At 39.8% G+C, this 60,948-nt stretch overlaps 1 protein-coding gene across 1 annotated transcript; it reads right to left on the bottom strand.

Moving 5' to 3' along the window:
* Positions 1–9,304: 9,304 nt before the first annotated feature.
* Positions 9,305–29,091, bottom strand: LOC133137611 (voltage-dependent L-type calcium channel subunit beta-2-like). The gene is made up of 11 exons (XM_061255954.1): positions 29,071–29,091; positions 28,772–28,864; positions 27,934–28,056; positions 26,887–27,023; positions 23,739–23,824; positions 20,280–20,356; positions 16,732–16,790; positions 15,677–15,774; positions 14,121–14,272; positions 10,391–10,486; positions 9,305–9,532 (listed from the first exon to the last, which is right to left on the bottom strand). Exons 1-11 carry the CDS (start codon positions 29,089–29,091, stop codon positions 9,305–9,307), a joined length of 1,170 nt encoding a protein of 389 aa, XP_061111938.1.
* Between the last annotated feature and the right edge of the window lie 31,857 nt (positions 29,092–60,948).

Below are 60,948 nucleotides of genomic sequence, written 5' to 3'. Positions count from 1 at the left end.
TCTTTGTTTTATGTTAGGGACCCATGGTGCAACTGAACGTAGTAGCGGCTAGTTGTAAAATAACTAGCAGCTACTAAGCCAGCAGTGTGTGCTTTATGTCCCAACTTAACATTACATTATTGGCATTTGGCAGACGCTCTGATCCAGAGCGCGACGTACAGTTGACTAGACTAAGCAGGAGACAATCCTCCCCTGGAGCAATGTAGGGTTAAGGGCCTTGCTCAAGGGCCCAACGGCTGTGCGGATCTTATTGTGGCTACACCGGGATTAGAACCACCTTGCGTGTCCCAGTCATTTACCTTAACCACTACGCTACAGGCCGCCCAACTTAAGGGCGAACTTACGAAAAGCTGGTGCAACCCTACCCATGTCAACAGTTTCATCTGCAGCCCCCACATGTCCAACAAAATCTGGTCACACTGAAGTCAGCCACTGGGATGTGTCCTGTATTTTGGAACACTGGCAACCAATGTCTGTAGGACATCTAATTCCTGTAGACATATGGGAGCATAGCATATGTTTACATTAATCTTTGACTTGACATTAACCACTATAATAACATGAACAACATGAAACACTGTAATGTCTGATCCAAAACAAAGATTTATAGTTGCTTTATAGAAATCCTCAGTATAATGATAACATATTTTCCATATGTAAAGATCTAGTGGTGTTCAACAGCAAGCGCTGACATTGATGCCTTTGTTTCTACCATTTTCAAAAATATGCAGGGCACAGTCAGAAAAAAACAAATATGACTGAAATGTTTTGGAATAGTTCTTATTATTTTGTGATGGTGCCTATTGTGTGGATCACACTTGTACATGTTTTCTTGTAACAGCTTGATTTTGATATTTGTACTTTTAATGATGTATGCTTTAAGTATTTTTGTTTGAAATGGCTCATTCAAGATGTATATAGTTTGTATTTTGGTACATGGGGCATCGAGTCAAGTTAATAACTTGGAATTTTGTACGCTGAAAACATTTTTGTTGAGATGTCATGTCCTTTTGTACGTATTGTATCAGCCTAATATGCATGTTATTAATGCTAACTAACCCAAACCTTACACCATACACAAATGGAAGCAGACATTGGGGGAAAATATGTAATTTGAAATAAAAACAGATCAATTGAAATTAAATAAAACTTTAAAAAAGTTATTGTATATTGCTTTACTTAACAGCTGCATGTACGTAATGATAATGACATGGTGCACATTTTATTTATTTTATATATGTATTTTTTAATTTCCTAGGAACAGAAATAGACAATAGGAGACAATGACAACAACTCATGTTGGGTATTTACTGATCAAAATCTGATGATTGCTGCTGCTTTCTTTTAATACTACACATTAACAAATACCAAAATACAAATATGTCCAATGCAACTGGAACAGAGATTGTTGCTTCCTCTCATAGTTTGGTTGCAGGAGCACTGAATATCTGAGGCTCTGTCCGAAATGGCTCCGTATTCACTATGTAGCGAACTAGATTGTCTGTTAACCATCATGTTCTAGTGTCCGAATTCAGAAACTGAAATACCCGCAATGCACCGGGAAATCTATTGAACAACCATGGTCACTAGAAACGTTTGTAGCTGTTGGTTGACGTATGGCTTATTGTAACGTTGTGTCGTTTCTTAAGGTTCACTAGGGTTGCCACATTTGATTTGTGAAAAACCAGGACATTTGACGAGCGATGCAGGGCGTTAAACCATATTTGCAAATATACTGTTAACAGTTGTAGAACTCCCTATTGCCCCTCTTACCTCTCTTTGTCCTGACGTAGATGCACTCTGTGATAAGGTAAACTTTCGTATTTTTGCTACCAATTAAAAAGAAGTATAGATACATGGCCAATCGTCGCTGTGTTTTACAAATTTTTTACCCGTTTACAGACACGGGATTGGATGTCTAAACGTAAAGAGGAAAAAAGAATAGCTGTAGAAGAATCCGGTTTTATTTGAAACTATGACATTTATAAGTAGAAAAAACCGGAAAGAAGTCATTTTCCGGGGCAGTCGCTCAAAAAAGAACAATCCCAGGAAAACCAGAACGTGTGGCAACCCCTAACCCCAGAAGATCTGTGTTTATTCGTTGACACGTGAATTCAAACTACCCGCAAACTGAACGTAGCTTTCCATTATGCTTTATCTACAAATAAACAAAGCAATACAGCATTAAAATACGCTGTCCACAAGCGATCGGTGGCCATTTCAGAGGGTTAAGAATGAAAATACCGCATGGAATTGAATCCTACAGTACTATAGTTGTCAAATATTTTTGGTGTGTTTTAAATCTGTAGATGTTAGTTCACTTATGGCTTATTCTATGGTGTTTCTTCATCCGTGTTTATTCGTTGACATGCAAATTCAAACTAACGGCAAACTGAACTTTGCTTTCCACTATGTGGTATCTACATAAAAATAAATAAAGCAATTCATTACTAAATACTAAAAAATAAATACGCCATATAAAATGCATTGGCATATAAAATGAATGTTTATCAAATTGTACAGAGGCCTGTATTGGCAGGAAAGTAAAATCTACCAGGGAGGTAGGGAGGGATGGGGACAGGTGCTGCTTGAAGAGGTGTGTCTTCAGCTTGCGCTTGAAGGTGGGGAGAGATTCTACAGTTCTAACCTCAACAGGGAGTTCGTTCCACCACCGTGGAGCCAGAACAGACAGTAGTCGTGAGCGTGAGGTGGAGGTTCGGAGAGGGGGAGGTGCCAAGCGGCCTGTGGAGGCTGAACGAAGAGGTCTGGCAGGGGTGTAGGGTCTGATGATTTTTTGTAGATAAGCTGGGGAAGACCCCTTAACTGCTTGGAAGGCAGGGGGGTGACGTGTGAGTATTTGGGAAGGTTGAAGACCAGACGAGCTGCTGCATTCTGGATAAGTTGGAGGGGTCTGATGGCGGACTGTGGGAGGCCAGCCAAGAGGGAATTGCAGTAGCTCGTCTGGTCTTCAACCTTCCCAAATACTCACACGTCACCCCCCTGCCTTCCAAGCAGTTAAGGGGTATGTTGTATAGGAAGAACCTGCAAGACCGGGTCACCGCCGCAATGTTCTCGGAAAGGGACAGTCTGCTGTCCATCACCACTGGGTGACGGCGTGAGTGTGGTATCCCCGAGGGAAATGGAGCGATCCAGATGAGGAGAGGTATTAGCAGGGATGAATATCATTTCAGTCTTGCCTGGGTTGAGCTTTAGATGGTGGTTGTCCATCCAGCTCTGGATGTCCCTCAGGCAAGCAGATATACGGGCTGAAACCTGCGTATCGGCGGGAACGAGACGAAGAGTTGGGTATTGTCCACGTAGCAGTGATAGGATAGCCCATGTGCAGTGATCACAGGGCCAAGGGAGCGAGTGTAAAGAGAAAAAAGAAGCGGGCCTAGGACTGAGCCCTGGGGAACTCCTGTGGCGAGGGGGCGAGGTGTCGATACTGAACCAGCCCAGGCAACCTGGAAGGAGCGACCAGAGAGGTAGGACTCAATCCAGTCCAGGGCTGTGCCACAGATGCCCGTTGCTGACAGGGCAGACAGGAGGATGGAGTGATCCACAGTGTCGAAGGCAGCAGAGAGATCTAGAGAAATGAGGACAGAGGAGAGGGAGGCTGCTCCTGCGGCATGGAGTGACTCACTTACGGAGAGGAGCGCAGTCTCTGTCGAGTGGCCCGATCTGAAGCCAGACTGATGGGGGTCAAGCAGGTTGTTGTTAGAAAAGAAAGAAGAAAGTTGAGTAGAAGCGGCTCGTTCTATAGTTTTAGAAAGGAAAGGAAGAAGAGATACCGGGCGGTAGTTCTGGATGATGGAGGGATCCAGAGTAGGCTTTTTTAGCAGCGGAGTGATGTGGGCCCTCTAGGAGGATGCCGGAAAACAGCCGGAAGACAGGGAGGAGTTGACAAGGGAGGTGACAAATGGGAGAATGTCAGGTGTGATAGTTTGGAGAAGAGAAGAGGGGATAGGGTCAAGGGCACAGGTTGTAGGGCGGTGGGAGAGCAGGAGTTGAGAAACATCAGAGTCTGTAAGGGGGGAGAAAGTGGAAAAGGAAGTGAGGGGCCTAGAGGGGGGGAAGGGCACAGTGAGGGGGGCGGTGGTTGTAAAGGATCTGCGGATGACTGTGACCTTCTCATCGAAGAAATCAGCAAAGTCATCAGCAGCGAAGGAGGACTGAGGAGGAGGAGGCGGTGCGTTGAGGAGAGAGGAGAAAATAGAGAAAAGTTTCCGGGGGTTAGAACCGGAGTTCTGAATTTGTGTTTGATAGTATTTTGCTTGGCGGCAGTGACAGTGGAAGAGAATGCCGCCAGGAGAGACTGGTAAGTCATGAGGTCTGAAGCGTCTCTGGATTTCCCCCACTTCCTCTCCGCTGCGCGGAGGCTGGCCCTGGAGGTATGGAGGGTGTCAGATATCCAAGGGGATGGGGGGGATGTGCGAGGCGGCTTTGAGATGGGGACAGAGGGAGTCAAAGGCGGAGGAGAGAGATGAAAGGAGGGTGGCAGCTGCAGAGTCAGCGGGGAGTTTGGAGAAGGATTCGAGAGGGAGGAGTGAGGCAGGGACAGTGGTGGCAAAGGAAGAGGGTGAGAGGGAGCGGAGGTTACGGCAGGCTGAGGAAGGGTAGGTGGGAGGAGGGGGAGGAGGATGGGGAGGAAGAGGGAGGGAGAATGAGATGAAGTGGTGATCAGATGTATGCAGAGGGGTAACCGTGAAATCAGAGCATGAGCAGTTCCTCACAAAGACAAGGTCTAGGACATTGCCTGCCTTGTGGGTTGGAGGAGAGTGTTGCAGGGAGAGGCCGAAGGAGTGGAGTAGCGGTAGGAAGGCAGCAGCCTGGGAGGCTTCAAGGTGGATGTTGAAGTCTCCTAGGAGAATCAACGGAGTGCCATCCTCAGGGAAGGAGCTGAGAAGGGTGTCTAGCTCATCAAGGAAGCTTCCCAGGGGCCCTGGAGGGCGATAGATAACTGCAATAAAAAGGTTAGTAGGGTAGGATACTGCAACAGAATGGAATTCTATTTAAAGCACCTACAAATCGCTCACAAGCAGTATCAAATCAGCTCTAATCTCCTGACAAACTCAGCAATTTCAAACAAACGTTCAATCACTCTACAGGTATGCAACCAGTATGAGCGGTATTAACAGCAATACAACAGCAATACAACAAACAGACTGGCTCAAGCCCCAACCTCAGATTGTTCAAATTAGCAATTATAAAATTACACTTTATCGCGTCTAGTGGACGGTCCGCAGCGATACCACACACCTGGTTACAATGATGTACTAGCTGTATTGTTATGTTTGTTAATGGTTTTGTGGTTATATGCAGCAGTGTGTACCCTATGTGATGATGCTGAACGATTGCAAAAGACGGCATTTGCTGTTTATTTAATAAACTATATAGCACACTATATGAACATTCACTAGATAGGGATTAGACACAGCCTGAGTTGAGCAGTCTCATGATTCTGGCACCATGGCCAATAGGAGGCTTGCACAAAGGAGTTAACCCTTTCAGTCCCAAGTGTAACTACCATAAAATCCCAAGTGCCATATGGTGCTCTCAACCTTATACCTTTTCAAGCAATCAAAATGGCTGCCATACTATTGTTCTGAGCCCCGACATTTTCTCAACCGAGGCTAAAATCCCTTGGGATTTGGGTGGAGCCACTTCATTTTGGGTATGTGTGTGTGTGTGTGTGTGTGTACCTGTGTGTGTGTGTGTGTGTGTGTGTACCTGTGTGAATGTGTGTGTGTGTGTGTGCCTGTGTGAATATGTGTGTGTACTATATGTGTATACATGTATGTTGTATGCATGCTTGGAATGCTAGTGTATAGTACTGTATGTGTGAGTGAGAGAGATAAATGTGGATTCATGGGGAATGCCATAAATCCACAAATCATCCACTGCTATCTATTGTTTTCAATTCTTGACATGATAAGGAATACACTTGTAAAATCATGATATTATTAGCATGCTCAAATAAAAAATCTACAAGTTCAGAAAAGACCACTTGGGAAGAAGTTACAGACAGTTAATATCACCATGAGCAGTACAGGGATCAACATAATTAATAAAACCCAAACACGAATAATGTTAACTATCTTGCCATAACAGCCTACTATGTATTTTTCTGCTTGATACCTTTTTTTCTCAAAGGAAAATAGACAGTTACTCTGGGTGATTGGCTTTCATAGAAATACATTCCTTTTATGTTACTGTATGTTATTTTTAAAATATTTCTTTGAAGTATATCTCTCTTGCAGTCTCTCGTTGATAACAGCATTGGCTTAGCCTGTCTTCCCAAGAGAGCCATGCATGCCTGTGCTAATTAGTCTCAGTGGTCAGGTTGTGCTCACTGAGTCTAAACTATTGACTAGAGTGTCCTGTCTCTTAGGGCTAGAGACCACTCAAGAATACATTGTGTATTTAAAATGTTCATGTGCCTTTCTATTTATGTTATCTTATCATGTGTTTGTAAAGTGCTGTTCTGGAAGCTGCTTGGTGTTATCATGGATGGATTACCCATCTAAAATGATTAACTGCAGCTTTTTGTCTACCGGGCACAGGCCCAGCCTAAAGGAGTCAGAGGGCCCCATCCGTGGAAAGTTACTGTTGTTGTTATTGTGCAGAGTTGAAGGGCCAAAATAGACAAGGACTTCCCTGATAAAATAATAAATAAAAATAAATAAATTGTGGCAATTATATAAAGTTGTGGTTCATGAAAACCCTGAATTGGGGCTCTCAATCATATAACAGCCTTGGTCTCCAGACCAGTGTACTACATTGTCACATGCAGTCGATTTTTGCAGGACAGTGCAGGCAATTAGAGGTGCTGAGAGTGCTGCCTGTTGAAGCGTTTTGCACTTTGAAATATTGTGAGATGTCAGATAAGCTACATTGTGTTTTTGTGGTGTGTCACTTGACACTATGCTCTTTAAATATGGAGCAATTTATAATTGGAATAAATTAAATTCCTTAGATGAACATAATAATATTCTGACTTTGATTAGTTTATGGGGTCCCATCGCTTGCAAAAATCACGGGATGTTCTCTATAATTGCAGATATAATATCGTTAAGCCTATTACCATCATCTTTCAAGAATGGGAAGCTTGTGTGGGCTAAAGCAGTGGTTCCTGACCTCGGTACTCTGCTCCCCTGTGTATGCTGGTTTTTGTTCCAAACAGTGATACAATTATACATGATCTTGACAACTTTCTTTTTTAAGTTCTCCTTCCTGTTTTGACTCTTAGGGCCCTATTTTCCAGAGACACCCTTGCATGGCGCATTGGTGCTGGGAATGGTGGTTACTGAATGTTGGCATTCTCTGGGTAATAGGGGAGGAGTGCAAAGCTCAAAGCGAGCAGTACGGCTGACAAATTGGCTGGATTATGCTGAATATAATATCAGTGGGCGTGTTGAAGCTGATGTCATTCATAGCCAGTTATTTTACCTCTTTTCAAATAAAAATAGATCAAATAAAATTTTTATTACAAATAAAATTTGCATTTCAAGTGTTCCAAGATCTTTATTTAGTGCCCACTGCACCACACCATCAGTGACACAACGTTATACATAATGCTATGACTCCCTGCCAGCACTATAAACACAGTCTGTTCCCTTTCGCAGTCCAATAAGGGGTCTACACTTCTGTAATCCGCCCTACACAGTTCAAGGATATGCAACCCCTCACCACAACAATGGAGAGGACAATTGTCTAGTCATGGTCCAGCAAGACCCCTGGGGTCTGATGTTGGTTGTGCTTTTGCACACGTCCAAAGAGAATTTCTCCTATGGTACTGTAAAAGAACCCTGGTGTTTCAAAACTTAGCTTGAATTAGTCAAACCATGTTGATTATGGAGCTGGTCTGAACTGGTCAACCAGCTACCAACTGTTTCATAACATAGCTTGAGCTGTCTTTTTCAGCAGAGATGGTCTTGCTTCTCTGCATTTATGAACATAGTCAAACTTTCTTTTAGTTGCTCTTATAAACTAAAAGTTTGAAAAGGTAGTCCACAGCAAACAAAAAAGGCTACCAAAAGGAACACATAGAATAAATAAGTACTGTAGGGTGACAGTCATTTTGTTGTTATCAATTTAAACATAAGTAATATTTGTCCTTAAAAAAGATGAGTAGGTAATCAAATACTATCTTACGAAATCACACAACAGTACAGTACAAGGGAACATAGTTAGTTGTTAGTTGTCCAACGCGTATCAGGTTGTGAATGTGATACTCTGGTGAGCTGCTCTGTGGTTGTAAGTATGTTACACTGAGATCAGTGTGATGCTCTCTGGTGAGTGTGTACCCTTTCCAGAGTGTGCTACTCTTGGTATTCAAAGTGGTACTCTGGTGTGTGTTGGTCTTGTTGCTCCCGCTGTTGATGGTGCTTCCCCTTCTCAGCCAAGATCTTGCCATTTTGATCACCCCTGTATTAATAAGACACAGACCAGATATTGAGCATCCCACCAGCATCCATCTATTGTGTAGTACAGTAATAACATAAGTGTTGTTTGAGATAATTTAATTTCTCTGTCATTACTGACCATAGCTCACTCACTGACATGGAAGCAATTTTGTGCCACAATTCAAATATCAAACGACGATATTTAACAGTGAAATCTCAACAGTGAATGAGCAAAAGACCACATATAGTAATATAATTAAAACTGAAATACAGGAATAAAAGAAAGTCCAAATCAAAACTTCAGTTAATGTTCACGTCAACCATCAGAATGGGAAAAAAATCTGATCTAAGTGGACTGATTGTTGGTGCCAGACAGGGTGGTTTGAGTATCTCGGAAACTGATCTCCTGGGATTTTTACACAGTCTCTAGAGTTGAGAGAATGGAGCGAAAAAGAAAAAACATCCAGTGAGCAGCAGTTCTCCATGAAAGAGGTCAGAGGAGAATGGCCAGGCTGGTCAAAGCTGACAGGAAGGTGACAGTAACGCAAATAACCACACATTACAACAGGGGTATGCAGAAGAGCATCTCTGAACACACAATGTGTCAAACGAGTGGATAGGTTACAGCAGAAGACTTATAAGTCTAAAAAATCGAATATATATATATATATATATATATATATATACCTAATAAAGTGCTTACTGAGTGTAGATATCCTAATTTAGAGACTTATAACTGCTTAATTAATTAATTACATTTATACAATTAATAGGTCCAGTCCATTGTCTCTATTGGTCAGTTTGCATTCCAGCCAAAACCACCCCGCTAGCTGTGCCAATATCCATGATATACCACGGGTTCTCATTCCACAATGCTTAAATATGCTCTATCCATTATATCACAAAACAGATATGATCTTGGAGACTGGTACCTGTTCCTGCAGTTCAGAGATAGGGGCAGCACTGTCCCCAACCTGCAACGTAGCTGCAGCTAGGTCCATCAGGAGTGGATTTGGAGGACTGCAGCCATCAGGATGGGTTGACCTCCAGTAGGCTTCCAGATAATGAGCAATATGCTCACATGCATCATCCAACTGGTTCTCATCTAATATTACATCATATATTTCCTAGACGAAGAGAGAAGACATTTTTATCAGTTATGTTCATGTCATAAATACACACATTGGGCCTCATTTATCAAACATGAGCCAAACAAAACTGACTGTAAATCCTTTGGAAATGCATTCGCACAAGTAATATGGGATTTAGGACGTCAGTTTTTTGGTAGGAGCTGAACTTTTCAACTTTTTGTCTGAAAAGTATTCTATTACTTGATATGTTACTTTAATGAAACACAAAAATACATATATATTTTAGATTTTGGAAAATGAATGTTTGTAAATCTCAAATTTTCTCTTTTCTACTGACACACTAAAGAATGTAGAATGACTAAAACTTTTGCACAGTACTGTACAATTTGGCCATAGATTTGGACACACTAAGGGATACCAGGGTACACTGCTTATACTGTATTTTGCTTCATATAGGTACTATATACTTTAGTACTTCTGCATATCACCCTCAGATGATGCACACTTGTAGCCAAGCAGTTTATGATTCAGAAAATGCATAGGTACCAGTTTTACATTTCTGACAGTATTTAATTGCAATATAAAGGACTTAACTTGTTTTCTATTTGCATCATTTTCAGAGTAGGTATCAATACACTAAATTAAGTTAGTATTTTATATAGTACATGGATCTTGTGTCATTTAAGCCATTACTCACCTCTGGAGTTATAAAGCCTTAAAATAAAACACTGAAAAATGAGCAGGGATTGCCAGATTTGGCATCTGGGTTGAAATTCAGATGTTTAAGGAATGAAACATGTCATGTTTTGTTTAATTTTATGATTAAACTGAATGTTTTCCACCCACATCAGAAGTGATATTTGAATGTGAAAATGTGATCTTAGCAGCACTCACAGGCGGACACTGAGCCAGTTTTTCAGCAGCAACCATCTGAACGTTCATGTGTTTGGACTGTGACTTGCCTCTTGACTTTATCAGCAGCTGTAAAACCTGCATAGTGGAATTGAAAAAGATGGATACAGTAAGTAAGTGTTTATGTATGATGTGGGCAGTGGCATTTTTGGCATATACATCAGCTTGTCAAGCCTAGCAGTGACTATTGTGAGCTACAATCATGCTATATTAACACAGCCATACACAGATTGGCCTAGCATTTTGAATAAATGCTCAAATGTAAATTCGGGAGGAACATGAAATAGTGGTTCACGGTTTGACACGATCATTGCCAAAGTAGTATTTCATTACACCTGAAAGTAATCAGGGGAGCTGGCATAATTATCAGTTTGCTGGTATAATTACCTGTTTTATATTATATCTGCAACTGCACTATGCAGCGAGGAAAAGCTTAAATAAACATGGACAATTTAACAAAAGATGAATTGTTAAATCGGCTAAAATCAGCTGAATCTCCCTGAAATTATCCGGAGAGCCAGATTGGCCACACCTGCTGGTGGAAAGAGCACACGCACCTGGGTTGCTTTAAATAATCAGCCCAGGTGCTTAAAGCGTGCGCGTCTCCACAGGGCATGGCCAAGACCGGGAGATCTCTCCGGAGCGTCAGGTTTGTGGGGTGGGTTTTTATTTCATTTCATTTACTCTTCAGTTCAGTTCAGCATCTGAAAGGATGACGCAGCTGAAAAGCAGCGGAGCTGGCTAGCTGAAAATTGGCCAGCTCTGAGCACAGAGCTGAAAAGCTGTCCCTCAGTTTGACTTTCTTTTGCCTTTTTTATTTTAGTTTATTATTTTTTCTGGAACCCATGAGTGGGAAGGGTGAAGACTATTGTCTATTTTGTGTTGGTGTTTGGCAGTCTCTCTCTCCATGCGGCAAACAACGGCAAACATCCAGAGACCTCCCTCACAGGGAAGTCACGTGGTGTGCGACAGTTTGGTGTGACAGCTTTTTTCATTAATTTTACAATAATGCCGCAAACTACTTCACATGAATACAACAAGCTATATCACAAAATTATTCAATGAAAACGAGTGCAGCAGAAGGGGCAGTTTTTTCATCTGCTAATTAATCTTACTTTCTGTGGTGAAATTTACAAAAGCATGTCACTTACCTAGCTAAAATGTAAAAATGGTATGCTAATATAGTGAAGCTAACATTTTCTGAATGGTGGGGACCCAACCTTTTGATTGGCAGTTTCTCCGTAGAGGCTAAGAGGTTTTCAACATCATTCTTGGTGAGATTTATTAGGCTACAGCTACGAACAGCTAAGCTACAATGAGAATTGCCAGCATGAAGCACTATACACTACAATACACGTTGCACAAACAATTGCTATTACTTTGAGTGCATTTTAAAAGAGGAATTGCAGATATAATTACAGATACTATCTATTAAATGATTAATATATGCATTGTGGGTATGTTGTTGAAATGACTATAAATCCATTAGTTTGGTAGAAAAAGGCATGAGTTTAGCCATTATAAAATAAATAAATAAATGTGTGATTTTAGCTGACGCCTTTATCCAAGGCAACTTAAGGTTGATTAGACTAGGGGGACAATCAGGGGACAATCACCCCCAGTGCAATGTGGAGTAAAGTGCCTTCATCAATGGCCCAACAGCCCATATCGTATCATGGCTATACCAGGGCTTGAACCACCAACCTCCCAGGTCCCAGTCATCTACCTTAGCCACTTTAAGAATTTATTGATTTTGATTTATTTAAGTGTCCTGGGTACCTCATTTAGAGCTTATAAGACACTACTGAACTTTTCAAAATGGCAAGTACAGTAATTTCATAAGATAAATTACTCCATAAATTGATCCAAAATGGATCACATGCAGAATCACATAGTCAAAATATCACAAATAGAATTGCATGCAAAATCAGAATCACAAGTAAGAATCACAAATCCGTTTTAACATTTGGATAACCATTTAAATATTGCCACATTTACAGCTTAGTATAATAAAATTTCAAATGCCTGGTTAGAGACTGAAAATGCATACAAGGGCAATTACATTTAAATTAATATTTTAACATCACGATTGCATAATCACATTAAACATTTGGGAAATACATTTTAATTTTCCAATTTTTCCATTTTTTTCCAATAAAACTATACCCAAAGTGTGCAAATCCCTGTTAAAATGAAATGTCAATATTAGTATATGAAATATCAAATTATCGAATTTAATTGCCATTTACGTATTGCATTTTCATTTAAATTTTGACCGTGATATGCTTTCTGGGTGAGGGGGCTGAGTACAGTATGTGATGCCAGGAAAGCAGTTAGAAGGCTTTCCACCAGGGGGCAGCAGCGGCCCTACTCACAGGTATAACACCAGCTGTGGCTTGCTGTAATTACTACAGCTGCTTTTACATTATTGGCATTTGGCAGACGCTCTTATCCAGAGCGACGTACAACAAAAGTGCATACCCATAACCAGGGATAAGTTCGCTGAAAGACCCTAGAGGGAAGTACAATTTCAACTGCTACCTGTACAACAAAGATAAGGACAAGGGCCATTTTTTTTTTTTTTTTTGAACAAACAAACAAACAAACAGAGCAAAAGTGACCAAAGTTAACTATCCAAACACTGGTTACCTAGCCAACTAAAAATACCGATACACAAAGCAAGTCACAGAGACAACAATTAAGGTTCACAGGGAGGTAGGGAGGGATGGGGAGAGGTGCTGCTTGAAGAGGTGTGTCTTCAGCTTGCGCTTGAAGGTGGGGAGAGATTCTATAGTTCTGACCTCAACGGGGAGTTCGTTCCACCACCGTGGGGCCAGAACAGACAGTAGTCGTGAGCGTGAGGTGGAGGTTCTGAGAGGGGGAGGTGCCAAGCGGCCTGTGGAGGCTGAACGAAGAGGTCTGGCAGGGGTGTAGGGTCTGATGATTTTTTGCAGATAAGCTGGGGAAGACCCCTTAACTGCTTGGAAGGCTAGCACCAATGTTTTGAATTTGATGCGAGCCATGACAGGCAGCCAGTGGAGGGAAGTAAGCAGGGGGGTGACGTGCTGCTGCCCGTTACCTAATCATTTGGCCTTGACTGATTTTCATTCAAACATAGTATGAGTAGTACGCTAAGTATACTATTTCAGACACAGCCCTTGTTCTCAGGCCTAAAGACCCTAAAAGGTTTTTTTCTGGTTAACTGCCGTACATGGGTGTCTAGATTTCTTTTGTGGATTTTGGCTTTGCCTAGATTTTGTTTTTGTGTCCTCACTTAGTTTTGTGCCCAGGCTTAATGAAGCAACAAGCCAATTATCTTTTTGTCCATCTTAGGCCTTTCACCATGTGATACAGAGGCCATCCCCAGCCTATTGTAACCCACATATAAAAAAGAGAAAGTATACATTTTGTATTTTCTGTGCTCAAACTTAATTTCCTGTTGTGTGTTTTAAAAATGTTATGCAACATATGTAAAACTATGAATTTAATTCAAATATAATATTTTTGGTTTTTAACAGGGTATGTATGCTTTGGTGATCAACAATGTTACAGCAAACATTTTAAGACAATACTGATAGCTGGTAAGGAAGCTTATGTGCCATTGGAATGGCACCTGTTTGGCATTACCTTCAGTGTACTGAGTAGAAATGATGAGTGCAATGTCTGAGTGCAATTTACAAAAGTATGTTACATTGGTGATTTTGTTCTTTACCTTTGTAGAGTTGACCTTAAGGTAGACGATAATGGGCGCCAGGGAAGATTTGGCCAGCTGAGATGGGTGGTTGATTGTGTCAGCATCCAATACCACCAGTTGCAGGGATCGTGCCAGTTCAAATATTCGCTCAATTTCACTCTGAACTTCAGCTACAAAAACAGAGAGCTTGCTGAAAACAGGTGAACTAATGAAATACACACAAAGGAAAATGGCCATATGAAACAACATTAATATGCATGCATGCAAACACACAAATAAACTTCACTAATACATAAAAAACACCATTCCGTAAACAGGTACATTCCTTCGAAGATATTCCTTCAATAAACACACACAACACTAATTACACAAAAAAATAGGTGCCACTACACACACACATACACGCGCACACACACACGTGGTCATGCTGTGCAGATGCTAAATAGTCCACACAAAAGTCTGACGGTAAAAAGGGTCATAAAGCAGGAAAGCCACAAACAAAAACAATGCACATGAGCTGTGATTGTCTGTCTTGCTCCATTAATTAGTTTCTCAATTGTTTAAACACTGGAACTGCTGCTAAAAACCAAATGAGCAAAACTAAGTTAATGTGCAAGAAGAAAGACAATCCTCAAACCTGTAAGCACAACTCATTTTCACACATTTTAGTCTCATTTCACATTTTCCAGATCAATTATGTAATTCTCATTTGGCACAATCTTCATTCAAGCAATTTATTTGAAAAAACATGCCAAACTTTAATGATCAATTCAAAACATACAGAATAGGACTGTCCGATATCTAGTTTTTAGATTATCACCTGACAGAGACAGTATAACAAATCAAAGGAATGTTGTCGGTCTCTCTATTTCTCTCCTCCCCTCCACAAATATCTCAGGGAAAATCCTCAGGGCAATTAAAAAGCATGCTACAGATCTCTGTATATCAACATGGGGTGTCCTCTCTTTAAAAGTTCTATTACTTCCTGAAGAAACACAGCATTCTAGAACCATTGAGGGTCAGAGATCAGCATGGCCACAGAGGCCACAAGAATATTGTATTGGTTTATTTTATTTTGTGAATGTCAATCTATTGAAATCATCAATTTAAAGTCTTAATGTCTGTATAGATAATGGTTTTGAGGCCTCTCAGTGGGAATATATATTTTTAGAAGCAGTTCCAGTGTCACGTGGAAACCAACAAAATAAAATTGGGTTTTGTTACATGGAAAATTATTCACCTGAAGGTGGATATTACTACTGGCTGGATTTAACAATTATTTATCTGCAACTTTTATCTTTTGTTAGAAGCTCCTGACGAGCAGATTGGTACCTTGCATGGCAGCCAATTGCCTTTGGTGTGTGAGTGTGTGTATGAATGGGTGAATTAGAAGCATCAATTGTACAGAACTTTGGATAAAGGTGCTATATAAATGCCCACCATTTATTCTAAATAAAATTGGCGCATTTATTCTTATATTTGATATCCAGACTTTATATTTAACTTACGAACCTTTGGAAAAAACCCAGAATATCAGGCCCAGATATGAAAATTAAAGATATTGTTGCACTTACTGAGACTGGAGCGATCTAATAGTGCATGTTTACTGGGATTGTTCATCACAGAGCCTTTGGCCAGGGAGAGGTCAGCTGTAACCCGTGTGATTGATATTCTGAAGGAGACACGTGAACTCATGAGTACATTGTGTTTGATTTGCACTTTGTTGTACGTCGCTCTGGATAAGAGCGTCTGCTAAATGCCACGTAATGTGATGTAATGTAATATAATGTAATGAAGTTTAATTATTTTTTAGTTTGGCAAACTCAAAGTTCCTGAGCATAAAACTACTAAATATTACATCAATTACCACACATACTGCAGAACACTATTGATGCAATTGGCCAGTGTTAATAGTGCATGTGTATCTGAAGACTACCAAAAGTTCCAACACAATGATGTTATGAAAACCTGTCATTGATTCATGCAGACACATAATATGAGATGTTTTTCAGATACAGTGCCCCCAGTAATGTTTTGGACAAAGACCCATCATTTATTAATTTGCCTCTGTACTCCACAATTTGAGATTTGTAATAATTTGTAATCACATGTGGTTAAAGTGCACATTGTCCGATTTTAATGAAGGGCATTTTTATACATTTTGGTTCCACCATGTAGAAATGACATCAGTGTTTATAAACAGTCACCCCATTTAAGGGCACCATAATGTTTAGGACTCAGCAATATTATGTAAATGAAAGCAGTCGTGTTTAGTATTTTGTTGCATATCCTTTGCATGCCATGACTTCCTGATGCCTGTTACCCATCAACATCATCAGAATCTTGATATCTTATTTTCAGGTTTTCCTGCAAGAGATACTAAAACTCTTTGCATTTGAATGGATGGGAATTGGGGGTGGGACTAGATTCAGCTGTAAATTATGGAACACATTATATGGACTTAAATGGTTTTAAGTCATCAAGGGTCCAAGGTATCAAACGAAACTCAAACCACCCTGCTGCTGCCATATACATGCAGTAGATACAGAAGTAATTGTTTCTCCTGACACATTTTTAAAATATTCATGAGAAATATTTTCGTATCAAACAGAAAAGCCCCCAAACTCACCTCCCTTCAAATCTGTGTTTCAGAAAATCAAAGAGTGCTTTTTGCATCATGTCAGTCAACTAAAATAAAAAAAACACAGTGAATGACATTGGTAAATGTTGCTTTTTGTGAAATGCATCACATGTAACACATCAAATAAAGCATGAAAAATATGCAATTTAAACTTTTAACATATATTTCCTTAGCATTCTTCAGTGCTTAAAGAGAAAAAGGAAAGAGAGACAATTTCTCTGTAGAAAAAGAAACCTGCTGCTGACAGAGGGAAAGTACCATGTAACTAACATAATTCACAGGGGTACAGAAAGGATAGGTGCTGGTAACTAAGGAGAAGCCATGAATGCATGTCGCAAAGCGTGTTCATATAGGCAATCAGTGAATCAGTTATCGTTCTCATCCCCATGCCATATTTAGATTTTGTATCAAACTTTTGCTAAAATTCCAGGTAGTGGAAAATAAAATAAAAATTTTAACCGTATTTTCGAAAACCGGAAGTAACGCTATTTCCAGAAACCGGAAGTGACTTTTTCCCGAAACCCGGAAGTGACGTTACTTATATATGATGTAATAATTTATAACATTTACCATTACCACATTACAAAAAAACCCCTACATTTTTCACTTATAATCAGGTTTATTTTAACATTGGATGTAGTTTTGGTACAAGAAATGTGCAACTCAGCAAATCCCAGCAAATGATATGACGAAATACATTTAGAGAAGATGGTGTGTATGTTTGTCATTAGATTAGAATTCCTCTCTGGCCAATATGACATTTACAGGCTGTTTAAATGCCAGCAAGACTGAGAGTCTGATGTTCATATGGATTATAGTGTGTAATAGAAAGAGGTGGAGTACAAGGAAGTGAGACATACTCATTTATTGACCTACGTACAGTATATCTCTTCATAATTTATCCCTAAATCAGATACCTAGCCTGAATTAGGAGCCTGCAGGATCTCTGCATGGAACTGCGTCATGAGTGAACCGAACCATACAGTAACTCCAGGTTTCATTACGGCCCTCATTAGGCTGGGAGTGGTGAGATATGTTGACTCAGGTCTCAGCGGCTATAGCTGTGTAAAACACGCTGGGCAGTGTGTGATTCGGTTTCTGTAATGCTGATGCTGGGAACGAGCATGTACCGTGAAGTCTGCCTTTACACAAGTGTGAAATGAGAACGAGCACTTTGAGTATCTGTGTGTGGGGGTGCATGTTCCAGATTATGTCTCAAGAGTACAGATACACGTGTACATCTGTGCCACTCATGTGCTCATGAGTAGGCCCCCACGGAATCCGTGGATCGGACAAATTCGTACGTTGAAACTCATTAAAGTGAAAACAACATTGTCCCCTCTCGCAAATTAGTAGTAGCTAGCTAGTTAGCGAGTAACTAATTCGTATTAAAAGTGAAAGAGAACAAACAATGCTGTTCAAAAGTTGATTTACTACAGAGGAGCCATGTGGGGTTAATTTATGTGCAACTAATACGGCAAGGACTTTTACTACACTGGGGGAGTGTACATTGTTTTGTAGTCTGGCAGCACTACGCGGAAGCAGCAGACGCAACTTGTGTATCTCAAGTGACTTCCACAACATGCAGGAAGGCGAGTGGTTAGTTTAGACAAGTACCACGTTACTACCAGCTTGCTAACATTTTGAATTCGTTCAGAATTGACCACGTAATTGGCTGTTAACACTAGACAGATTTGCCTGTAACAACGACTATCTCTCTAATCGCTATTTCTGTCACTTCGGCTGCGTATGTAGAAAGTTATTTATCGGTGCTCCACCCAAAGTAGGCAAAACAGTTGATAACATTTCCAAATCTACGGTACCAGTAGCGCCTTATGGCGCTCGATCCAGCGGAGCTGGCCTTCAGCACTTTCAGCCAAATCTACTCGTACACGTATGTGGGTTGTGCTCACAAATCAGCCATACACTCTTCTCCAATCTCCGTGGTGCAAGGCTGAGACCGGAACACATAGAGCGGGCGAGTCTGTGACACTGAACATCAAAGTAAAGCAACCCAATCTGGAAACGTTCTGTGCGGCTGAAATGCTTTTGCTGTGTTTTGGCATCATAAGAATTTATGTTCTTATTTTGGTTAATCATTTTCCGCTATGTACCGTGAGGGGGAAGGGTAAAGATGATCGTTTCCTAATACGTTTGTCTGGTGTTTGAACTCGCCGTCTCTCTCCCTCTATAGCATAACCTAATAAATAGCGGGTGACAATCGCCTCATCTCACAATCCGGGGGTGTCACACTGCGTATGAAGATATTTTTTGGGTGGGTGCGTGTGTTAGCTTTTAAGCTTTTGTCCCTGACTTTTTCTTTGTTTTCTTACAATCTAGGACATCTGGCCTCTGCCTCTCCAGTCCCTATCTATTTATCTCCCACTATGAACTTGTATGGCATGATGTAGCGACAGATACATATTGCCAAAAAATAAAAAAGAAACAGAATATATGTATTTCATACATTTAAAGCATAATAAACTGCTTAGAATATTGAGCTGTGCTTGCTTTCATCATGTGTATGTGCTGCTGCATCATGTGAATTAGTTGTAACAATATACATAGCACTTTATTAGGTATGAAGAATTGGTGAATTCATGAAGAATTGACTAAATTTTGATTTCAGCATGTCTGTAAAGTCAAAAACGCCCGATGGGGCGTTTTTGTGCACATGTGTGCACATTTATTCTTAGTATGTTCATGGCTTATCTATGAACTCCATGTGCATTTCTTCAGTCAGTTTTCAAGTTCAATTGTAGGTTCATGTACAAGTCTGTCCCAATATTAGAAATTTTCACATTTTTGCAATTCTTGGTAACTGAAATAAAAATGTTGAATTCTGATTACATCGAACACTGTGGTCCTGTCAGCTTGAATTAACATTTTGTGTGGCTAAATTTGCTGAAAACACATTGATTAATGTAGTGAATGACTGTAGTACAGTTCCGGAGCAAAAATTCACACCATAGATTTTCCCCTGTTCACAAGCGATGCATTTTTGTGACATGTGTCTTCCTTATTTACTCCGATAGCCACTGTCTTTGGAACTCAAGCCACTAGCCAGCCACTGGGTACAGACACACCATGATTCACTGGTCAGTCAAAAGTGTTTTGCTGGGCAATGTCAAATGCAGTGCTAGATACTGTAGCTTATACAATTCTTACACAGGTTAATAGTGAAACCGATCCCAAAGGACATGTCTGAAATGTTCTCTCCTTGATCATTTAAAAACTCTGATAATTAACTTTCACAATTTAATGCAATGTACGTGGTTGGCTACAATCACGTTGGAGTGTACACATATTACCAGGTGCTATTGTGAGCTGAATAATCATACATAAGTAAATGTACCATGTATTGGTGTGGTCAGGATCTTAGCTTGAGTGTGAGTGAGTGTCACCTACTGTCACCTTTACTGTCACCTACTCACTTACTCTACATAACCCTCTTCTTCTTTAAATGAATTTCAACACACTACTGTTACTATACTGCGGGGGGGGGGGGGGATATTATATACTATATATGCTCTCACCTCGTAACCTTTTAGCGAAGGCCCCATCATTATCACAGGTCTCATTGAAGGCACAACATCATATATTGGGATGTGTTCTGTCTACAGATGGAGACATACTCAAAATAAAGCATAAACAAGCACATAAGCTATTATCACATATCAACAATCAACAAAATCATCTTAGAATTTGGATGGCCATAATATCCGAATGGCTCCTTCTCACTGTCAACTAATCTTGGTTTATCATTTTCATATCATCCAGAGACCATAAAGCACTGTATCCTGCCTGGTCTTGAACATCCCAGTGGTCTCTGCCTGTAGGCATGGCCTGGCATGCAAAAACAACACAATCCTGTATGTTTCTTGTAGAGTGTTGGAAACTGCACATACAGCTGTAAATATGGCCTGATTATGGTGTAATAACATTAACATAAAAGATACAAAATGCAGTATCTCATTTTTAATCTGATTGGGGTGCAGCCTGGGCAATCTGGAACAAAAACATGTGGACAGCAGGTCTCTAAAGGTCTGCAACGTTATTGTAACACAGAATGTTTTGATTGGTGTCCTCAGAGCATAAAGCCAGATGTACACTACACAATGTGTAAAGTCTTAACAATGCAAGATGTAACAAGATATCTCACATTTAACTACCATGATTCCCATCTAGCCATCTTAACTGTGCACACACTATAAAGCAAGGCAACAACATGAGGTTACACATTACAAGACAATGATGAAGCACACTTTACCACACATTGGCATACAACTAGAAGGAGAGCGTCATGATGAATGAAGAGCAACTGTCAGCTCCTTTAGCCTATGTATATTCATAGGACATTCATCAGAAGAAGAAATTGTGCACGTCGATAGTTGGTTGGCATGGCCAAAAAAGTCACTATTCTTATTTTAGCCTTAAAATGTAATAACTATCAGCCTACAGTGCATTAACCTACCTAATCATGGTATAGCCTTTGATTGTAAGTTTATTTTTTGTAAGAATCATTAAGATTTCAGTAGCATCACCTTCCCATAGGCTACTGCTGAAATCTCATTGGTCAATGTGACAAATCGCCTCATCGTACAGTACCTGTCACACTACAAGAGCAGCAATGAAAATATCAAACATGTTTGAAAATGGTTGGCAGGTCCCAGACTAGATCGGGAGAATGGGACAGCAGTTAGTGGGTGTGGGATTACCCTCTCCCACTACGAGAGCAACGAGCACTTGTGATGTGTCGTTTTATCTCCAAACTTGTACAGTTTTCTAGGACGGCCAAATTGGGTGATAGGAAAAAATATTTTCATCGTTAACATATTAGGACATATGTACAGTGGTGTGAATAAGTGTTTGACCCCTTCCTGATTATTTTTGCATGTTTGTCACACTTAAATGTTTCAGATCATCAAACAAATTTAAATATTAGTCAAAGACAACACAAGTAAACACAAAATGCAGTTTTTAAATGAAGGTTTTTATTATTAAGGGAGAAAAAAAATCCAAACCTACATGGCCCTGTGTGAAAAAGTCATTGCCCCCTAAACCTAATAACTAGTTGGGCCACCCTTAGCAGCAACAACTGCAATCAAGCATTTGCGATAACTTGCAATGAGTCTCTTACAGCGCTATGGAGGAATTTTGGCCCACTCATCTTTGCAGAATGGTTGTAATTCAGCCACATTGGAGGGTTTTCGAGCATGCACCGCCTTTTTAAGGTCATGCCAGAGCATCTCAATAGGATTCAGGTCAGGGCTTTGACTAGGCCACTCCAAAGTCTTCATTTTGTTTTTCTTCAGCCATTCAGAGGTGGACTTGCTGGTGTGTTTTGGATCATTGTCCTGCTGCAGAACCCAAGTTCGTTTCAGCTTGAGGTCACGAACAGATGGCCGAACATTCTCCTTCAGGATTTTTTGGTAGACAGCAGAATTCATGGTTCCATTTATCACAGCAAGTCTTCCAGGTCCTGAAGCAGCAAAACAGCCCCAGTCCATCACACTACCACCACCATATTTTACTGTTGGTATGATGTTCTTTTTCTGAAATGCGGTGTTACTTTTACGCCAGATGTAATGGGACACACACCTTCCAAAAAGTTCAACTTTTGTCTCGTCAGACCACAGAGTATTTTCCCAAAAGTCTTGGGGAACATCAAGATGTTTTCTGGCAAAATTGAGACAAGCCTTAATGTTCTTTTTGCTCAGCAGTGGTTTTCGTCTTGGAACTCTGCCATGCAGGCCATTTTTGCCCAGTCTCTTTCTTATGGTGGAGTCATGAACACTGACCTTAACTGAGGCAAGTGAGGCCTGCAGTTCTTTGGATGTTGTTGTGGGGTCTTTTGTGACCTCTTGGATGAGTCGTCGTTGCGCTCTTGGGGTAATTTTGGTCGGCCGGCCACTCCTGGGAAGGTTCACCACTGTTCCATGTTTTCGCAATTTGTGGATAATGGCTCTCACTGTGGTTCGCTGGAGTCCCAAAGCTTTAGAAATGGCTTTATAACCTTTTCCAGACTGATAGATCTCAATTACTTTCTTTCTCATTTGTTCCTGAATTTCTTTAGATCTCTGCATGATGTCTAGCTTTTGAGGATCATTTGGTCTACTTCACTTTGTCAGGCAGGTCCTATTTAAGTGATGTCTTGATTGAGAACAGGTGTGGCAGTAATCAGGCCTGGGTGTGGCTAGAAAAATTGAACTCAGGTTTGATAAACCACAGTTAAGTTATGTTTTAACAGGGGGGGGGGCAATCACTTTTTCACACAGGGCCATGTAGGTTTGGATTTTTTTTCTCCCTTAATAATAAAAACCTTCATTTAAAAACTGCATTTTGTGTTTACTTGTGTTGTCTTTGACTAATATTTAAGTTTGTTTGATGATCTGAAACATTTAAGTGTGACAAACATGCAAAAAAAATAAGAAATCAGGAAGGGGGCAAACACTTTTTCACACCACTGTATGTATGTACACACATTATACAATCACTGTCAGATGCATCTATTGTGCAGTATGTAGCACCTTTCTGCATAGTGAAATTTTATTCTCCAATTATCCCCACACATATACCACAGTGAAATAATATACAAAAAAAAAACTCAAATCAACTTGGACTTACAGATTTCTTTGGCTTGGTTGTGGGAACCTCTGTGGGTAAGGTAAAGGTGAACTGTTACAATACTTTAAATAAAAAACCAAAATCACTGCTGTGACACCAGAAACAAATTGTTAAATGAAATACTACATTAATAGCATACTGGGCCATTCTATATGACAGTGGGGGATCACATGAATCCCCAAAAAATAATGGAATAGTGGAAATAGCAGAAAATGAGGAAAGTCTCAGAACTGCAGGGAAAAAAAGGGCTAAAATCACAGAATCCATGGCACCCCTGACTTCCATGACAAACACCAGCCTTAATCTCTATTTGAAAAATGCCTATTATGTATTATGTATTTAACATAGCAAAAACCATTTCAACTTACGTGGGGGTGGAGGAGGAGGAGGAGCAGATTTCTTTTGGTGAGGCACCATCTCCCCTGATGAGGAATTGGAGTTTGCTGCTGCTTTACTGTAAAACAGCAGAATGGAAAGGACATCCGTGCACTGTGTCAGCTTTCAAATTCATGGCTGAGATATTAACCGTGTGTACTTTATGTCGTAGGATTTGTGAATTTGAATGTGAACTTAGAATGTGAACTTCATTTAATGTATATGTATTTACCAGGGTGAACTATAGCAAAGAATGCAACACATTTCAACACAACTATCTGGATGAGCAGATACTACTCCAGGTAAGGGAAAGCATATCTTAATGTAATTTTTGTCTGAGAAAAGTACACACACTCAGCTTTAATACAAGAACAGCTGAAGAACACTCTCCTGGATTTAGGCATAGGTGTGCCAAAGATTAAAGTAAAGAGAAGACTACTCCAACAGAACCTCAGTGGGTTCACCACAATATGCAACCGACTGGCAAGCCTCAAGAACAGAAAGGACAGGTTACAGTTTGGTAAAGAAAGAATATGCTTGGACATGTATGGCTGCCACTGGATCAGGCTCACTTGTTTTTAATGCTTACAGTCAGGTCCATAAATATTGGGACATCGACACAATTCTCCTCTTTTTGGCTCTATACACCACCACAATGGATTTGAAATGAAACGAACAAGATATGCTTTAACTGCAGACTTTCAGCTTTAATTTGAGGGTATTTACATCCAAATCAGGTGAACGGTGTAGGAATTACAACAGTTTCTATATGTGCCTCCCACTTTTTAAGGGACCAAAAGTAATGGGACAATTGGCTGCTCAGCTGTTCCATGGCCAGGTGTGTGTTATGCCCTCATTATCTCATGTACAAGGAGCAGATAAAAGATCTAGAGTTAATTTCAAGTGTGCTATTTGCATTTGGAATCTGTTGCTGTCAACTCTCAATATGAGATCCAAAGAGCTGTCACTATCAGTGAAGCAAGCCATCATGAGGTTGAAAAATCAAAACAAACCCATCAGAGAGATAGCAAAAACATTAGGTGTGGCCAAATCAACTGTTTGGAACATTCTTAAAAAGAAAGAACACCGGTGAGCTCAGCAACACCAAAAGACCCGGAAGACCACAGAAAACAACTGTGGTGGATGACAGAAGAATTATTTCCCTGGTGAAGAAAAACCCCTTCACAACAGTTGGCCAGATCAAGAACACTCTCCAGGAGGTAGGTGTATGTGTGTCAAAGTCAACAATCAAGAGAAGACTTCACCAGAGTGAATACAGAGGGTTCACCACAAGATGTAAACCATTGGTGAGCCTCAAAAACAGGAAGACCAGATTAGAGTTTGCCAAACAACATCTAAAAAAGCCTTAGAACAACAGTTCTGGAACAACATCCTATGGACAGATGAGACAAAGATCAACTTGTACCAGAATGATGGGAAGAGAAGAGTATGGAGAAGGAAAGGAACTGCTCCTGATCCAAAACATACCGCCTCATCAGTGAAGCATGGTGGTGGTAGTGTCATGGCGTGGGCATGTATGGCATGTATGAATCCGATTGAACATGCATTTCACTTGCTGAAGACAAAACTGAAGGGAAAATGCCCCAAGAACAAGCAGGAACTGAAGACAGTTGCAGTAGAGGCCTGGCAGAGCATCACCAGGGATGAAAGCCCAGCTTCTGGTGATGTCTATGCGTTCCAGACTTCAGGCTTTAATTGACTGCAAAGGATTTGCAACCAAGTATTAAAAAGTGAAAGCTTGATTTATGATTGTTAGTTTGTCCCATTACTTTTGGTCCCTTAAAAAGTGGGAGGCACATATACAAACTGTTGTAATTTCTACACCGTTCACCTGATTTGGATGTAAATACCCTCAAATTAAAGCTGAAAGTCTGCAGTTAAAGCACATCTTGTTCATGGTTTCATTTCAAATCCATTGTAGTGGTGTATAGAGCCAAAAAGATGAGAATTGTGTCGATGTCCCAATATTTATGGACCTGACTGTATGTGACTGTTGAGGGCAGCATCAGGATGAACTGAAGTGTACAGAAATATCTGCTCAGATCCAAGCAAATGCCTAAAAACTAATTGGACCCCACTTTTTGGACCATTGTAGCAGGACCATGATCACAAACATACTGCTAAACTAACCAAATACTTTTTCAGGGCTAAGAGTGGAATGATCACTACAATCTAATCAACATGTGTTTCACTTGCTGAAGACAAGACAGGAAAGAATTCCCCCCCAAAAAAAAAATATGGGAAGATAGCCAGCATCTGTCTGCGTCTGTCGATCGCAGACTTCAGGCAGTCATCGGATGTAAAACATTTGCATCCAAGATTACTTCATTTAAGATTATGTTAAGCCATTAAGTATCACCCATTTTCTTAACACAAGGTTGAAAATTACATACCCAAAATGAAATGCCTTCTATTAACAAATGGGCATTCTGCATAGTTTTTCTAAGCTAGGTCATGACATTTGGAGATTCCAAAAGGACACATGGAAACTAAATGAGATTATGGGTCTTATAACGTGTAAAATACTGCATTATACTTACGTATACAACACTTTTTATTTTGCACTTCCCCGTCTGTCACCCTCCCCCTACCTCTCTCTCTCCTTGTGCTGTCCTCAGATAGCAATCATTGAGGAAGTGATTTTGTATTTATTTGTCATGGAAGATGCACTGTTCTGAACATAGTGAGCTAATTTGGTGTTCGGAACACGGTGAGTTTAAATTATTTAAATTAGAGACAGTTGATGGTTTTAAGTCACTTTTAAAGACTTACCATTGGGTGAATTATGTTTATTTTATCATAAGTTAAATTTTATTGTGTACATTAATATGCTCTTATCATCACTGCTATCTATGTTTTGTTGGTCTAATTTTATGCATTTTATTTGTTTTGTAAAGCGCTTTGGGTGCCATGTTCTGGCTTGAAAAGCACTATATAAATAAAGTTATCCTTCTCCCCCCGATCACACACCAATCCCTGGGAATTATTTTTGCATGGGTGGGATGTCTGCCATTTAAGTGTTGTGTATAACTTCACCACAATGTGTAGTGAGGTCATTACTGTAGTGTAGTTTTCTAGCTTGGCTTCTGTGTGTTATGTAAGTGAGGGTGTTGTCACTACCTGGCCTGTATCTTTGCTTTTCTGGCTTGCTGTTCATGTTTAATCAGGATGGCCTCCAGCTTCACTGGGCTGGGAATGAAGCCCAGTTCACTTTCTTCTTTCACCATTCGCCCAATCCACCAGTCATTACTGAATTTCTACAGAAACATTGACAAGAATCCATTCATTACAAAATGTGAAAAACATATTATCATTATGATCATCATCTTAGCAATAATGCAATGAAAGTGATCTTAGTAAAAGACTGAAAAAGCAAGATTTCAATCCAATGAATATAAAAATGACCCATTTGACATTGATAGAATTATTCAGATTACAAACCGTTTTAAATGAAACTCATTATCACCTATATTCAGAACAAAAAATGCTTTTATGATTGGACCAAAACATTTATATTGTGTGCTTTGGGAGTAACGTGTTTCTTTCAGCACTGAGGGTAAAGGCTGCGATAACAGATTACATCAGATGCTCAGATGCCCATACTGTAGGTGGTCCTACCATTGTTTCCAGAGGTTGTTTTTGGTGAACAGTGGGCTTTTGTTTTCTCCGACTCCTCAAATCATTGTACTACTTTTGACATTATGCAGACATTCTGGAGATGCCAGAAAATAGGGATGCGCATGCCACTTCTCGCATGAGCATTTCTCTTCTGTCAGAGGTCAATCTGCTGTGGTGCAAGTGGCTTTCAAAGCGAATAGGAGAATGTATTGCTGGTTTAATGTGTAATGTATGATCTGGTTTATTGCTTGTTACACCCAAGATACATCTATTATTAATGAACAGACTACGTTCAGCCTATTTGATGTCTGTCTAAACCATTGCATCCAATTTGTAGGCAACATACTGTATTAACACAGTGACATTTTCAGTTTCTTATGAGATTCCTGAGTGCTCAGCAAAAACTAGATTAATGCAATATGAAAAGTAGATCTATTGGTAAACTCACTATGTAAAGCTACAATGTGCTAAATAAGCATTACTTAACCAATTAAATATTGTCTTAGTAATAATGGTTGGATATATTACAGACTTTAGTGGCTGTCTCACCTCTTTGATATGAAGGAAGTCTTTAGCTTCAAAGGCAATACCTGTGCCAGGTGCAGGAACACCATCATCATCTCCTGGAGTGTAGTTGACATTTGAACGAACAGCAAATGCAACAGGTTTAAACTGTCCATGAAAGGTATAAGGCAAAAAAGAAAATGATATGCTTGGTTTATGTTCTCATGCACATTTATTCGCAAGACATTTTTGAGAGGGATGCTATAAAGGCCTGCCAGTCTGTTACTTCCTATTCCAGTATCAGTACAACACATGTGAAGAAAACACAGCCTAGTAATTTACAGTGGGTGCAAAATTTTGGGCATTCTTGGTATACATGTCTGGTACAATGAATCTGTATGTGATCAAAATAGAAAGCAAAGCTGAACTCTAAATGTTGCAGAGTAAAACATGAGACCTTTCTGCAAAAAGGATTGCTTTTATTTTCATTTTTGGGTTCCTCTAAACAGTTTTCCATGGATTTCACAATGAAGATGGAAAGATTTCCACCAAGAAGGAGACAGATACAAAAACGTTCTCAATGTTTTAAACTACCTATTTCTACTGTCAGAAACATTTTCTTTTCAGTTGACCTGAACTGCGGGTAAACCCACAGGTTTCAGGTCAACCATATTTTCAGGACACAATAATTAGGAAGCAGTTTTGGACATGGCCCAGTAGTAATGCTGGTTTCCTTCACTACCTAGTAGGACCAGGGGAACAGCTGAGGAGCATTTAGTTGCTGCCAGATTATTGGCTGATGAAACATTTGCATTAAGCTGATGTACAGGTCTACCTAATAACATGCTCAATGAGTGTAGAAAGCCAGAGAGAGGGAGGATACCTTGGATTTTTCTATTTGTTCTTTAGCTTGCTTCTCCGCCTCTTTCCGAGCTGCTTCTTCCTCAGGGGTAATCTCTGGAATTTCTGGCTCACGCTGCAGGTTGAGGAAGAAAATGTGTTTAAATATTCCATTTTTAATTATAAACCCTCTTCTCCCTTCATACCAAGCCTTTCACACGCAAGTGATATTATTTATATCTGCTTCATATTTATATGACGAAAATCCCAAAACTAAATAAATAAAGAAACAGACACATACCTTAAAGCTCACTCAGACTACACACTGAGACAGATGTGTACCTCATTGCTTTTAGTAAGCATAACATTAGGCACTGACTGATTACATAACTTACAGTAATAACATTTGCTACTCTATGTAACTGGCTAGCAAAATACTGTTAGCTATCTGACTAACATCATTATTTAAAGTGCTAATTCCCTGAGATTACAATAATTAGAACACAACTCAACAAGCTGCATTGCTTGAATTGCCCTGCTCTGGAAATCATGCAGGCTGCCCTGGCTCTTTCTGCTGCATTGCTCATTTTGGAATGCTACCGCTGCTCATATTGCATGCTATTGCTGAATTTGCTTGCTGCATTTGCTAGCTGCATTTGCTTGAATTATCCTGCTTCTTCCTGAATCATGCCTTTCAGTTTTTTGTGCTAGCCTCCACCTGTGGTGTTTGTGTTGTTTCAGCTGGCTTACAACAGGGAGTAATGAGAGGCAGAGCCTTGGTGCCAAGGTTTGCATTTACATTAAACCTCAATAAATATTGCTAATTCATCATGAGCTGTCTGTCCAAACTTTGATAAAACCACATTCTGCAGATGAACCCTGACTTAACAATCATTTAATGTTCTGTTTTACCATACGAGGCCAGAGCATGGCTAATTATGGCTCCTAAGAAGCTTCACCTATTTTTAGTAATACTTACAGGCCCAGCAAATACTGCATGCTTGCCATTTACCTGTATTGTACTATCAAACCTTTAAACTTTACAGAAAATAAAGGAGCAATTCAAATAAGGTCTCTCACACCCTTTTAAAGTAAGTTGCATAAGTATCAATGCAATAACTTAGTATCCGTGATGTGTCTTCATAAAGAATATACAGTGCCACATACTTCTACCTCAATAGTAGAATAACTCATTATAGCAAGAGAGTTCAGAACATTTGCTTCATATGAATATGCCCACATTATTATACTTATTGTACATATAGCCTGATATTTATTCATATATTCATTAAAAATATATATTTTTCAAGCTCAAAACTAAAGACAACACAAGAAATCTGCCGCACATTAAGGGACAGCAAATCTCTGGGTCAGTAAAAAGGGTTAATATTAAAATTCTGAAAGAAAATGTAATGCTTTTCTCTGTATATTCTGCATAAAGCAGACACAAACAGGAAAAAATATATATTACAAATGATTTACCTTTCTCCTGTACTGTCTATACATTCCAGCAGTCTGCAACAGATGAGATCCGGCTTTTGAATTAGAGAAATCCTAGGCCTGTTTTTAGTGAGAGGTAAATGTAAATACAAGTGATGCCTTAAAATGCATCTAAAGAGTCACAGCCACCTCTCACTTTCACTTCATAATGTGTCCAAAGGATGTGATGATTTAATCTGCGTAAGGGTTAGGACTGATCGCTGAAAATGAACGAGACAACTGCCATTATGTCAGTTGTCTATTGAGTTTCCACAGCCCTTGTTTCTAATGTGTAATATACAGCCCTTAATCGAGCCAAAGAATGGTGAAGCTTCCACAGCTACACAGAAGTAAGCTGTGTGAATGTGTTCTCTCTGAGCTCTGGTAGTATTACAGGCTTATTTCACACTCTGACATCTGTTGTGCCCTGCACCACTAACTGACATAAGCCTGCTTATGCTCATCAGCCTGATTGATCCTGAATGCTCCCCTGTTTGTGCACAAACAGCAGCCTGGCTGTGCAACTGAGAGGCGAATGTTACTTCAAGGCTGCAGTGAAGTGCGGCACACACAAACAATTCAAACATCATTGTCATTTTGTGTTTTTACGATTATTGTAGTTTGTTGTTTGTTTACATTTACACTGTACTTTTTATGAGACTACTATTCTTTCTCTTGAGCCTTTTTAACCTTCCTGTCGTGTTCGGGTCAAATCTGACCGATTTACAACTTAAAACACTCATAAATATTGTGTTTTACATCTGATTGCCTCAAGGCCTTATGATATCCTCCACACTATGCACTTGAACATATAAAAGTGATGATCACCACTTTCATTGAATTTTGAGTGTTTTAGTCAACCTTGTTACACCTGTGGTGTTCCCGGTCAAAAGTGACCGCCATAGGAAATGAATGGGTATCCAGACTATATTCATCCATCAGATCAGAAAAAATCCCCATACATACCACCCCATACACACCACCCCAACACAGACACACACACACACACACACACACACTTTTCAGACTGAACAATCTCTGTTTTGTGAACCCATCTCTTTCCCGCGCTTATGTGCCGATCCTCCCACGTGAACCAACTTCCTGATGAAACAATGTATCATATCTTCACACAGACTAGACAGGTGTCTCTTATGTGAACTCATCTCTTTCCCGTGCTTTTGTGCCTACCCCCCACGTGAACCACACCTTCCAGACTAATCAATGTATCATATCTTCACACAGACCCCATATATATAGCTTGATGTTTGCCTTGCACTCCTTTTACTCTGAGCACAATGAGTAGGCGACTGACCAAGCGATTATCTGTCAGAGAGGCTCTGGAGATCTTTTTCGAACATGATGAAGAGGGCACTGAAGTTGAACCAGAGATAGAGGAGGATGTCTTGGAAGTGGAAGACAACACAGATTTGGATCCAGATTTTGAGGAGACTGACCAGTCAACAGATGGAGAGGGAGAGGCGCCTGAAGAACAGGCACCTGAGGAGACATTCCAGTCCAAGAGTGGAGACTTGCTCTGGTCTTCATCCCCCCAGGACAAAGGAAGTAGAGCGAGAGTGGAAAACATCACTCTCGTATATCGCTCAAACAATGAGGCTACAAAAAGTCTGTGGGATGCAGAGTCTGGCAGGTCTATGTTCCGGGCAACTATGTCCTTACAACAGTTGCATGTCCTTTAGAATTAATCGATTCAATAACAGAGATACACAACCCGTCCGCTGACGAAATGACAAACTGGCTGCCATCAGGAACGTTTGGGACAGGTTGGTGGAGCGCCTACCACTGATGTACAATCCAGGCCCTGAGGTGACAGTTGATGAGCGCCTGGTTCCTTTCAGAGGTCGCTGTTCCTTCAAGGTGTACATTCCAAGCAAACAGGGAAGTATGGAATAAAGATCTGGGCAGCATGTGACGCCAGGAGCAGCTATGCCTGGAATATGCAGGTATACTTGGGGAAACCCAGTACTGGAAGGGCCGAAAAAAACCAGGGCATGCATGTTGTGCTGGACATGACAACCGGTCTCCAAGGGCATAATATCACATGTGACAACTTCTTCACATCATATGCTCTTGGTCAGGAGCTGCTGAAAAGAGTGTCAAATGCCACTCATGTGCATGAATTCACATGCACACACACACACACACACAACTTCATGTTGAGGAGTTTGGTCTTTGTTTTTCCATTTCTTTTTCACATTCTTGTTCATTTTGGAATGTTCATCATGACTCTGAGACAGTGTTCACAGCTAAAGAGAGTTAAATAAGAATTTGGTGGTGATAAATGGTTTTTGTGTTCATTTAAGAGCAGTTAAAACAGACCGGTCAAATTTGACCGGGAACACTAAAGTAAGGGGCGGGGGGTGAACACAACAGGAGGGTTAATATTATTGTTTAAGGCCAACTGCCAATTGATGAACTGTTTGGTGGAGTAAAAACTGGTATGTGTAGGGATGTCCCAGGAGGCATCAATCATGAAACACATGGTTTTGATCATAAAATCAATAGATTTGATCTTACACAAAAATAGATGCACAAATTGAAATCATTGGCATATCCCCAAATTCGTTGGGGAGTTGCCCCCAGGTGCAGATTCAATAAAATAATTTCAAGCAATGGTCCCAGCTGTCAGCATGATGATGCACACGGCATCAATGTCTGATCTTAAAAAAAGAAACGAGAGAAGTATGAGGTCTGATGTCATTGATCATGCGCACAAGATGCTTGGAATTTTTCAATAAAAAGTGAGTATCCATTGTTTGATTCAAGAAACACATTTAAGATCAAATGATAGTCATTGTTTCCAAAATATATTCTATATAAGGCCTTCTTGGATACTTATAATTAATGTTGAACTTTTATTACCACATAGAAAATGAAACAGAATATTAACTCATTTGATGAATTTGATTTAAAAACTATTAATGTTTAATACATAATAAAAACCAGACGAACAGAAGCAGTGAGTTAATATTAATACTTATTCAGAAAATGCCAGACTTTACCAAGAGAACAGCAGGCCTCACCAAAAGGCCTACCTTGAAAATCAGCTTACTATATCAAGTCTTTGCCGTCCAGGCAGACACACACGTTCACACATGTATTCACACACGTTGCCAACAGAGGCAATCTTATGGAGCCCAAATTAGAACTTAGATGTTAGAAATGTTATGATTGTTTCACTGGTATATGATTTATACTTGAGAAAGCCATAAGTCAATCAGCCATAACAAAACAGAAGCTTTATTTATAGCATGAAAGAATATCTCCCATGGAGAAAACATTATTGTAGCAAATGTTTATCATTTGTTTGGCTGTCAGAGTCAGTCCTTGTTCCTGTCAATTAGAATCAGCTCACTTCTATAGCTGCGTCTCAAAGATATCTGAAGAACTAAGATCAATTACTGTCAAACTGACATTTTCTCAAGTTTTGCAAATTAAGGATTCACAATCCAATTGCACTTTTGGTTCCTTACAACCCATGTCCCATTTGCAAATGAGTTTAAGTGGTCTCTTACAATGGAAAATCGAATTTAGTGTGACAGCTTACTGCCAGTGTAACACTGATGCAGGCCACAAGGGTGCAGGAGTGTTCTGTAGGGAAGCATTGGCCAGTGCTTTAGGAATTAAGGCAGTCTTTCAGTTGTCAGCTGGTGCCTGATGTCTGGGGGAATTTCCTACCCATAGTCCTGATTCTGCACCAACGCTGCCTTTCCATTGACATTGCATGCTATTTAAATGATGTGCATTGGTAGACATATGGATGTATAATATCTGGTCCAGCTATTGATTAAGGAGCAAACAATATCGCTGCAACATTCTTGTATTTAATTAGCTGTTAGGCATAAAATAAGATTGTATAAAACCAGATTATCTACATGTTTAATCTTTAAGAATTATTGCAAATGTATATAAGATGCTATCCAACAAAATGTATCAGTCAGGCAGGGTGGGGTGTTTTTCATGCTGCAGCTACTGGTTGTTCATTTAAATCAAGTTGAGTCATTTGGAAGAAATTTAACTTACAATAGTCTACTATTCTAATCATTTTCAGATGACTGATGCAGGTATTTAAAATTTAAACAAATGATTCTCCCAGAGTTAGTGAAACGACACATTAATGGGCCCCTATGAGCAGAGCCGGTGGAACCCTGGTGAGAGTGTGACATTGTTCCCTGCTGCAGATGGCCTATTGTTTTCCTGCAGTGTGGCTTGCGCTTTACCACTCACTCTGACATGTTATGTAGAAAATCCAGTAATCCGCTTCTGCATTCAACCATGTTAAACATGGCTGCGAAGCAAAAAGCTAACTCATACGGTCATTGTGTGAGAGAGATGTTTATTTTATTTGGAAAGTGAGTGCGTTAGACAGGCTGTGGAAACCCCCTACTGAATAACACTCACTCTAATAGATGTTGACACCTCTAATATTGACCCTTAATGTGTCTCTGTTCTTAACAAAATTCTTCTTACGCAAATACTAAAAGTAGATCTGATCCAGTGTTGCAACCAAGCTGTTCACAAAGGGACATTGGCAAAATTGAGAGAAACTTAAACAACAATAATCAGCCCTTGCTCTTTGGAAATTGTTTGATTAATTAAAGTGCCATACTGCCCTGCCCTGAGGGCAGACTCGTACAGTAGAAGCTACGCTTGATGACGGGGGAGGGGGAATACCTAAAGTCTGCTCTTTTAATACCTTGTGAACGAGGCTTAGAGAAGAGAGTGGGATGTATTTCAGATTTACAGATTATGCTATTTAAACAGACAAGATTATAGCATTTTAATAGAATTTTCATTCTGTGAAAAGAAACCGATAAATCCATTAAGATCATCAAAGCATATAGCATTTTTGGTATTATCACAGGATATAAGCCACTTAAACACTTAAGTCTATTTTCTGCAAATAGATGCATTTTGATACTGTTTTCATTGGAAATATATCATTAATAGCCTATATTTGTTGTCACATTTCCGTGAAATCAGTTATATTATTTGTCTTTGGTGAAAATATATTACAAAATCTAGAAATAAACTTTTGGAAATGCATATAAAGTTTGCCTTTTTCTTCCTCACATTTTTTCAAATTATAAAAATGTATACAATGTACATATTGTTGATAACACTCCTGTGGTGAGATTAAAAATATTATCTCGAAAGGGCCAGGTTTACAAAACTATTTGCGTTATCTCCTCGGGTCTGGGAAAAGTGCGCTTCTCTCATTCATTCATTGCATACACATGTATTTGAGGGAGGCTTAATGACCACAGTATTTACAGCAAGAGGAATTCACCGGTAAGAACACAACAGCAGCACTAGCAGAGCCTGATATTGTGGTTTGCGTTGACTTAATTTCTAACCAGCCACTGTTTTAAGTAAACATCTATACAAATTGTAAAGCCAGAATCTCGATGTGTCTGATTTTAACAGCTGTTATACTGTCGCAATACTGTAAGAGCCAACATCCATTGCATCTCAGAGAGGCTAAGTGAGAAACATTTCTGCACTTTAGTGAAACAGATACAGTATGTCAGTTCATATTTGGGACAAATGGGACCTTTACAGGTATTCTGTTATATCAGGTGTGTTCAATTACAGGTATAAGAGAGCTTTCCGTATCTCATCTTGAATCTAGAGTTTTTCTTTGCCTTTGGAGCCTTATTCGTGTTTGTCAATATGTAGACCAATGGAGTTGTACCAGTGAAAGTCAAGCAAGCCATTGTGAGGCTGAGAAATAATCGCAAAGGTCCTGGAAGGCCACAATTGATAACCAAAATAATTCTCACCATAATGAAAAAAAACCCCCGAACACCTGTCCGACAAGATAAGAAACGCTCTTAAGGAGGCAGGCACAGATTTACAATGATTTCCCTTAAAGAGCCAGCAGAAAAAAAAGGTCTTGGACAGTTGAGACCAAGATTGACTTGTATCAATGACTGGTGGCAAAAGAAAGTCTGTTGCCCAAAAGGAACTGCCCATGATCTGAAGCACTCATCTCTGAAATATGGCGGTGGGGTGTGATAGTTTAGGCATGTATGGCTGCCACAGATGCTGGCTCACTTGCATTCATTGGTGAAGTAATTGCTGATAGCAGCAGTAGGATTAATTCTGAAGTGTACAGCATCTTATCTGCTCAAGTTCAACCAAATACCTCCAAGTTCATTGTTAGGGGCTTCATCCCAAAGCATGACAATGTTTCCAAGCATGTGCAGAGAAGGTTAAGAACTTTGTTCAAGGGTACAATGACATCCAAGTTTCAAGACCAATTTTTTGAAGTATATTCAATGTTACCATGGTTTCAAACTGTAATAAAAATATGTATTATGATATCCAATTTATTTTACTTGTTTAGAGAGCAGTGTGATTAGCAGTGTAGGTAAGCTAATCTGGTATATAGCAGTAGGTAGAGCTGTTTGAAGGGAATTGATCACCCTGCTGCAAAATCCAGCTTGACGACCTTGAAAATAGAGCTGGTACGAATTGGTCAACGAGCTACCAGCTGTGTCAAAACCTAACTTGAGCAGTTTTCGTCAGCAGGCCATGCATGCAATGGGCTTGGAGAGCAGTGTGAATAGGAGCATAATGGCGTGTTTGGGGGATAATTGGTTTTGTGGGTGAGGTCTTTTGCGGTTAGTATATGAGGAATTTATGGATGAGGTAAGGTGTTTGGAAGGCAGTGAATCTGAAGGAAGTTGTGGGTATAGTAGCAGCAGTGGCTTCAGTTTTTCCTGGTTGTTGGGCTTTTATGGAGTGAAATCCTGGTCAAATGTTTTGTACCTTGGAGAAAATGAAATGTACCTGAAAAAGAAAAAAACTAAAAACTGCCTTGAAATGGAAAATAAAACATACACTCAATGACCAATTACTAGCTCATTGTTGCAAATATCTAATTGGCCAATAATATGGCAGCAACTCAATGCATGGAAGCATGCAGACATGATGGTCAAGAGCTTCAGTTGTTTAAGCAAAACATCAGAACGGGGAAGAAATGTGATCAAAGTAACTTTGACCGTGTAATGAGTGTTGTTTCCAGACGGGGTGGTTTGAGTATCTTGGGAACTGCTGATCTCCTGGGATTGTCCCGATTACTGACTACACCTGTGCTCTCTTCCTTCTTAATGATGTTCCAAATAGTTCCATCCATCCATTATCTGAACCCGCTTATCCTGATCAGGGTCGCAGGGGGGCTGGAGCCTATCCCAGCATACATTGGGCGAAAGGCAGGAATACACCCTGGACAGGTCGCCAGTCTATCGCAGGGCATGTTCCAAATAGTTTATTTTGGTAATCCTCATGTTTGGCTCGGACTATTTTTAATTGCTCCCTTGACTGTCATTGGCACAATTTTTGTCTTCATGTTGCGAAATGCCAATATGAGACGCCAAAGGCAATCAAAAACCTTTAATCGAGACTCAATACTGAAATTATTCTTATACCTCCACTTAGGAAGCAAAGTAATACATCTGTCTAATCAGAAGCAACTGAGAAGCCAACTGTCCAATTACTTTTGGCCCCCTAAAAACGGGGAAACTATGTATAAAAAGGGATGCAATTCCTACATGGATCACCCGATATTGATATACATTACCCTCAAATTAAAGGTGACAGTTAGCATTTTAACCTTATAGTCATTGTTTCATTTCAAGTTCAATGTGCTAGAGTACAGAGCCAAAAAAACTGAAATTGTACCTCAAAATACGTAGGGACTGCACTGTATGACTGTCTAGCTCCCCTGCATCTCCTCCTCACACCACACTGGAAAGGTCCCTTCCTGCCCTTAAACTTGGAAGCACAGCCCAGTCACGGATCGTCACATGGGATCAAACAGGGACTTGACAAACTGAAAACAAGATATTTGCTCAAACAAACTTCTGACCAAATGTATTTTTCCTGGAATTGTGTTTGAATCGTACTCATTTTCATACAATGTTCTTTATTTCAATATACTCAGTTTCAAGGCATGTTCATGTTTCCATGAGCATGTTTCCATTTTCAATTATGTCTCTTTTTTGAAGTTACAAAACTTTTGATGCCTGTCTGGTATTTTCATTTACTTTGTTTAACTGTCTTTGATTAGCAGATGCTATATTGTGTTACATAAGTCATATTCAAAACTTTTTAAAATTACTCACAGATACAATTTTCATAGAGAAACACACTGCATGCTTATATTCAAACTTATCAATCAACTGAAAGGGACAGTAATGTCTTGTGACACAAAACATATAAAGCCCGTTATTGGGTTTCATGGAGAGGAATCAATATCTCATCACAATTTCCCTCATATCTTCATGTCATGTTTTTTTTATTACCATTAATGAGGTATTAGGTGTCAAAAAGATACACCATCTTTTAATTGGAATTTTAATGGACCTCCTAGGCCCTAGTAAATGTCCTCTCTCCCTCTCTATTTCAGTTCTATCCAACTAAAAGCTGCCTCTGAGGGCAGATGGTGTGGAGGGCTCTGACACAAAACCAGGCACTCAAAGTGTAACAGATGACTGCAGCTCTAGAGAATCATCTCTTTGTTCTGTGTGCTAATGAGAGTGCTCAGTGCCACAGGAGACTGCATAGCTAATCACTTGCACTTCAGCTCTTCAGCAGATGGTGGCGCCAGAGTTAAACATATGAACGTGGCCAGACAGTGTGCCTTTTTCCACAGATTATTTGAAATACAACCATGTATGAAACACATATAGCGCCACATATTTTACAGTTCATTTGATACAGACAATGAATGGAAGTGTTGCTCTGCGTGTATCTGTTACTGTCTGTTACTGACTGCCAAAGCAAAGATGGCTGCACAAATTAGCAAGGAGAGCATGGGGACTTACATGGGTTTCCATGTGTGCCACAAAATTATCTGTTAGTCACCCAATTTAATCATTTATACTGTAGTGTAATGTATGTGATTTTATATGTTATCCCAAATGTCAGAAATTTCATACTTCAAAACATCCAAAAATCAAATATTGATCATCCAAACTTATCCACAATATTGGGCTTGAGGATTTTTTCTTTTCTTCTTTTGAAAAAGGATTTTTGTTGAAACATTGTATAAAATGTCTTTTAAAAAACAAAATGTAGATATTTTTTATAATGCTCAATTTTATTGTCTGAAATGAATCTCTTCATCACATCTGCATCACATCTAGACACCACCAAAGATTTATATTCATAATGTTTCAAAAGTAAGATTTCTTTATTTTCTTTTGACCCCTACCAGCAATGTACTGCCTGCTTTCATAATGAAAATAGAGGCATAAAACAAAAGAAAGCGGGGAAAGGAAAGCGCTGAAGCATTTAAAGCCTTTGAAGGCCTGTGGAGGCCTGGCTGTGACAGGCATGCAAAGCTCTGTTAATGGCTGCAGCATGAATGGTGACTGCAGCACAAAGTGGAGCGCTAACTGCGTGGATATCACAGGACCTGATGGCCTCCATGCGGGTCCCAGTCTGCAAACTTCAGGGCTTTGACATGTGATGTGATCCCCATGACACTGGCCGCGCCGTCACTGAGAGACAACACAAAGGCAACAAGCCCCCCTCGGGAAGCTGTGCACTCCGCAAGCCCCCTGGTGTTCCTCAGGCGCACTCTGCCTGGCTATGAACAGCGCTTCTGGGTGGACAGGTTCCAGCTGCTTCCTCGGACTTCCAGAATAAATTGACCTGAATGACAAGGGCACACAAACAGTGTGATATGTATTATTCCTGTCAATAAAAATGTCCCCATGAATTATACTCTTTGTGTATAATGTACAGCCTTCTTTCTTCCGGCAAAAATGTCCTCTGGCCCAACTTCTCTTTTTGTCTCTTTCTTTTTATAACTGTGCATAAATGGTAGGAGGGGGAAAGTTGTACGATTGCTTTGTGGCTGAATACCACTCATATTTGCCACGCAGCTTGAATTGAGTGCCTTTTGTTTTGCAAATAAAAACTAAAAAGCAGTTGTGTAATTTTTTTAAATGAGCTTTGAGGGAGAAAGCCTGAGAAGGAAGAAAAAACTGAAAAGCCAAGTGAAAGGGCTGAGGCACTGCACATGGACATGGAGAAAGACTGCTAAAGAGCAACAAGTCAAACTCCTTGAGGCTGTAAAATGATATCGTTATTTTAGACTTCCTTTCTCTTGCATTTTCTTGGGGGAAAGTTTTATAGTTTTTAATGTGTGTTGCTGAGATACTCTAATATCCTAGTAGATCAATACTGCTATGTAATATAAATTTAGTGTTCTTAAATAAAAAATACAATATTTCCACAATAATTGCTTTACTGTTAAGAAAAAAACACACTGTTAATCTAATTCACTTTGCTTATATTTCATGTGAAGAGAAATGTATGCTGACTTACAATGTGTGATAACACTTGTTAAATTGACTACCCTTCTGTAGTGCGTGGGAGTCCTTCAACAGAGAGTAAACACAAGACAGGTGTATTTTCAACGAGGGTCAGGGTTTTATTTACTTGAATGTTTGATGGTAATTCATTGAATATGTAACTTAGGCAACTATCTATATATATTCCCCAGGGTATGTAAATATGTAGCATATACGTTTTCATTACAATGTGGCAATACATTTGAAGATAATATTATTGCAAAATGTGGCCACCTGAAATGTGTTGTAGGGATGTCATGGTCTGAAATATGAGCTGAAGCTCACTCACATTCTCATTTTCATTTTCCTAGGATTTCACATGGACATTTTAAACTATGTTTGCTATTGAGACTGTTTGAAATCTGTAGAATATGACAGTTATATAAAATACTCTACGCACTGTCTAAAATCGGTCTAATTCAAGCTTTTATTTCAGGAAGAACAACTTTGGACAAGTACCAGCTGGTGTCCATCCAGGTAAACTGTATTTAGTACAATGGCGTGTTTTTTATTCAGTAAGTAATGTGTTGTACAGCTACATGTTCCAACGAAATGTAAACAATATAAGGATTATCTGTTAAAGGGTCTGAAAGGTGCCATCATTTTAAGGTGTGAATAATATTCTATAGATATAAGGGTCTAAAATATTAGTTGCTTGTATCCCACTTTAATGCACCATCCCTTCCTTTGATACATGTCTCTTTCATAAAATAAAGAGCCACCTGCTAAAGGGCTTTGTATTGGCTGTGACTAACTTTAAGAGCTGTCCAGAATTGTATCCCAAAAGACAGTTGGGCATGGACCCACACTTGGCCCTTGAACTTACCCCTTAAACTTCTTCCCCAACATTTCTGGGTTCATCAGCAAATCAGCAGGAAGGAGCCTCGGAATGTCATGGTCAGGGAGAGAGGGTGAGACCCCAGGCCAAGCTGCATACATTCAACTTTCTCAGGCTGACCCACAGGAGCACAAAGGGATTTGGACCCCTCTCTCTCTCTCTCTCTCTCTCTCTCTCTCTCTCTCTCTTAGGGCAGTAGAATATGTCAATGAGAATCCAAAAAAGAAAACAACCATTTCAGTGTTGCATGTTACAGCATCACTAATGTTATTTTTGGCAATGATATACTCAGTGAGCACTTTATCAGGTATTTACTACTTATTTTTTATTTTGACATCAGAATTCAGTGGAGCCAGTGTCACTTAAGAGAGCAATGTGTCTATATAAATGTTGTATACCCAACAGAGAAAGTATAAATAACGGAAAAGGCTTCGCTCAGAAGTTCAAAAACGTATGGTCATTTATTTAGTCATAAAATATGGAGGACAAGTTCAACAGGCACTTCTCTGGACTCTCCATTATCCAATGTGCATGCCCTCTTTATAAGGACAGTCTCACTCGATATTTATTTGACCAATGAACATAAAGGTCATGGAGGAAACCAATGACATTGTAAGGCGATCATTTAAACATATTCTGTTTTCACCCTTAATATACCACAGGTCCTCCCCTGTAACTTTTAAAAACCTTTTTGATAGGTTTTACATAACCATTGAACATTAAAAAAAATTCCTTTACAAAACAGTTGTCTTTAAAAATGAAAATTTATAGATTCAGTCTCTGTGGTGGCTTAACAATCTGTGCTGGACGAGTACGCACTCCAGTCTCTGTAGGCTGTGGCTCCATCTCAGTCCCAGAGTTTGGTGGTGGTTCAGTAACATTGACAACAGTAGACTCTGCTGAACCGGTATCCTGTACCCATTCATCTGGTATCTCACAATCAGAAAATACATTTGCAATTTCACTCTCGTCGTTAGAGCTTCTATTTTACTCATCACCATTTCTTATCACATTCTTGTTTTTTTTTTCTTTCACATTCAACAATTGATTTACATGACGCTTTACAGGCACACTATTTATCTCCACCATGTAAGCAACTGGTGCTTGCAACTGATACCTTGGTGATTATTCCTTTTATCCATTTTGTTCCTTCCCTTCCCCTGTAATTCCAGGCAAGCACTGCTTGATCAACAAAAAAACTTCTTAAGGGACGATTGCATGTTTCACTTTTTGACTGACTGTATTTTGAATGTGAATCCATCACTTGGCTAAAATCAGGCTTTAGCAGAGACAATCTAGTGTGAACCTGTCGTTTCAGAAACAGCTGCACTGGGGTTTTCTGAGTGGTTGTGTGTGGAGTGTTCCTGTAATGAAACAAGAAATTTGCAATGCAGAGTTGTAAAGTCTTGCCACCTGAGGTCTTGTGTTTTATCAATGCTCTTTTAAAAGTCTGGAAAAATCTCTCAGCTATCCATTTGAAGCTGATCTTATGTGTTTTACTCTGTTTGATTTAAAAAATTGCTCAATGTAAATTGTGGACCATTATCAGACACCATCTCTGGCAACTTCATAACTCGAAAAACTAAACCTAATGCCTCTTTCTCAATATGTGCATTGTTTCTTTCAGTCTTTGTCAACATTCTGGAAGCAAATGCAATAGGCTTTTCACTACCGTCTTCCATTCTGTGGGAGATTATTGACCCTACTCCGACTGGTGAAGCATCACATGCTAACAACAAAGGTAGTCTTGGATTGTAATGCACCAGCAATTTGCTTTTTTGCTGTTAAGTTGTTTTTTTGCATTATCAAATGCCCTTCGACAGGTTTCTGACCACACAAACTCATTTTTCTGCAACAATGTGGACATTGGTTGAATGACAGTGGAAAGGTTGCGCATGACTTTCCATAATAATTTAATAAAGCTAGGAACGACCTTAGCTCAGTAGTATTTTTCGGAACTGCAGCTTTCTCTATCGCTACAGTCTTTTCTGGCATGGGGTGTTTGCCCTCTGCATCAATTACATGTCCCAAATATGACATACTATCCTGGAAAAATGCACACCCACAATCCAAGGGAGAAACCTGCAAGAAAACACAACAACATTAAGCCTCAAACTCAACTGACGATTATTTATAAATTGGCAAAAAGTACACACAAACAGCGATGGGGGTCCTCAGACACAGAACCCCAGCTATCAGGAGTCAGCATGGCTATCCACCGAGACTCCAATTGCAACACACATGTACGCTACTTGACTTTATAAAAGCTTGGAAATAACAGATTCACCAAGGATGTAGATACCAACTTACCCCAAGGGTATCAAATACAGAACCCCTGGCTACCGAGAGTCACAGACCTCTTGAATGAGAGGCGACATCCAAACACCATGCATTTAGACTTAGTGAAAAGCCACACTAATGGCAATCATACATTAATATTGACACAACAACACTTCACGGCTCCACTGCCAGTGCGGGAAACCTAAGAGGAAGTGAGATAAATACACGAACATGAAGATCTCCCATATAGAACCACTCTGAACTTGCGTATTTAACCTAGTGTAAAACATAAAACAGCCCTGATCTAAGAAAGAAACAAACGCATAAGCATCTCTGCCAAGAGAACCACGCGGAAGTAACCCAACTACACAACCCACTACGAACACCTCCTACTTAGATCCCTGGGTACCGAAGGTGTGCAACGCTCTCTGTCTCATAGGGATGTTACCTCCAACAATGGTGTATAGCCATAGTGCAATACATACAATAACATCACGTACAATACGTACAATGAAACTACACTGTGACGAGAACGAAAACACAGTGTTTTGAATAAAATCACAAAATGAAACACCTCGCTATAAAGAAATAATCTTAAAGCGGCTGTCAGCCTTGGAAACAGCACGCCACAACAAAATGACACACTGCAGCGCCAAGAGAAAGTTCCACATACAAACTGGTGAACATCGTCCTCTCCCTCACACCTGCCCCAAGCCACAGGAAGTCTGGGCCAATCATTTTAATTACAAGCGGGCCTCAGTACTTCCACCATCCATCTTAAACTCAGCCTCCTGCTCATCACTTGACAAAGGTAGCTGTTAACACAAGGCAAAAAATAAACTTGGTGGACGAAGAGCATATGAAAGCAAGAGTGCAGCACAGGGTACAATAAACCACCCTAACACGTGGCCTAGACAGAAGGAAGATTCTGGGTCTCAATTCCCAGACGAATTCTGTCCTCCAACTGTCCCGTGTCTGCCATTTGTGCGCAAAAAATAAAAAGTGAAGGTGCAGGTAAGGCGGACCGTCCTCATTCCCCTAAGATGATGAAGCAATGCTGCGTGTTCAGCTCCCTTTTACAACGACATCATTGGTAAATGATACTAGCCTGTCCACACCTCAAATTAGTGCACAAACAAACAGTAAAGAAGAAGTAACAAACAAGCACCAAGTCTAGGAATGACTGGGCTTATGTAGATCTGGTACACCTGTTCCTGATTACCCAGTTCTTGTGTAATCATTGATTGTCGACTGCACAAGTGAGACATGAATGTGACCGGAGTGCCATTTAGTGGCTCTATGAGCTAATGCCCAACTAAGCAAGGCAAACCATTACAATACTGTGTCATTCCATCACATCCTGTTTCACTAGAGTATATAAATTAGGTAACAAGCATGCATAATCTCTGTCATCCCTCAGCATGGGAAAAGCCAAAGAACTGTCATATCAGAAGAGAGATGGTAATTACGTCACTGAAATTATGACTGGAAGAGAATGCTATGGTTAGATAAGAGCAAAATTTCACTTTTAGGCTATACACACCATGGGCACCATTGGCAGCAAAAGAGAATTGCAAACAAGGAGAAGCACCTGGTCATGGGACAACAACATACTGTACCTGGAAATGGTTATGTGACAACAACATCCATGTTCTGCAATGGCCAGAAAACTATAAGCACGAACACGAACAAGATTAGCAATGATTCTGAAAAGTTCTGGAGGTAGGAGTTATGGTCAGAAATCCCTGCAAATGTGTTCTCTTCCTTATCAGATAATATAGGAAAATACTCATGGGTGTCATATTTGCCAGCTGTGTTTACACAAATTATTAAAGCAGGGGTCCTTATATTTGTGGAACCAGGGGAAATACATTTTTTATTAGATTTTTTTTTTTTATTCCAATGAATCATTAATAAAGCACACTACTATGTTGGAAAATAAAGCTAATGTCAATAACTACATTGTCTACATATTGTCTATGTTTTATTTTATGTTATGCATTAGGCGGCACAGATGGTGCAGTGGGTAGCACTGCCGCCCCACAGCAAGGAGGTCCTGGGTTCGAATACCCGTCGGCCGGGGCCTCTCTGTGTGGAGTTTGCATGTTCTCCCCGTGTTTGCGTGGGTTTCCCCCGGGTACTCCGGTTTCCTCCCACAGTCCAAAGACATGCAGGTTAGGCTGATTGGAGAGTCTAAATTGCCCATAGGTATGAGTGTGTGAGTTAATGGTGTGTGTGCCCTGTGATGGACTGGCGATCTGTCCAGGGTGTATTCCTGCCTTTCGCCCAATGTATGCTGGGATAGGCTCCAGCCCCCCTGCGACCCTGTTCAGGATAAGCGGGTTAGGATAATGAATGAATGAATGAATGAATGAATGAATGAATGAATGAATGAATGAATGAATAAATGAATAAATGAATAAATGAATGTTATGTATTACAGATTTTCACAACCTGCAGCATTTGTTCTACAAGACCACTTTGTGGCATTATACTACACTGTTACCGCATCATATTACAACCAAATCTTGTAAGGAGTGTCCATGGGGCCTCATCATATGAGATTGTCACCCACCCTACAAATAACAAAGTTCCTGATTTTACCTTGATTTTACCCTGATTTTAACCGGACAGTAACACAAATAACCACGCCTTACAACAGTGGTATGCAGAAGAGCATTTCTGAACATATGTGTGTCAAACCTCTAAGTGGATAGGCTACAGCAGCAGAAGACCAAAGAGTCTAAAAATGAAGTCTAATAAATACCTAACAAAGTGGTCTTATTTCCAACAATAATGCAATCCACAAAAATTTACAATACAACATCAAGTAATCCACAGTGCCCTTCAGATATATATTGTTACATCTGATGATAAGGACTAACAGCTATTTCTTAGCAGTTTTCATTCATTTTAGAATATTTAATATAAAATAAATGTGTTTTATTCATGTAAGGCATTAATAGATAATTGTGTTTTTCTTCACACACATTGAGTGATTAATAATCTAGAATGAATCTTCACTCAATCTCATTTTGATGTAATTGTTTATCTAAAATATAAACAATAATGGAAATAGCTTAATCTGTGGCATTTCTTATTCTATATTCTTGCAAAAGCACTGGTTAATCATACTTTTCTTTAAAGTTACATCAATAATCAAGCATAAAGCATCTTTACATTTTTATGTTTTTAGTGCAGCAATTGTCTTGATTTCTTTTCATGTTCCATTTTAACAAGGTACTTTGTGTTATGACTGACAAACTCAATGTTAAGTTCTAAATTTATAAAAACTGAACTTTTAGCACACGATTTTGTGACTTTGATCAATGAAGCAGAAAAATGTTTCCATTGACTGAAACCTTTGTGGGAGGCATTGAATGAGAAAGCATATGATTTCCCAGTGTTGGCTTGGAAAGCACAGCAGGACAGAAGATCTCCCTGCTGAGAGGACTTTGTAGCCCTAGCACAACACCTCGCACAAAATGTCACAGTTACATAGGTCAATTCAACACCCGTATTCTGTAAAGTACCTCTTTGAAAAATTATAATACAACTTCAGTTTCAAGATTTTTTTAGTTCTGCATGGATGTTTATAATTCCACCACAACTTAACGTAGGAATTCATCCACATTATCATAGAACATACAGTAAGTTAGGCACGACAAATGTTTTGGATCAAATGTCAATAAAAACTCTCTTCTGGAGCATGGGAATATCAAATATTGAAAGCCAGTCAGACATTTAAAATACAACTGGTATACCCATTCAGAGTGTAAAATGCTTCATAAAAAAGCATCTGTATATCAAATACTGTATACCCCTATATAACCTTTTAATTAAGGATAATCTGCTTCATTGATTTGTATTAAACAGGGATTCAATCATTTTTGTTACAGCGCTTGAAAGAGATGTGATGTTTTTACATAGGGAGGCAGTATGAATGGGTGCTGAAGATATCTGACAGAATTTTGCTTTTCTGTGTGCTCTACGTTTGATTGAAATGACATCCTAAGACATAGTATTATATTTGGCCAACTGAAATGAGTAGGGCAGTATATTTGAAAACTGAGCCATGTTTACATTCCCTTGTACTGAGTTAGTATTATCATAAACACTCTTTCACATGTCAGCTTCATCGATATGATGGAAGACCTTCTTCTACTGAAAACTCAACTGCATCTCTCTCAGCAGGAGTAGCCTGTTGATAAACAAAAGCTATCTTGCCCAGATTGTTGTGCAAAATGCACATGTCCACCCACATGCACTTAAACAGGGGCAAAGAACAAACACACTATTCACAGTGGTCCCTAAAGAATGGGAACAATGGAAGCCCTTTAAAATAGCCGCTCCTGTATATCCTACAAAAGTCTTTACGTTAAAGTGTAGGCTTTTGTGATATTGTGCAAGGCTATATATTCTCTGGATAGTGGTTATTTACGGGGTGGAGCAGGTTCTGTCAATCAGCTCACTCACTGTCAATTAAAACCAGCAGCTAAAGGCAAAATAAAAACAGCAGGGAGGCACACAGAAGTTCAGCAGCCCAAGAGAGTGGTATAGATCATGGTGTAGATTTCATGCCATATCCCCCAAAAATCTGATTTCAGATTGTACCACTCAAACATCCTTAAATTAACATTGAAAAGTATCAAGTAAAAATATATGTAGTATCCAATTCACTTTCAATATTACCAGAAATAATTAACAGTAATAGCAATATAATAAAGATTGAGATTAAAACGGGAATACAGAGACCATAGCAGATCTGTGGCAGGTTAGGGCACAGAGGCAAGGAAAGGAAAAAGATGGAGTGCAAGGGTAACAACTGAGGGGAAAAACATTAAGCCCCCCCCCCCCCCCCTAGCTCAAGCTGGGAAAAAAAGAAAATACTTTTCCCTGATTTAGGTCCTAAATTTTTAGGCAGTTCTTGTGCAGCTAAACAGTGATAATTCACCCGCAGCAGTTTCTGGTATGCAACAAGGTGTAATTCGGTCTGAAACCCTCCCATCCTAGGGCAATGCTAGAGCCAATTTTTTGTCACCATATGGGGTTTCTGGCCAAAGTCAGCATAAGGCATGATCCAGATTGAATGCCCATCCATGAACTAGAACAGTGAACATCAAAAATCATTTTAATCTAGATTCAAAGGCTGAGGCTGATGTGCAAATATGAACTGGCCAACTAGTCCATAATGTAGGGGCCAGTAGAGCACAGTTTTGGTACTTGAGGTTTAAGTCCTGACTGAAACAACTCATAGGCAGCATTAAATTATGTAAGTCTGTAAGTTATAGAGCAAGTATTAATTATTAATCATTCTGATCTCTTTTCACTTCACTTTCTCTTTTTACATCTTCTGCAGAGGTTAACCCTTTCCACTTCCAATTAGATTGATACTGAAATGACCAAGCAATGCATTTACCCAACAATAAGAAGTAGTTCAAGAAGCCATTTGCTTTGGTATAGCCTAATAGGCAAAAATATAGTTTCCTTGAAAATGGCTGAATGGAAAAATATACATAAAAATTAAAAAATTAAAAAACAATAAAGACCACCTGCCATATTTCAAAATGCATATGATCTATTCCTTCATAAGTATCGCTACATGCAGTACCATGTAATTCCAATGGAGGAACGGAGGATGAAATTGATGTAGGATTAGAGTCCATTAATTTTTAAATATGGTGGGTGGTTTATTTTGTTTAAATATTAAAAATTCTACAGGTCCTGGAGCATCTGTTGAGATAGACGTCATCATGAACACCAGTACATACCAAGATATTTAAATAAGTTTTGAATGCAATTCACTTATGATTATCTGCTTATATAAGCACACATATCATGTAATGAAATATTAAGTATTTATAGAGAAGGTTATACAGTTTAAATAATTGATCAGTGTACATTAATCCATTTACAATAACATTAATAATAGTAATAACTTCTCATTTTAGCAGATGCATTTATCCAAAGGAACTTACAATTGATTAGACTAAGCTGGGGACAATACCCACTTAAGCAATGTGGGGTTAAGGGCCATGCTCAAGGGCCAAAGAGCTGTGCTACACTTACTGTGGCTACACTGGGGATTGAACCACCACCCTTGCAGGCCCCAGTTATGTACCTTAGCCACTATGCTACAGGCTCCCCAAAGCATGCAAAGTCCACACAGAAAGCGCCCTGGCTGGATTCAAACCCTTCTTTCTCAGATGCAATTGTGCTAACATTAGTACTATAACAAGAACCCTAGTTGCTGATTATACAATATCACAATGATTTTTGAGCAAGTTCTCTGTCAATTTATAGTGAGGAAAAACAAAGTAATTGAGATAACTTGCCCCAAACTCACATGTTTGCTAATTAGGGCAACGTTATTATCTCCTCTACTCAGTACAAAAATATAATTTTAAACATTCACACCTACAGTTGCAATCAAAATTATTCAATTATTCAATTATTCAATTATTATTGCACATTAGGTTTATTGGCAAAATATACAATTTCTCAGCTGTTTGCAATAAACAAATTACACAAGAATTGTTTAATAGTTCAATGAAACATAATATTACAACATATTACAAGGGTTTTTATCCACATTCAACACAAAAAGCTTTTTTTTTTCTTTTTTTTTTTTTTCCCCTTTTCTCACAATTTGGTAGCCAATTGTACCCCGTCTAATTCAATTAGAGCTAGTATTAGATACACCGCCCACACCCTGTCCCTCGGTGGTCCTACGAGAGCGACACGTCTTCTTCAAGCCGTTTCGCCACATGGTAACCGTGATCCCGGGGCGAACGAGGTGCTTTTTGTGCAGTGATCTACTAACCCTGCCAAGTCCCTCCCCCTGGAGCAGCGAGCCAATTATGCTGCTCCACATGAGCCGGCCAAGCTTGGCTTTTGGCAGGACCGAGAATCAAACCCCGGTCCCCGGTGTGCAACTGCAGCAAACTGCAACCGCAAGTCTGCTGCATCTTAGCCTGTTGCACCACCACGGCCCCTGACAAAATGCTACTTTTAATGACTACTGCAGTCTCAAAATTATTCAAGCCCTTCATGACAAGCATCTTCAGTACTTAGTAGAGCACCCTTTTGCTGTTATGACCTGCTGCAAACGTGATGCATAGCCAGACACCAGCTTCTGACAGTGTTCCTGAGGATTCTTAGCCCATTCCTCATGGGCAATGGCCTCCAGTTCAGTAATATTCTTGGGTGTGCGTTTGGCAACCGCCTTCTTAAAATCCCACCAGAGATTTTCTATGGGGTTCAAGTCAGGCGACTGTGACGGCCACTATAGAATTGTCCATTTCTTCTTCTGAAACCAAGCCTTGGTGGACTTTGAGGTATGCTTGGGATCATTGTCCTGCTGGAAGGTCCAACGACGCCCAAGCTTCAGCTTCATCACAGGCGGCATGAGGTTTTTCCCTAAGATTTCCTGATACTGAATCCATCACGCCCACATGCTTCAGGTTTCCAGTGCCAGAGGCAGCAAAGCAGCCCCAGAGCATCACTGAGCCACTGCTATGCTTCACTGTAGGCAAGGTTTTCTTTTCAGCATATGCTTCATTCTTCTTCCTCCAGACATACCGCTGATCCATCGGCCCGAAAAGTTCCAGTTTTGCTTCATCGCTCCACAGAACAGAATTCCAAAACTTCTGTGGCTTATTTAGATGGTTTTGAGCATATTGGAGCAAATTTTTCTTGTGCTTTTGGGTCAGTAGTGGTGTACATCTTGGAGTCCGGGCATGGAGCCCTTCAGTGTTCAGTATGCGCCTTACTGTGCAAACTGAAACCTCAGTGCCTGCTGCCACCAAGTCTTGCTGCAGGTGTTTTGCAGTCACTCTAGGGTTTTTGACCACTTGCCTCCTCAGGAATCTGGTGGCAGCCGCTGATAGCTTCCTCTTTCTGCCATGTCCAGGTAGTGTAGCCACTACTTTAACTTTAAACTTGCAAACTATGCTTCCGACTGTATCTCTAGGAACATTCAGTGCTTTTGCTATCTTTTTGTATCCTTTTCCTAGTTCCTAGTTTCCTAGAAGGATCTCTTCTCTGAACTTTTTGGACAATTCTTTTGACTTAGCGATATTTCTAACATGCAATCAAATGTCACTCTCAACAAACCCCTAGCCAGTCCAGGTATTTATGTGTTTTATCTCAAGCACACCTGAACTAATTAGTTGCACCAGGTGTACTTGAAACAGGGGATAGAATAATTTTGAGACAGGGGGTTTAATAATTTTGAGACTGCAGTAGTGATTAAAAGTAGTATTTTGTGTTGAATGTGGATAAAAACCCTTGTAATATTTTGTAATATTATGTTTCATTGAACTACTTAACTACTAAACAGTTCTTGTGTAATTTGTTAATTGCAAACAGCTGAGAAATTGTATATTTTGCCAATAAACAATGGGAGTTGAATAATTTTGATTGCAACTGTAAAACCGTTTTATTACATAAAATGTGAAGTGCATTTTTTTACTTTTGAAGGTGAAAAATAAGATAGCAATAAGAAAAAGAAACTACCTCACCTCAGATTACAGGTAAACAGGAAGTTTGTATGTTTATTTTTTATCATTGAACTTCTTTATTTCTGTAAGAAAGGCTGAGGGGTGACTGGAACTTGCTGAAATGAAATTGCTGATGTAGAAACAAATCTATTAGGCGACTCCACAGGGCACCTTTGCATGCCTATTCTCTTTCCAATATTGCATCCCGATTATGGTAATGCTGCTTCACATTTCATGCAGAATGTTCTTTTTCTTCAAAACATTCATTCGTTAAAAGTGTACAATTTGTCACATGGTGACTTTTGAAACACCGCATTCACTTCATGGAAACATGGTTTGGTGAAATATTATCTGTGTCTTTCAAAGGTATGTCAGGAAGGACAACAACATAATCTGCAGACATTAGGCTCTTAAAGCAAAGAGAATGGATAACACACATGCAACCTTGTCTCTCTTATATTGATTTTAACCATGAGAGTTGGTTAAAATACAACCTTCACCATTGTGTCAACACCAAAACACATTTTTCAACATGTCTATTAGGTAGAATGTCCTTTCTAAGCACCTTTCTAACTGTTTGTCAAGGGAAAACGTTAACCACTGTTTTGTTTCTCATAAGATATCAATCATTTGAATACAAAATATAATGATATAGAAAATAATGTCTTGCACATTTTGCAATGGTTTCCCTTCTTGTTTTCATATTTTATTTCATGTGTTTAATAATAGATACCATCATCACCCCAGCATGTCCTTTTCTTTAAGTTAACATCACTTCCCACACCATGAATAGCATATAAAAACACATTTTTTTTACGGGTTCAGTTAAATAGTGTGCTTTTTTCAAAGCTTATTCAACTCTTGTCAGGGAGAGATTCTGTCAATATGTTGACCACACAGAGATATAGAGCTGCAGCACAGTGCAACAGGAATGCTACTGCAGCTGACACAACACAACAAAGAGCCAGAATGCAAGTGGGACTGATTAATCATACCATACAATAGAAGATTAAAGTCCACTTCATAAAGAAGAGCTAACAACACCTATGGTATAGTACCCCCTGTTGCGGATGTTTACAGATTTGTATTAAAATTAGAATCTTATCTGCCTCACACCAGGCAATGCTCAACTGGCATGCAAGCAAGCATGCATGCAGACATTACCATATTGGAGGACATAAATTCCTTGGATCTTTGGAAAGGAATATACAAGATAGCAAATTCAGAGCAAGGATTTGTATATTATATTGTTAGACGATATAATACAGGTGGCGGCACGTATGGTGCAGTGGGTAGCACTGCCACCTCACAGCAAGGAGGTCCTGGGTTCGAATCCCGGTCGGCCGGGGCCTCTCTGTGTGGAGTTGAGTGAATGGTGTGTGTGCCCTGCGATGGACTGGCGACCTGTCCAGGGTGTATTCCTGCCTTTTGCCCAATGTATGCTGGGATAGGCTCCAGTCCCCCGGCGACCCAGTTCAGGATAAGCAGGTTAGGATAATGAATGAATGTATATAATACAGCCAAAAGGCTAATGCTGGAGTTATCTACTGGATAGTTGGATACTGGATAGCTACCTGAATTATCCAGCTGCTAACTGATGAATTCTTACAATAATTGAAAATATATTTCAATAGAATGCTTAGCCAGTGACATATATTTCAAATTATGAATTAAAATGTACATTTTATTGTCATTGGCTATTCATTAAATAATAATGGTCTTCTGGAAATTTGACCTTAATCCTTTGTTGATGGTATTCTTGCCCGCAGTTCTCTGGATGTTGTTCTAATCTTTTGTAACTTTCTGGATGAGCCCTTGTGGCCTTGGGTAAATTGTGTGCTACTGGAAAGATTAATCACTGTTCAAGTCTGTGTTAAGTCCATTTACTGCGATACATAGAACCTGGAGAACATGCAAATTCCACAGAGAAAGGGATCTGGCTGGATTTGAATCTGAGACCTCCTTGCTGGAAAACAACAATGCTAAATACCTGACCACCATACTATCATGGAGTTTTGTCAATAGAAAAAGAAAAATTAACCATTCAAAATGGCAGCCAATTTATGCATTGGCCCAGTAGAACCAAAGTATGCAGACAACCTTGGTTTATTAAGGCAAAGATGTCTATCCAATTTTGCTTGAATCCAACTTTGCTTTCCTACAATATTAGCATTCATGAGAAGACATGCCCACATCAATTTTCATTGCCTGTTTATTCAGCCACATTGCAACATATCATTATTTTGAATAACGGTTTCAAAATAGAAGCTTGGTATCAGGAGGAAATTTCCTGTAAGTTTTATATATTAATGTAGTGCCCTGTATTGGCCAATCCTCACTAAGTTTTGCATGTTAGCACACACTGACCAGTAGAACACATGGGCCACATTTCAAGATGATTGATCCTTCTTAAGTCCATCAATTGTGATGAAGGGATCCCACACAGGTTCACAATGTTTTCAGAAATGACTTTACCATTATGCATCCAATTGGGGGCTGACAGAAATAGTATGCAAACTTTACATTTGATTGGTAGATGAATTGCAGCCCCAGATGCTAGTATTGCATGAGTTTGCCAAGTTGCGTGACGATTAGATAAAGCATTCAAAAGTTACTGCTGTTTATGTAAAAATGGCCACACCAACAACTATTGACAAATTTAAAATGTGTTTTTGAAAAAATAAAAATGCTTGCTGATGTTGTTACTTGAGGTTAATTTATTTTATGAAGGAGTAGAATCTAGTGATGTAAGTTAAAGTATTTTCCCTTGGTGATACTCACCAAGTCTTGTGATGATTGGACAAAGGATTCATGAGTTAACGCTGTTCTAGTAAAAATGGCCACACCCATAACAATTGATTGACATTTCATAAATAAAGCTCCATCAAAAATAAAAAATGGTATGGGTCAACAGATTCATGGCTTACATATGTGTGCCAAGGTTGGTGAGGATCAGATATAGGGTTCATGTCTTACAGCTGTTGCAAAAATGGCAATACCCACAACATTTAATTGACCTGTCATGGACACACGGTTTGGAACATCAAAAAACATGATAACTTCTATAGGGATTAGTCCCTGTATGTTCTATATCGGTTCTATATTGGTGAATATTAACCCCATTAGCCAGTACAATTACAGGTTTACATCTATGACAAGTCCAAGACCTGCAATTACGAATGTCTATATATTCATTCTGCTATACGAATGCAGTGATAGTCCTAAACTGTCCGTCGCCTTAATATGACACATTACATCTTGTTGGAAAGGGTAGGAAACCCTGTATGTTTTACATTAGTTTGGTACTGAAATTACCTAGCAATGCATTTGTAAACACAACAATAAGAAATAGTTCAAAATGCCATTTGCCTAGATATAGTCCCGGCAAAAACATCGTTTTCTTGAAAATAGCAGAACAGATTACAAAATATACTTCAACGTTAGTCAGAAACAGCTTCATAACCAGGTGGGATATTTGGTTCCATAAATACAGTATGTCTATATGAAATAATTAGCAAGACAAACTTGTATTTCTACAGGAGAATCTTGCTCTGGAGATGCTAGACTAGATGACAATGATGCCAGACAAACAGCTCAAGGAAATTACTTTCCAGCAAAGTGATCATTCTACACCCCTTGCATAGTTTAGGCAACATTTTACCCCTAACTATCTCCCTCTCTCCCTAAATCAAGAACGTTACTGCACAGGTGGAATCTCCAAAAACCACAGCTTAAAAAGTCCATAGCTTAAAGAAGTGTGAGGTCGCTCCGAAAAGTTAGTAGTAGAAAATTGGAGCGATAAAACACCTCTTAACTTTATAAGTTTAGCTAAGGTACTGCTCAAAAAGAACTATCAGGTGCTAAATCAATATTTATATATAATCAACTACCTTTGCTGCTTAACAAAGGCTAGCTAACGTGAATAAAATAAACCTTTGTACAAAATAGGTAATATTTCATATGTCACAGGACCAAATTCAAGTCCTTTTAAAATACAGCTACTACAGTTAAACTTAATGTTTGCCAGCCTCGCTAGTTAACAATGGAGGCAACCTATCCACAACAGTTAAAACAGAAGGATGGCCAGATGTGGAATCAATAGCCTATGGTTATAGTCAGCTAACTGTGCTAAATGGCAGTAAGTTAATTCAACAAAAAGAACCCTTGTACTGAGTAGCTAGCTAACTAGCTATCAAGTGCTTTTATTAAAACACCCAAATGTATATCCGGAATGCGTTTATAATGGACTGCAGTTACGCTGGAAGCAAACTATCTACCAACAGTAAGGATTTGCTTTAAAAATCAACCCCCAAGAAATCTTGTTTGCTTGATTTATGCTAATCACAAGTGCACACACTTTTGGTTTACACTTTCCTACACTTGCCTACACTCATGGATAAAAAAGTAAATCTACACATTTGATAAATCCGGCAGAATCTGTTAGTTCTGTTGCAATCAAACATAAATTTACAAGGATTTCTAAAAATATTGTATTGATGAATGAGGCCTAGTGTGTACAGGTGAACGTGGTTCTAAATTTACCATAGCATACCATGCGCCACTGGAAATCATACTGACCTCTTCAGGATAAAATCATTCTCAATGAAACCAGGAAGTTAAAAATAGTTCAAATGGCTTTAAAAGTATGGGATTATGCGTGGCCAATGTAAATTTGCTATTAGCATGTTTATTTATCTTCAAGACGGTAAGTGAGGGACATCTGTACCAATGGTAAGATTGTATATTCATTCCATATTTAGCTACACCGATATTGATAGTAGAATGACCTGGGGTATAATAACAAAATAATTTATCTTGTTTATTTTGCTATTCGTTGAACAGCATTTTTCACCACGGTATTAGAATACATTCAGGCTATTGTTGCAATGACATAATACATATTTCTAGTGGTGAAAGAAAATAACTCCCAGATATACATTATCCAATGTGTCATGCTAGTAGCTGATTAGACTAGACTGCAGTTGTATGGGCAGGTCCTCCAACATAGTCGATGAGTCAAGGTCACATGGTTTGTGATGTGTATTAAGAACGATCCATAGTAAAAGTTAAGTAGATAAAGAAAAAAATAAGATATAATTTAAATTTATCATAAATATCTTGTAAATATCTTAATACTTTAAAGTAGCAAATAAAGTTGCATTTAGAAAATGTTAACACAATATAATTTACATAAGAAGATAATAAGATTTCACTCTAAAATCAAATTAGCGTAATGCACAGCTAGTTTTTCATGTGGATCATAAACAATAACAATTGTAGAGTGGGCATGAGGCATATTCCATACACAACTTAAAGGAAGTGGTTTGGTTCCCCTGTGTCTCTCAACTACAGTTCGGAGACAGAAACAGGAAAAAGTAACACTGTGAAAGGAATTCCAGTTTTAGCTTGATTCATGTTGTCTGTGAAGTTCTGAAATGCATAGAAGTTGAGGTCCCCCAATGGTTGTTTGTCACCGCACATAAGATAAGGAACCGTTGTTCTGAAAACAGTGGTATCGTAAAATAATTTATACAAATATAACCGTTAGTTTTATTACTTTCACTGTTAAAAATAATTGAATGGTAATGAACACACTCTAGCTGTGTGCCGGGCCAGGTCATCGCATCAGCACCTGCCCGGTAAAAGACAGTGCCCGTCAGTGAACAAGGGGGTCCTGACGGGTGCCTCCATTGATCCATCCCACTCATCCTCCCGATCCACCCTGCTCGCCACCATTTCCTGGGAGGGGGTACGACACCAGGTGCAGGTCCTACTCGACTCGGAAGCCAATGGCAACTTCATCTGCCCCACTCTGGTCCATCAGCTGGGAGTCCCCACTGCCATTCTCACACAAGCCCTTCGCACCAACACTCTCATGGGCAATCCCTTTGGCAGAAGTCAACAATGTCATGTCGCCTGTCAATCTCCTGATCTCAAGGAACCACCAAGAAAAAGTTGCCTTCTACATAATGAAGTCACCCCTGATTCCTGTGGTTTTGGGCAGACCCTGGCTCCTACGCCACAACCCCCAAGTAGACTGGGTCCAAGGAACCATCATGAGATGAAGCCCTGGCTGCCACAAGTCCTATCTCCTGTCAGCCTCCAGTCAGTCCTTCCCTACTCTGTCAATCAAAGAAATTCCCCCTGACAAAGAAACTCCATCTGTTCCAGCCATCTGCTCCATCTGTTCACGACATGGGTCAAGTCTTCAGTAAGACCCGAGCCTGCTCCCTGCCTCCTCACCGGTCCAACGACTGCACTATAGATTTGCTGCCCCGGCTCCACATCCCCCCATGGTGTTCACCCAGGCCATGGAGGAGTACATCGGTGAGTCCCTGGCTGCTGGTCTGATCCGTCCCTGCATTGACTACCGCGGGCTGAACAACATAGCGGTTAAGAGCTACACCTTCTTCTCTCGCTGCCTCACTCCCAATGCGAGAAATTACAGTATGGGCGATCACAAACTCCTCACAAATTGGCATTTGAAGACTGGCGCAACCTGCCAGAAGGCACTTCTGTCCTGTTTATTGTCTGGACTGACCACCACAACTTGGAGTACCTGAGGTCGCCAAAAGACTGAAACCCCACCAGGCCCAGTGGTCCCTGTTCTTTAACAGGTTTAATTTCAACCTGACCTACTGGTCTGGCTCCAAGAATGTCAAGCCTGACACACTCTCCTGGTTGTACTCACCTCCCCAAGTGGACAAAGAGCCGGCCACCATTCTACCTCCTGCTACCCTGGTCACGGCCACCCAGCTGGACATCATCAGCATGGTGGAGAAAGCCCTGAGGAGCTGTCCAGCCCCTGACGACATGCCTGCTAACCATTTCTTCTGGTCAACCTGCAAGCAAGATGCAACCGAGTTTGTAGCTGCAGTTCATGAGTGTGCTCGAGCAAAGGCCAGCAACCAGTGGTTTTCGAAGTTTGTTCATTTCGTTGCTCTCCTGAAATTACCCTGCTCAAAGGAGACTGCAGAGCTCTTGTCCCTCCATCTTCCGTCTTCACAGCCTGCCCCTGGAGATGATCACGTACGATGGCCCTCAGTTCTCCAGTTGCTTCTGGAAGCCGTTCTGCATGCTCATTGGTGCCAAGGCCCAGCTGTCATCCTGTTTTCACCCCCAGACCAACGGCCAGACTGATAGAGTGAACCAGGAGCTGGAAAAGACACTGCGTTGACTGGGTTGAGTAAGTTCATAATTTGCTTCCACTATCCTCCATGGAACTTTTACCTTTTGCCTGCTGTCTGGGCTACAAGTCACTTCTGTTTCCGGAGGAGGAAAGGGAGGTAGAGGTGCCTGCTGCCCTACTGCTGGTTCGTTGCGCCTGGAAAAGGGCCTGCTCCACTCTGTTACGCCACGTAACTTCCAAGATGAAGAAGTTTGTGGACTGCCGCCGTTGCCCCACTCTCCGCTACTCTGTGGGCCAAAAGGTTTAGCTCTCCTCCCGAATCATTCCCCTCTACTTCGTCTACCACAAACTCCCCCTCAGGTTTATTGGTCCCTTCACTATCATCAGTGTCCTGACCTAATCTGCCATCAGACTTTGCCTCGCACCTCTTCTACGCCACATCCATCCAGTGTTCCACATCTCTAGAGTTAAAGGTACAATACAATTTTGTGTTAAAACATGGTTATAAGACCATTATAAATCCCTTCCTATCATTGAAAAAGGCTCACTGAAATGTCTGTCATGATCTATGTTTTGTGTTATCTGTTTCCTGTCCAAGTCCCTAGCGTTTTGTATTTTTTTACCCTCTGTGCTTTCTGTCTGTTTTCTGTTTGTTCATTGTCATTCATTCGTTTCACCTGTTTTCACTTCCTGATTGTTGTACACACCTAATTATTGTTTCCCCTTGTTATCTGTCTTATATATACCTGTTTGTTTCGATTTGTGTCTTTGGATTTTGTTTCTGTTTATCTGCCTGTTTGGCCTGACTTATCATTATCAGTCTTCTGCCTGTGATCACGACTACATTTTGGATTTCCTTTTTTGTATCCATCTGCCTGGCTACCGAACCCCTGCTTGGATTATTGTTTCAAATTGTCTAGTCTTCAATATACCTGTTTGCCTACAATCGACCTTTGCCTGTTTTACCTGCCCGAAAATTAATAAAGACTTTGATTGGAACTTATGTGGTCTCGCTATTGGTGTTGGCCTGCCTTACAGAGAGGTAAAGGTGGCTTTCACAGCCACCTGACAGGAGTGAAAGAGTGGATGGATGTGAGGAGACAGGTTCACATCAACATGGTGCTGTGAACCTTCAGCCTTAGGAGGGTGGAAGGGATTGTATGCACCACACAGCACCTATAGGACCCTTCCATCAATTAATTTCGCCCAATATAAAGATCAACAAATTCCCACATAAAGTTTTAGAGCAATGAAACTGTGAAACCGTTTTGTATAATGATAATCCTCTTAGTAAAAATCACTTAGGAAATCACTAATCATCATAGTGTCAAAAAATATACACTAGTAAGCCTCCACTTTTGCTACTGTGGCAAAGTCAAGATGTATGTCTTTACAAAATACCAGGCAGTATTAACAAACTAAAAAAACCTTATTTCCACACAAAGCAATTTGTGAAAGAAACATTTACATAAATAATTGATTCATAATACATAAATGTACTGCCCTTAACTAATCATCCATATTGTGTTTGGTAAGCTTTTCAAGTCTATTTGAAAAATAACATGACATTATTTTAAAAAGAAAAAATAATATTAGAAAATGGATATA

Source organism: Conger conger, chromosome 9 (genome assembly GCF_963514075.1).
Source record: "Conger conger chromosome 9, fConCon1.1, whole genome shotgun sequence".
NCBI lineage: Eukaryota > Metazoa > Chordata > Actinopteri > Anguilliformes > Congridae > Conger > Conger conger.
The sequence above is the reverse complement of the archived record's forward strand: the minus strand, read 5'-3'. Positions and strand labels throughout refer to the sequence as shown.

Coding starts and splice junctions, on each gene's coding strand:
- LOC133137611 (XM_061255954.1), bottom strand. CDS start 29,091: ATGCTTACTAAAAGCAATGAG. Junction 23,825..26,886: donor AAAGCAAAGATACAGGCCAG/GTAGTGACAACA, acceptor GCTGTTTTACAG/TAAAGCAGCAGCAAACTCCA. Junction 10,487..14,120: donor TTAAGGTCAACTCTACAAAG/GTAAAGAACAAA, acceptor TCCACTATGCAG/GTTTTACAGCTGCTGATAAA.